General features: G+C 29.3%; 1 protein-coding gene across 1 annotated transcript; it reads left to right on the top strand.

Annotated features, from left to right (window-relative positions):
* Positions 1–37,383: 37,383 nt before the first annotated feature.
* Positions 37,384–68,139, top strand: LOC142320541 (uncharacterized). Its single transcript, XM_075358443.1, has 4 exons — positions 37,384–38,014; positions 54,839–54,913; positions 63,469–63,561; positions 66,914–68,139. The coding sequence occupies exons 1-4, from the start codon at positions 37,982–37,984 to the stop codon at positions 67,895–67,897; spliced, it is 1,185 nt and encodes a 394-aa protein (XP_075214558.1). The 5' UTR covers positions 37,384–37,981; the 3' UTR covers positions 67,898–68,139.
* Positions 68,140–72,089: the final 3,950 nt, after the last annotated feature.

Below are 72,089 nucleotides of genomic sequence, written 5' to 3'. Positions count from 1 at the left end.
TTAATCCAAATCTGAAATCAGAATCAAAATCTGAGATAAAAAGTGTTCACATACGCTACACATATATAATTACACATTGAATTCAATAATGAATTATTCATTCATTGATAATGAAAAATCTTCACTTTAATTTTGGGATTTATTGAAAAGTACTTTACATATATAAATAAAATTGCTAAATTAACATTCAGAATAAAAAATAAACATTTATAACATCATTATAAATTTTTTATAATATATAAATTGTAGATAAACTTTAGTTTTAAACACAATTTTAAATAATTGAAACATTAAAAAGGTCCTATTTGTATTCTTAAAGAAGATTGTTATTAAAATTTGATTTTTCAAGTATACATTATTCTTAAGTTATTCATTCTCCTCAAGGAATTTTTTTTTTTTTAAGAGGTGGAGGAACCCATTTACGGGCGCCTAGGCAGTGTCGGGCTTGCTAACAGGTTCTTCAAGATGCTATTAAATGCGTCTGTGTTCCTGAGCACTACCGACTAAACCTCCACCCCTGGCTACCCATCCTTCCTGATACAGCTGGTGTGCATTACTTCAGGAAAGGGGAAATGTGCCCTCACACACATTCAGAAACCACTGTCAACAGATACCGACCTCACACACTTAACAAGGTACCTCATATCAGACTAAAATCACATCACACACTCCACGACATCCAATCATCACTCCAGAATACATACCTCACGCCGCATACTCCATACTTCACATCACATCAAACAGTCACAGCCGATCATATAAACAAACACCTGACAGGCAATTGAACATTACAGCATACTTAACTCACAGATCACCATTGTATGTGGGAGCGAAGTGCTCATGGCCTCATCGCACCCAGACGACCCCCACACGTATGGAGAACCCTCTAGGCTCTCAGCTGTGTGCCTGTCCACTTCCACATTCTCTGATGACCCCTTCTTGACCTATGATTTTTCTCGATAGTGCGTAATTTCATCATTACCGCTTTTGCAAATCTGGAAACAGCAGACCAGTATTAGTATTCTTCACCATACAGCGTAGTCCCCATTAGTTCCTCTGATTCAAACATCACGTCTCTTCCAATGGCATCCATCATTTCCTCTCTTTCTGTGTTAAAACGAGAACAACAAAAGAACACATGGAACGCTGATTCCTCAACCTCAAAGTTGGGGTATCCATTCGAGTAATCCAACCCAAAACGGAATATTTTCTAAATCCCCATGGCCCACCAGCAACTGAGTTAAATTAAAATCCAGTGAGCCATGGGTTCTTCTGGACTATTTTCCAACATCCTATATTACTCTAAAGGTCCACCTACCCTTCTCACATTCATCCCATCTTTCTTGTCATGCTCTTAACTCTTACGTGATCACTGAACTCACCTCTCTCTTCTCAGTTGGATTCAAGGTACCAAGTTCTTGTAGCTTTTTCCTGCATGCGATCACTAAGTCTATGGGAAGCATCCCCGCCAAGATCTCTGCAGTCTCCAGAGAAACAGTTCTGTAGGCTGTTGCAATCTGGAGGCAGCACCTCCTGTGAAAGACCTCAATCCTCTCTCTATACTTTTTGTACCATATAGCAGCGTGCTATATGCAACTCCTGTAAGTAACCTCCTCCACAGTCGCCCCGGACTCCCACAGTTAGGTAGAATTCCTGCTATAATTTTGGATTCAAGTAGTAAAAGTAGGTGCATTTAATTCATTCTTCAATTCAGAAAACTAATAAACAAACATAATATTACATTGCAAATTTGTATACAATTAATTTCTAATAATTAAATTTTTTTGTTTGAAAAGTACCATTTTTTTATAATGTGATGGTATGTTAACTGCCATTATGAACATTTAAATAATGGTAAATTGATTTGTAGTGATGCTTATTAATACTTTGTTTAGAAAAATTGCCAGTCCTGTCAAGCAAATAGTTTATTTTTACAAATAAAAGTGTTGCATTTTGTTGAAATGATGGCATTTCTCCATCTGTAATGTAAAAGAGTTAGAATAAAATACTTTGGTGAATGATTGCATGATAAACAGTGTATTCATTCCTATGCAAAAAACTGAATTGTTTATAATTCATATCTAAAATTGATAGGTTGTACAGAATACAAAGTAAAATTAAGGATTTCTTACTAGATTTCTCTGAAGGAAATTTATTAGTAAATTTAAAATTCTTCTACTATTGTCTTAGTTTTTGCTGAAATAGATTTTTCTTCAATCTCCTCAGAATTAGAATTTCTGAATTATAATTACACCGTTCACTTGATTTGATCCAGCTATCTATACTGAATTTGCTTGTGGGATCTGATAATGTGAAAGTCAACTTTCACAGATCCCGCATCATCAGTCAGTACAGAACTCCAAAATTACATTGAACAAAAACAAAAAATAAATAAATAAAAACTAAAAATTTTGAAACCATAAACCACAAAACTTGAGCAACGTAACTCATTGCCAACTGGAATTACATTTCTCAAAAGTAGTTAAAAGTGTGTGTTGTGAAGCAAGCACTTTTTAATAAATTAGTTTGTTCGGGATTCAAGTTGGGGGAAAATTATATTTTAAAAATAATATAAAAATTATTATACAGATGCCAAGTTTACTTTTAAGTTTCTTTCTTAATCATAATTATTAAACAGTATAAAGAAATTGTAATAATTTATCTTAATTCATTACATTTTTTATTCATTATTATTACAGAATACTTGGTAGTTTTTGTTATATTAATGTATCTGTTAGTTGATTTTGGGGCTAAAGATGCAAATTGCTTTAAGGATAAACTTGTAGATTTAATATTGTTAGTGCCATATTCATGACAGACATTTATTATGAGTGGTTTGGCAGATTGCCAAACTCACCAGTGCTATCCAGGAAAGGGGTTTTATTTCTATTAACAAATTTTACTTCATATGAGACAATTCAGAAAGTAAAATCCAATTCAAAGATAGTAAGTAAATTTTATTATAGAGATAAGTAATTAGAATAGAGTAATTTACATTTCCTCTTGCCTGAAGGATTGCTATATTTTTTCTTATATAAAGTAGTAAAAGATTAATTACAGAATATATCTGTAGTAAGTTTTTCTTTAATGGAAATAATTCTAAATGAATTTTTTTTTTTTTAGTCATTACATTTAATATTAAGTTGATTTGAATAAAACTTTTCTGTGCAAGGCTTACGGAATATTGTGTGTAATGTTAGTATTTTCATTAAATGTAGAATAAATTCAAGTTTGAATTTTAATGATTGTAAGTACAGCAAATTTAATATATTGTTTTTTCCCCTGTCCCTATAGAAAAGATGAACATTTACATTTTTTTCTTTAGTTTATTAGTATTAAAAGTTTACTCCAGAAGAATTTTGTTAGAATTTGTTAGTGAATTGATTTTTTTCGTACAGAATATAAATCTTTTTTTAAACATTTGTACAATTTTTCCACTATATGGCACTGTATATTATATACATGGAAGTTTTTTAATGTAGTTTATTTTCTTTCTTTCATTAAAATATTTATAATTTTTTCATTTTAATAATGAATTTGTGTATTTAAAACATCTAGTTTATTGTTTGTTCATTTAATTTGCTTTTTTTGGAATTGGACAGTAACAACCTACAAACCTATTTTTCAAGTCACTCATTCAGCCTATCTTTTTTGCTGTTCATCTCCTCAGCTATACAGTTAACATTAAGTTTATAATAGAAAGTTATTTTTATAGAATAGAAAGTTATAATAAAGTCTTGAAAAATGGCTGTAAAAAACGTTACACGTGAACTACCAGAAAAAAGCATTTACATTAATTTATTTTTGCTTGGTGTGAAATTAGTTGAGGCCAACAAAGGCATAACAGCTGTCACTGAAGCCAGTATAAAAGATTATATTTATACACTCTCAGTTACAGCAATTTTTGTTAATTTATAAACATAAATATTACAGAATGCATCATTGACATGTTATCTGATTTTGAAAAAAAACAAATTGGTTTTTTTTCTACTTAATTTTAATGATTTTTTTTTTTTTTTTTTTTTTTTTTTTTGGTGTAATGACCATAATGTGATTATCATTGGACAATTTTTATAAATGTTTGCTTAAAATTCAATATGAAAAATTTTGTCTCGATAGATAATAATTTTTCAATGAACAAAGTACATTTAATAGAAGTTTTAATGAGTGTATATGTGCACTGCATAAAATACTCTTGTTTAATCAACTTCAAACCAATTTCCATTTTAACAAATTCATACATTTTTTATCTAAGTTCATTTTTATTTAACTTTTTTACTTTAATCAGTGTAAAAAAAGGCATTTACTTGGATAGTTCTGAATCTTCTGTAGTCCTAAAAGAATAGGATTTTAAATTTTATTAATGCTATTTTATTTTTATGTAAAAATTTATTATTATAAACTGTAACTTGAACTATGTGATTTGTGTATTATGTTTTAAATATCTAATATAAATATATAAAAGGTATAATTTATATATATAAAATATATAAGGCTATAGCTACCGTATGAGTGGCAATCAGCATGTATTTCAGCTAATATTACTGTTTTTTATTAATACAATTTCACACAGAAAATGCTCTCTTCTGTGGACATACTATAGTATGTAGTATAGTCATAGTGTAGTGTAAACATAGTTTACCCTACACTACTGTATTCTACTCAGTGCTCACCACTTGCCACTCATACAGCCACAGCCTTAACCACATTGTAATATAAAATTGATAAAAAAATGTATTTTATTGTATTTATAAATTAATTTTATAAATTTACATTACGTAGAATTAGAATATAAATTATTTGTATTATTTTTTTATGTGTGCTTGTGTGTCTGAAGCCAATACAACATTCATTAAAATAAGTTCTTTGTTATGTTTCATTGTTACATCCTGCAACTAAGCATGTAAATTACTACATGCTGTCATACTATATTTTTTTCATGCTGTTGGTACTATGAGAATAATTAAATAAAATGTAACTTTTTTTTTCTTTGTGTGACTGATTCTTAATAATTATAATTGCATGTTTTTGCCAAAGTTTCCACAATTAATCTGGGCTGTGATTATTGTATTGAAAGAGTTAAAATATTTTTTTATAATAATAGATTTCAATGTCAGTAGTTACGATGTATCAAGTATGTATATTTTATCACAATTTATTGATATAATTGTCCTATAATTTATGTTAGTAATGAAATTTTGCTAAATGTGAATCGGAATAAATATATTAATATTGTTGTATGTTTTATGGAAGTTTTTCTCTGAATATTTTTAATGTTGCATACAATTATAAAATATATTTAATTACTTTTTTTATTGAAACAGTAAACAAAATTGTTAAAAATGCTTGTGTGTTAAGTACTTCTTTATTGGATTCATTATTTAACCATTGCATTAATTAATTTATAAATTAATTCTCACTACGTTAATATACAAGTATTAAGGAAAAAATTATTTTATTAATTTCTTTAATAGTGCAGTTGATAATATAAAACTGTTAGAAGTTCCTCATTTTATGAACATATGCTAATTTATTTAATGTGTTATAAATTAGTTTTTAGAATTGTAAATTTAAATATTTTATATTTATTGCACCTAATTATAATACAGTCATACCTAAAAAAAAGTTTAAGAAAATTTAAACGATTAATATTCTTACTGAAAACATTATTAATTCAATAAACCAATTTTAGTCTTATTTAACTATTGAAACTACAAGTGAAAGTCGATTTAATTTGACCAAAGTTCAGATTATATTGATGTTCTACATGGCGACTTGCTGTCCATGTTGTAATATTAAGTATCTACCATTAATACTTTCAGCTTAGTGTAGTAGATATTATATTGAATAAAGAAATAATTAGTGCCTCTAAACTTATTTGGAATTCTGTATCTTATGTGTATTAAGATTCTGGTGGATCCTACTGAATAATTGGTGGTCTGTTGATTGCAGCTAGGAGACAAAAGGAATAAGATATTTTTTGTAAATATTCCAAAAACTGTTGATTTTAGCCAGAAATGCCATGAGGGATGTTAAAGCTTATGAAATTCCTACAGTTTTATCTTTCAACTTACTCCATTCAGTAAAAAATAAGAGTTGATTAAATTATTTTAATCAACTTTTAATCATTTTAATCAATTTTAATCATTAAATTATTTTAAGGACTATTTTAGTCCTTCTTACTAGGTAAAACCTTGTAACGATTAACTGATAGCTACTGATAGGTATGACCATTTTCTGTTATATAGGTGCAATATGATGTTACATAATCTCTCAATATAACAAATTCTGTATATATTTTTTTCTAAAGAATTAAAAATGTTTAAATAGAGATTTTATTTTTATTATAAATTAATTATTTTGAATGTATAATCTTTATTTACAGTAGATTATAAGAAATTGGTGCTGAACCCTTGCATATTGATAAAGCTAAGCAGGGAAAGAGTAATGGATGGTTGTTTTAATAATTCAAAGTACAGATTAAAAATGTATAGCTTGTAGCTTATTGCTCATCAGTCAAGCAGTTTTTTGTTCATGAATGGTGTGTAGTCTACTTTCTTTCAGTTTTAATTAATAGCAGTAACTGAGCATTACTTGCAGTTCTAATTTAATTTTATTTCTGCTTTACAATTTCATTTCTTGCTGTAAACATGTAATGGAATCATCAAAATAATAGAAAATTTATTTTATGGGGGGCATATTTATATGTAATTAATGGCTATTATAAAAAAATATGCATATTTCATTTTAGAATAAGGTTAACATTATTAATTAATTTTGATTAATAATTTAGGGTCAGCTTTTTATGTTATTTTTTTATTAATGTATCAAATTATATTTTTTTAAATAGTTTTACTGTTAATTTGAATAAGTATACAAAAAAAAAGTATTTTTATTGATGATTATATATGTGATTTATTACTATTGCTTATATTTAATAAATATACTGGATTATAAATATTACTTCATTAATATTATAATTATGGTATTATGCTTGTAGAGAAGTTATCTTAACTGGAATATATCTTTTATTGGATGATTTTAATTATTATTGGTATTGTAATATGTTTTTAATATTAAAGCATTAAAATTTGTGTTTGTAAACAGTTTTATCAACTGTAAGAATATATTGGATTTAATAATTATTATGTGTAAAGATTGTTATTGTTAGCATTGTTGTTTGATCAAATAAAGTTTTTAATTTTATTTTTATGATTTTATTATGTGAAAACATAATTGAGTACATTAAACATTTTCTTCTATTGATTCTTCAACTCTTTAGACTAGCTATGTGTAATGCTAATCTCAAATGATGCTACTTCTGTAGCTGCTTGTTAATTGATTTCCTGGTTTTAAAAATAAATTTCTCTACTGAAAGTTAATTTTAGATGGTGAATAACTAGTAGATACAACAGTATGCTATAGCATTCCATGCTGATTAATTTAAGAAAAATATCAGATAACATTGAAATCTGTGTACAACTGTACAAAATGTATATTACAACTGTACAAATTTTATATATTTCCAATCTAGTAATTGAAGTGGGCAGTGGTATCATTTGTTTATATTATAAATTTTCCCTATAACATTTTTATTCATTTAAAGAACTTATTATTAAATCCAGTAGATCCATTCTTGAGTTATGAAGTCATTAATAGTTATAAAAGTTTAACTGATTACAATCTGTATTTTTCTTCTACGAGTTAATTAAAAAGTAGGAATATTCTTGTCATAAATTTTTTGAAGATTATACTATTTTTTAAGTTTTTTTTTGTATGAACAATTAAATAAATAGATATTTAATCGCATCAGAACATAATTATATGTTAAACAGATTATGTCAGAATGGGTAGGTCTGTTATGAATAAAAAAAAAAGGAAAAATCTAAATAAAAATCTAAGAATAAAAAAGGGAATTAGTCTGATATTTGTCTATGAGGGCCAAGGATACCTTGATCAGATAGGATTCCTTGAGGGATAGGAAACCTTGATCAGAGTAGATTCATAAAATACAAAATTACAATTGTGAAAAAATGGTTTAACTTTATATCAATATATAAAAATGATAAATATACGATTAGTTTTAATAAAGTTTATATGTTAAATAAAATTGGTATAGAGTAAAATGAAAACCTGGAATACTTTAATTTAAATTGTGTATCTCTATATGCTTTATATCAGAATGTAGAAAATTCACATTCATCTTGAGTGTTTTTTTAAATTCTTAGAGTAAAAATACTATTGGTTTTAGTAGAAGAAAATCATTTAATTTAATTTCAAACAATTCACTAATTAATTTAAAATGACTGCAGAAATAAGGTAAATTTTTACTGGCCAAACTATTCACATTTTTTATGAAAATATTGTGTGGTTGGATGAAATGTTTGTATTAATTTTTTTTTTATTATAAATAAATGACCTTTTCTTTATTCAAAGATAAAAATAAGATTCATAATTATGAATGCTTGAAATTTTAGAATTATTTACTAAACATCACCATATGTGTTCTATATGTTTAGATGTCAAACAATGATCTTACAGTCCCTTTTTATTTCCTGAAAACTCATTCTGATTTTTTAAAAGTACTCCAGAGTATAATATTTCAGAGAGGAATGTACCTACGTAAGTTTAGTACATTTTTAATAGTGATGGCAAATTTAGCTTTTTATTAGATAATTCAAAGAGAAACGTGTTATGGCTTGTTTTTTTTTGCAGTTAGAAAAATGAATTTTATGATAAAAATTTGCCTTCTTTATAAACACATTAAGTGTTCAGCTTATAAAAGCTGGTCTGAAGCATATAAAAGGTGAATGGATGGCTTTTGGTGTGAAGTAGTATTGCAGAATTTGTTGTTTTTAGGATTGTATACATTATACATCTGTTTACAGTAATAATGATTTTCTTCATATATATAAAAATCTAAGAAAGTTTCAATTGAAATTACATCCTGAAGCAGTATCAATTAAATTACTAATCGCTTAACAGTGTATTATAATTGAATGATTGTACTATTATGATTGAATAACAAATAGTTTTCAATAAAAAAAGTACTACATTATAATAAGATTGATATTCTGGTGCTATAATGTTATAATATTTTTATTAAAATTCGATTGGTTAAAATTAGAATTTGTTGAATCTAATAAAATTTATATTTTTAAAATTAAATTAAAATTTTTCTCTTGTATCTGTGATTCAGCTGCATGCTTCTATAATTTAATTTTTATTATAATTAAATTATTATCTTACAAGTCTGTTATTATTCTATTACTTCTTAAGTCTTATTTCATTGTACTTGCTTGTTTATATGAAGGAATTGAGTTTTTAATTCAACTAATTATTTTTAAAAGAATGTCTGGTTTTAATCATAAAATTTTACTAACAAACATATATTTAAAAATTTTAGGCCTATTAAATTTTGAAATATATTATTTCAAAGAATAGCAGAAATGGCTCCGTAAATATGCAATTTAATTTTGCATTAAACATTTAATAAATATAGCTTTTTATTTCTAACTAATTTATATTAACTTTTTTTACAACTAGTAAATTCATAAATCTTACAATTATTATGAACATGCTATTTTGTGTCTGCTATATACTTTGCTCAGTCTATAAAATAAAATATGAAATCTTAAAATCCTTTCTTCCAATTCTCCCTAAACCTTTTGGTTTTATATTCTGCAAGGTTTTAGTTCATGATAATTTAACAAAAATAATTTGGCCTTACTTCCATGTGTTTGATGTAGAAATTGAACTTTTGTGTTTGGTGGTATTACCAGAAATATTGATAGCGGGCAAGGTGAACTTTTAAAAGTTAGTGGGACCATAATTATTTTTTCCATAAAAAAATAAAAGTGGGTCGAATAACATACTTCCTTGGTCGTACTAACTGTACAACAGCTGTTCAGTTTTATTTATTTGTTCTGAAACTGGATGAAATTAATTACAATATTTTTGCATCAATATGATGGACTCTGATATCATTGCTGTAGGAGCTTCCTTTAAATAAATTTCTGTTTTCTTTGGATTTGTACTTCTGATTTTATACATAACAATTTAGGTTGGTGCTCATTGACTGCATGGCTGTTAAATTGTAAATATTTGCTTATCTGTTCCTTATAAAGTACATGTTGTATTTTAAATATTAGTAATTTGTTAATAAAGTATATTTAATATTTATTAATCTATTCAACTACTTTAATTTTATGCAGTGCTTAGTTTTAACAAAAGAAGTGTGTATGTTTCATAATAAAAAGGCTTATATATATATATATATATATATATATATATGTATATATAAAATATCATGTTTAATTTTCTTATATGTGTTAGTTTTGTGTTTAATTCAGTAAACTGTAGTATTAAGTGTGTACTTAGTATTGTTAATTTTACTTTTATACATATTAGAATCTGAAAAGAATTTTTTATTGAAAATAAAGCACGTATTGTATTCAATGGTTTTTATTTCAGTTTTGTATAACATTTATGTAATAATGATGTATTATTACACATTTGATGTGTAATATGAGTATGTGTATTTGAGAATCTGTGGTATTGATGAATGTATTTATTTTTTTCTTGTATCTGATTTAGCTCCATGCTTCTATAATTTAGTTTTTATTATAATTAAATTATTATCTTACTAGTCTGTTATGACACTATTACTTGTTTCATTGTTCTCACTTGTTTATATATAAGAATTAAGTTTTGAATGAGCTACGTAATTGTTGCTTAAATGACTTTTTTATTGAAAGAAAGTTATCTTTATTTTTCAGTTGGTTGTGGCAAGCACTGTGGTGGCCATAGGACAAATTACTTTTCTCAGTATTAATAATATTTTCATTACAAACAGATATGTTATTAACAAAAAAAAAAGGTGACAACACAATTGTAGGACTTGCCCATGGCTAAAGCCATGTTCTGGTTGTTCTACTATGGGTTGTTTCTGATGCACGGCTTACACACACAACTTAATTACAGATATTTCCCATTTTATTTAAATATAATATTTTTTCCTTTATTTAATTGAATGATTCTAACTAAAGTACGTCCACATACCATATTTAATTCGCATGGGTGTGAGAGTACTAGCAGCGACGGTCGACACTAACAAAAATAATGTAATTCACAACTTACGTAAAACAAATTTTGCGTGTATGGTTGGCAAGACTGGTGTAGCTGCGAGGCTTAATGTACCAGGTATCAAATCAACTGGGCAATTGAGTTTGAGACCCAGCCAGATCAAGTTACTTTTTACATTTTAGATATTATTAATTTATTTAATTCTACCTCTCGCCTGTGACGTCACAACATAGCAGACAACTACAAAAGCATTTTTTGAGATAACGGTGCAATTTTGCAAAAAATTACTTTTACAAATTATTTTTTGTTATATTTTAATTGTTAACAAATGTGTCGAAGAAAAATATGACCTCAATTAGGTGAAATCTCAAGATGCTGAGGCCTCTCTTACTCTGCACCCTCACCTCCTTGACCTTTTAAGTTGAAAATTTAGTGGCATCAGTGCCCCATATATAGAAGTAATTTGAGCAAGTTTGATCAAAATTGGTCCAGTAGTTCTGTAGATAATAAGGTGATTTAGAGGCCAACACGAAACACACACACATAACGAATATTAATATCTGTAAAATTTCCATCTGGTTTTTTTGGGTTCCTAGGTATCCAGTGAAAACCACATATGCCCAAATGGGCCTGATTACAATACTTCCCTTCTAGAGCTATAGCACTATATAGATGGAAAAGTAAAAGAGAACAAAAAGTATTATTTGTTTCTAGTTTTCTCCTAATGTACGCAAAGTGAGTTATTAAATTTAAACATTTAATGTGGTGTGTTTTTTACTAATTCTTAATTAATATTTAAAAAAAAGTACTAAGATACAACTTTTTTTTATTGAAAATCAGTTACATTTTCTGTTAATTTTTTATTTTTATTTTTTATTTATTTTTTTAAATTAGACCATTCAATGTTGAGATCAAATAAGGTAAGTGCCACTAAGGGCAACTTAGCAGTAAGTTGAATTGCTTAGTTCATGTTTATAGTCATCATCATAAGTTACATTTAATGTTGGCTGATTAAAAAATACTCATAATTTTTATTAAAATTTTATAAATGAAATAAATTTTATATAATAAAATTAATGTTTCTCAAAATTATATGTCATAGCATGTTTCTGTATGAAAAACTGAAGTTTACTGCTCTGATGTAATTAGGGTTGATAGTTCAGAGCCAATAAAAACATTATACTTGTAAAATTATTCTTTAAAATTCATGCATTAGTTTATTTAATTTGTATTCAAACAGCTACATTAGCTCTGTTTTAAAATAAGAAAATTAAACTATAATTTTGTTATTGAAGATAATGAAAGTGGTGTTGTTACTAATATATTTATTTTAAGTCTAACTGTGCACAGTTGAATCTTAATAATTTATCTTTTAATAATTTGTCAATGAGTTGAGTTCAGGGATAAGATCATTAACTGGACCCCATTAGAATCTAGTAGTGTCAAATTATGGAACTTCTCATAGAAGAGATTTAAATACAAAAGAGTGTAAAGTAAGTATAACTAGTTTCTGTAGATCAACAGTGTTAAGTAACATTGGTTATAGTATGCGACTCCATATTGTTGACAATTTTTTTAATCTACGTCTAATTTATTGCTTTAAAGTGAAATAAAATTGTCAACATGGATGTACGCTGGTTAATTTTCTTATTAATTATAAATTTATTTAATAATGAAATTTGTAATCTAGGTTGTGAATCTATATAATTCTGAATATGTATTCAGTACTATAATTTGCTATGGGAGACCATGCAACTGTGTAAATATGTGATGCTACAAAGATGAATTATTTATAGTCTGATAAATGAAATAGTGGAAGAAACACTTCAGTTTAAATTCAAGTGAAAACTGATTGTATGAGTTACATTTTTGTAACCAAAATATCAGTCTGATTTACACCAGATTAAAGCCTGATTTGTTTTACAATTTTCTTCTAAAAGCTCACTTAAACTAAAAGAAACATTTCCATTTAAAGAAAAAAAAACAGGAAATACCCCTTTAATTAATTAAAAATTAACTTAATTTTATATTGTATAATTATGTGATTTCTTTTTTATATCTTTGACAAAACAAGTTTGTAAAATATATAGTTATTTTATGTTAAAATGTGAACTTTAATCTTTATCCTCATCAAATTTAAGGTGGTTTGGTTGATTGTTTTAGCAGCAGTGGCCCTTATTAAACAAAAATATTGTTTTGTTATAAAAGTTCAAAGTCTCACAGTATATAAATTTTGACAGACATTTCAAAAGAAACCGTTAATTAATGAAAATAAAAATCTGTGTAAAATATTTCATTCAATTTTTCACCACATTTTATGAGTGTAGCTTTTCTTTGCAGTGAGTACATCCCAGTGATAAAAGAATTTGTAGCTGTAGAATTTTATTTGACAACTAGCCACTTATTTAATCAAAATTGTTGATAAAATAATTTTTAATTACTCTGTAATTAATCAGTTGTATTAAGTATTATTTTTGGTATAGCTATATATTTTTGTAGGTTATGTAATTTCTTTTCCTGTTTAGCCTCCGGTAACTACCGTTCAGATAATACTTCAGAGGATGATATGCATGAGTGTGAATGAAGGTGTAGTCTTATATATTGTCAGTTCGACCATTTCTGAGATGTGTGGTTAATTGAAACCCAACCACCAAAGAACACCGATATCCACGATCTAGTATTCAAGTCCGCGTAAAAATAACTGGCTTTACTAGGACTTGAACGCTGGAACTCTCGACTTTCAAATCAGCTGATTTGGGAAGACGCGTTCACCACTAGACCAACCCGGTGGGTTAGGTTATGTAATTTATGTTCACATATGCTCACTTGTATATGTATATCATAGTTGTGTAATAAAATTATGTTTACATTATCTACCACATATACAGAGTGAATGTAATACTTAATTATAAACAATAATTACTATAACATCAAAAATAAGTAGTCGACTTCTGTGTAACGAAGTACCACGGGACCCGCGAAAAAAGTTCGTAAAATAGAATATTACAGTAGTAATATTGTAATTTTATTTACATAAAGAAATTTTCAAAAATATGAACCGTTTATAAAAAGTAAGATACGAGAGGTGGATCAAAAAATAAGTTGCATCCTTGCCGTGTTCTTGAACTGAAAGGGATATATAGTCAGTCTTGTAGTGGCAGCTGGTTGTTTTGTCTTCACGTCCCCAGCAGCTATTCAGTACGTGTGTAGTGTCGTTATCAATATGGTGTGTCCTCTAGGGGTTTCGTCCAGATTAGAAGTGCATTCAGCAGTCCGATTTTTGTGGACAAAAAATTACAATTCTGAAATTCTTCGCCAAGTTGTTGAGGAATATGGTGAGAATGCAATGTCACGTCCCATGATCACAATGGTGCCAAATGTTCCTGAAAAACAAATCTGAGTGATGAACTGCGTGCTGGACGTTCTTCAACTGCAAACACAACGGTTAAAGCGGAACGCGTGATTGAAATTATTTTGAGTGACCGGGGCATTAAAATTAGAGATAAGTGAACTTAACATCAGTTATGGTAGTTTGCGATTATTCACTATCAGCTTGGTTACCGTAAGATGTGTGCACGGTGGGTGCCACATTTGTTGACCGACAACCACATCATCGTTTTGCATCTGCTCTTTTTTTCTTCAACGTTATTCCAGAATTGGTCCACAGTTTTTGAAACAAATCATCACAGGGGATGAGAGCTGGGTGCTTCATTACACTCTTGAGATTAAACGAGCGTCACATGAACGGAGACATAAAAATTCGCCGCAGTCAAAAAAAGTGAAAACATTCCCACGTGTTCGAAAGGTTATGCTGACAGTCTTTTTCGATTCTGAGAGAGTTGTTTATAGTGAATCCCAAGGAATAACAATCAGTGCCGAATCTTATTGTGAGACTTTAAAAAAAATTGCGTAAAGCCATTAAAGATCGAAGACCGAGAAGATTGAGCGATGGGGTCGTTTTGATTCGCGACAATGCTACTCATTTAGCTCATGTGACAAGTTACTGCAAAAATTCAAGTACGAAGTGGGGTCTCGTACGCCGTACAGCTCTGACCTAGCACCCTGCGACTACCACCTGTTTGGTCCTCTCAAGCGAGACCTGGGAGGGGAGCGTTTTGCTAATGAAGAATTGAAGGAATCTGTCCTTAAATGGTTGAAGGAAATTGGGACGAAATTTTTGTGAGAGTGGAACTGAAAAACTTGCCACAAGGTATGAAAAGTGTTTAGAAAAACTTGGTGATTATGTCGAAAAATAGATAAAAAAAAAGTAGTGTTTTGTTTTATAAATATGTGTTCGTTTCATACAGGGGGTATAACTTATTTTCTGATCGTCCCTCGTATAAGTTCTATATTTGTATAATGTAATGTAAATTGCTTTCTTTAGTTTTAATAAAAAATGTACACCGTATTATATTAATCCAATAGTTTTTTAAAATTAAAATAAAAAAGTAAAAAATTAATAAACACGTTAAATTGATGAGTACAGTATGTTCAAAAGTCTGTAAAACAACTTTCTGAAAAGAAACCTATAATTTTTATTTACGAAGGTAATTTCATTTTCAAAAAAAGATTATAAATTATTCAAGCAATTAAACATAATATCCGGTACATTTTTAAATGAATGCAGGCCACCTTTTCATATCGAATGATCGCAATAACTCATCGTGTTTAGGCTTAACGGACGTTACACCATCCGTTTCATCTTCAATTTGTGGGTCCACTAGTTTTTTTTTTTGTAAAACGTTTGATTATTTCCTCATCGTTAGGACACTGCTATCACATCTAACTGCAGTTCTAATTCCGTGTTGCTTTGCAATTTATCCCAGTTATCGGTAAGAAATTCTGGAATTACGAATTCATTTTCATCTTCAGTTGTAAAATTATTGTTATTGGTGATTATTACTGTATCATTCTTACTTAACACGGCTTTTTAAAAATATTTTGAAATCGTTTCAGGGGTTACATCATGAGACCGTGCATTAGATATTTCAGCAGTACATTCTTTTAAATTTAGTACATTTTTAACTGGAATGTCGTCATCGATAACTTTAAAAAACTATATATAACTACGAATTAGAATTCGTTTTCTGTAGTGAACTTTTAAATTTATAATTATACCCTGGTCCATTGGTTGCAGTTTTTAATAAATCATACCTGGCGGAAAGCAAGCAACAATTAAAGATTTTATGTTTTCATTTGCATGGCTGGGGTGGGCCACGCAGTTATCAATAAGTAAAAGAATTTTACTTTTTTATCTTGACATCTCATCATCAAGTTTTGTTAACCGTTTTGTGTAAATTTCAGTTGTCACTCAAGCTTTTCTGTTGTAATCGTAATCTGTCTCTAATGATTGGATGCCTTTACCTTTTCAGATCATGTAGTCTTGGAACTGGTTATGTGCGGCGTCAGTTTTAAAACTCTGTTACAAAATCATTTTGTATAGGATCTAAGTCGGTTTTTTTTTAATATTCACAAAGGAATCAGTTCTATTACACAATTTGAACGACGTTTATACGATGTAAAATGTTTTATTTAGACTAGAAAGAATATGACCATTTTTTTCTCAGAAATGTGCTTGTGTGTGACTTGTGTATTATAATTGCTATGAGGATTACGGATTTATTTATTATTTACAAAAATAGCTTATCTTACTAGCAACATATCGATGTATTGAAACACATAATAAATTATGATATACGGCACACACAAAAAAAAGAAGGAAATTATGGTCATTTGTGGTTTTTTGTCAATCTGAATAGCCTTTTGAGTGGTGGGGATTTTTATAAAACGTAATTTTCTGAATCTACTTTCACTTATACTAACATATGTTACTAATCTGTGATTTATGACACGGGTTTTTCATCATATTTTGCCCAATTTTCAACCGATTTGCTTGACAGTATTATTTTTAAAATCGGCAAACTATGTTTCATAAACACAAAGCAAAAAAAAAAATTCGCTAATTAAAAACGCGGCCCAAAAAAATTCAGCAATTAAATTATCGTAATTTTTGTACTGTTTCAATTTTTATGTTACAGGCATAAAAAATATCCAATCGTAAGGTTTTTTGTCAGAATCTGTTATATCTCTTTAATATACTGTCATTTTTTGAAATTTTTTTCACAAAAGGGTAGCATAAGACTATGAAGGGAGGCAATCAGATACCAACATATTTTCGCGGAGCGCTAATCAACCGCGGATCATTGTGATGGGAAAAGGTTAAAAGTTGACAACGAGGTCGCTGAGACTTCCGATTACTAGAAGTTTGAGCTTCTCAGTACCGGTCATGTTATCCACAATACTAGATTGTGGATACCGGTGTTCTTTGGTGGTTGGGTTTCAATTAACCACACATCTCAGGAATGGTCGAACTGAGAATGTACAAGACTACACTTCATTTACACTCATACATATCATCCTCTGAAGAATTATCTAAACGGTAGTTACCGGAGGCTAAACAGGAAAGAAAGAAGAAGTACCGGTCATGTTGGGAGCTATCATTATAGTAATCCTCTCTTTACTGTAGTTTCCATCAAAACATTTTTCATTCCTAAAAGCTAACGTTTTGTCTGGAGGGCAATTAAAAAATAGCCCGTTCTCATCGGCATTAAAAATATCATTTTTATTGTATTCATGCAGTAGGTTAGGCAAAATGATTTCCTTCAATGTTATACATTCTTCTACTTTTACGTCAGTACTATCGCCGCATAAAACCTTTTGTACAAGAGCATGCCGTAATTTAAACTTGTCAATTCAACCAGCACTAGCTAGAAAATGAGGACAATTTAGTGCTGTGGCGAATTCTAAAGCCTTTTCTTTAATATTGGCTCCCGATACTGATAAATGTTTTTTCACAAACTTCAATTAACCACTTCATTACAGCCTCATCAATATCATCGTAAATACAAGACGTAAAGCTCTTTTTATTATTGCCTAAATTTTCTGCTTGTTTTTTAATAAAAACCTTTATTTAATATTGTGGAAGGAGAATTTCTGTCACGTTGTATACCAAAAAGAAATGCTATGTCTTTCTTCTTGCCTCCTTTTTCAACTTTATCGATTATCTGCATTTTTTCTTTGATACTCAAACACTTTCTTTTGGATATTTTTTAACAAATCACATACACGATAACCAGTGGCGGCTGGTAGCTAAAATTAGTGGGGGTGCTGCTCCAGAATCTTTTTTCTAGATTTTTTCAAGGTCATGGTTAAAGTTTTCTGTTAAATAAAAAAACCGAAAAATGAAATGAATCAAATAGAACAGCTGGAAGCAGGATAATAATCTATGTACACTTATCAAATTCGAGAATATGGTACACGGTTTTTAAGCACAATATGTCACAGTGTGCCATATTCTCAATGTGCTTTAAACGTGTACCATTATTATTATTTATTAGGTTTAAACGAATAAATAAAGTGTCAATACAGATAATATGTTTTAATATTATTATATAAAATGTCCTCTTAAAACACTATAGTCACAATGGTGCTTAATTTAAATTTCTATGAACACAGAAACAAATACATAATTAGTTTAATTATCTTCTCTTTCTCCCTTCCTGCGTTTTTTTTGGACTGATTTGGCAATCGAAGAGCCCTTGCTTTCCGCCATCTTCTGATCACTACTGCAAAAACGACTTAACAATTAATATTCCTTCCACCGACTAAATAGAAAAGGGAATGAACAAATAACGGGAAGTAAAAAACTACCTTCCACCAGTACACCAGGGTCGGCACTGCGAGAGCGACAGTGCTTTCTCTCCCACGCAGCCTCGCGTTCAGCTTCCTATGTGTACTTGCCCACAACAGCCGAACACCATGCCGCTGGAACTGTGAAGCGCGCAGTTCCATAGAAAGAGTTTTTTTTATCTTTTTCATGAACTGGGGGATGGCTACTGACATTAAGCTTAAGGATTATATATTGTACAAGTATAAAGAAAAAAGGACTCATTAAATGTTATCGATAATATCAAGTGGAAATAGGAGTGCTGCAGTTCCACAGTGCCAATATGCAAGCCGCCACTGACGATAACACCAATACACGGAAAATACAAGTTACACCAATACACGGTACACTATTGAACAGTACAGTACAGTCCTTTGAAAAAACAGCACGGGTAAATATGGTACTCAAAAACAAAAAAATGCAATGTAATACCGTACGTACGGTAAGAAAAACAAAATCACCCAAAAACACTACTGGAACAAAACAAAACCATTAGATCTGTATCGTACAGTATTAACATTAGGGACAGAATAGCAATTCACTTACGCATTAGACTTACTTTTGCAGTAGCATGAGTCAACGATAAGAAAGGAATGCGTAACAATGTTAGTTGCCGATCTGCCGACGCCAGCAACTTCCTGTCGTTCATACAGTATCCTAACTTTCAAAAAATAACACAGTACAGTACTTAATGATTATATGTATCCAATTTATTTATTTTTTGTCATTTTCATTTATTATTCACAGTAAACATAAAGTATTTAGAACAAAAAACTTCGTTATATAGAAATTCCATTTCGCTAAGTAGAGACAATTTGTAATGTAATAATGCTGCATTTTTACCATTCTCCAAAAAATTTCGTCAAATGGAAAAATTTGCAATTTAGACGTTCGTTATGTGGGAATTCGACTGTATTTGTCAAAATGTTATCAAAACAAGTTTAATAGTAAAAACTGATTGTATGAATCCATACATTTTAGTTTAAAATTTTTCACTATAGAAACTTTATATTTGTTTGAAATTTATTCATATAAAATTTGTTGTGTGTTTAAATTTAATACTACATATTGCTGTAAACAATTACAAGTATGAGTAAAAAGCACCTTTGAGGTTGTCATACTGGCTTCTGTGCTTGTGTGCTTAGAGTTGGTACGACTGTGATCACATGTACAAAATTTGAACTCAATTGGATCACCTGCCTTCTGGTTATTACAGTATAAACATGTCCACTCCACTAGCAGTTTGCACCAAGGAGGTGGGTTTGGATCTAAAGGAGGAACAATGAGCAGTGATCTGATTTTTCTGGTTGGAGGGTTTGAAAGGAGCTGAAATTCATTGTTGAATTTTTTCACAATATGGGGACAGTACTTTATCATCCAAAAGTTTTTTTGTGGATCGTGAAGTTTAAAAGTGGCTGAATATTTGTGATGCACGAAGAGGGAGGAGGACGCATCAACCTTCACCATGGATGACAAGATTCAGCAAATTTGATAGATTGTTTTGGCGAAGAGGTTCGTTCAATGAAGTAGCATCTTCTTTGAACATTGGTCATAGTTCTGCCCTTCAAATCATCCATGATGAGCTCAGCTTCCATAAAGTCTGTGTGTGATGGGTACCAAGACAATTTACTGCAAAACGCAAGCTCAAGTGCGTTGACATTTGCCAATGCTTAATTGATCTTTTTAACAAAGAATATGATTCATTTTTGAGCAGAATAGTCACTGGTGATGGAATATGAGTTCATAACTGAGCCAGAATCAAAATGCCAGCATATTGAGTGGAAACATCTGGGATCTCCGAAGAAGAAAAAATTCAAGATTACACCATCGGTAGGAATAGTTATGCTAGTTGTTTTTGGGATGTAAAAGAATCTATACTGGAAAATTTCATGGATTTGGGAATATGATCAACAGCCTGAGTTACAGTGAAATGCTGGAAAACAAACAGCAGTTTGCAACAAACGCCAAGGTCTATGTTGAAGAAAGTGATGTTGCATGACAACATTTTTTTTTTTAATCTCTGGGACCACCGTTAGGTATTGCTTCAGAAGATGAGATGAATGATTTGTAGCATGTGTGAAAATGTCATGCCTGATCGGGATTTGAACCTGGGACCTCCAGATGAAAGGCCAAATCGCTACCACTTGTGCCATGGAGGCCGGCATGACAAAACCTGCCCACACACAGCTTGCACACCATTCAAACCATCTTTTGAGGTACTGTAACATTCTCCTACAGCCCAGATCTGGCTTTCTCCAACTTTCATCTGTTTGGGCTGCTCAAGAATGCTTTGGCGAGGTCTTCAATTTTTCACAGACTTAGACATTCTGGAAGTGCTACAAAAGTTGGCTGCATGACCAAATGAAAACCTTCTTCTTGAAAGGAATACGCGAGCTTGTGAACCACTGAACCAAGAGCATTGACAAGGAAAGTGACTATGTAAAAAATCATGTACTTGTTGAACCCTTATCTTTGTATAAATAAATTGTGGAACGATATCTTTGTACCTTAATGATATCTTGTACTCTTGTATCTCTTTGTACCTTGTATCTTGTATCTCTTTGTACCTTGATATCTGTAATGATATCTTTGAACCTTATCTTTGTATAAATAAATTGTAGAACGAAACGTATTGATAATTTTTGACTCTCCTTCATATGAAATAAATTCCCTTTTATTAGATTTAAAGGCCATGTGTAAGTGTTTATTTGTATATTACATTACTATAATAATATTAAATTTTTATCATTGTTATAATAACATTGGTATTGTTACAACACATAATACAGTATGCACAGTATGTGTTTTTCATTAGCTGGAGTGCTAATTTCATTTTATTAGTTTTAACTGTTAACACTTTTTTATCTAAAGAATTTCCACTGATCCATTCTCTGACATATTTGAAATTACCCACTTTCTCTACTTTTTATTATTATTTATACTAAGGAAATTTGGGTAGTTTTTATCATTAGTAAAAATTTTTGTTTCCTCAAAAGTGATTTTTAGTCCCATTTTAGCATCTTGTTTTTCTAATTTTTTTAATTTGCAGTTCGACTTCTTTCCAGTTTTTAGCAAATAATGCCATATCATCAGCAAAAGCTAAACAGTTCATTTTTTAGTTCCCAGTCTTATTACAATATTTTTGTGTAAATATTTGTTTCATTCTCTATCTTTTCAAAAACACAGTTAAGAAGTAGTGGAGAAAGTCCATCACCTTGTCTTATGCCGGTTTTGATGGAAAAGGATCAGATAATTCTTCCAGAAATGTTATTTTAGAGTATGTGATAGTTAATGTTGCTTTGATTAAGTTTGTGGTTTTGTGCCAATCTTCATTAGCAAAGTTCAATACACAAAGTATCTTGATGTAATAATAAACTATTACTGTTGGTCAGTAAATTGACTATTGGACTGTCATGTGAAGCACTCAGTAGCGCACATACGCATGATTACTTATTACTTTCCAATACTATAGAGATTGTCTTACGATTGGGGTTTTGTAAAAGATCTCCTTTTCCTTGGTACAATTATTTTACTAATAGTGCAGTATTGAGTGGATGCAATTTAGTACTGTTTTTAGTTCTACTCTTAAGCCGATAATAAGCTACAAGAAACAATATTATGATTATACCGATCAGTCTTATATATACCGATCTAAATCAGAAGTATTTAAAGAATTAATATATGTTCACAAAATCCCACCTTTGTTTCCTTTTTTTAAATGTAGGGAATTTAGATTAAGTCTCCTTCATCAATAAACTATTCAAAATGTAATGCAGAAACTAGCCTGATCTGATAATTTCTTTGAAATGAAATGTCCGCCCAGAAGTATTTTGACGATATAAAAGTCAAAACTTGTAATTTATTATCGAAGTGGTAATGCTCATTTTCAGATATTTAAAAACTGGAACGGTAAATTTTATAGAATACTATTTCGTTGCAATACATTTTGTGAATAGTTATAAAATTTAACATTTAGTACTACTTAAGTGCTTAAAAACAAATGTGTAGAAGACAAACAGGATTATAAGCTATTTTTGTAATTATTTTGTTTCTGAAATAATTATTAAGTTGACTAATAAATATTATTTAAATTAATAATTTTATTTATATTTCTATAATTTTTTGAAAATAATAGTAACTATTGCCCTTTTTTCTCATATATAAATACTTGTCTTTTTTTAAGTAACTTCCATATTTTGTTCATTACAAAATTTTGCTAATAGTTAAGTGTTATTTTGTAGAACGTAAAATGTTATACAGTATAATTATTTCTTTCCAATGACTCATTGCAATATAAAAGTAGTTAAGATAAAAAAACACTTCATTAAATTAAGTAAAAAAAAGAACCATGCTATCTAACAAATATAAGGCTATTAAGTTCGAGTTAAGAACTCATTTGTAATAAAAAAAAATTGACATTTTTGTTATTCTAAAAATGTACTTAAATCTTGTTTTAATTTTTGGAATTAGAAAATACATTATTATTAGGTCAATAGTCTTAATACTTTAGCTGATTGTTGTCTTAAGACTGGTAATGTTCGTAATAGGCTGCAGTTTAGTACAATATGAAGTATTTTTCAGTTTTCCTGATAAATGTAATTTTACAGACACCCACAATTTTTATATTCTTGTTTAAACTATTTACTATTGTAAAAAAAAAACATATTGAAATAGTAATCAAAGACTGACATATTCTTTTTAAAAATACAGGCCATTGTTTCCAAAATAATCTTCCAAACAGTCTGAAATTGATGAGAAAGTCCATAATTTTAACATATGCTACTTAATATTTTACCTATTTTATTGAATTTATGTAGCTTGGAAATTGTGTACCCTTAAAAAAGGGTGTAAAAACCATCTTTCCTGTGTTTTTCTTTAAATGTAAACAATCTTAGTAAGGTAACTTTGTGTAGACTAATTACATGAATTTTTATGTCAGCTTAAATTCAAGTAACTTTTTTTGTTAACTGGTCTGCACATGTGAAATTTATAGTTTTGATAGTTTGACCACATAACAATTACTGTGATAGATTGAACCAAGACATTATTTTACTTTATCAAAATGTATTACACAGTTTTGTAAGTTGTACTTGGCCTATTTTCTGTATGCAGTTGTCATAAGTAAAATAAAGAGTGACAGTTTTAAACTAATTGTAAGTTTGTTACTTTTAAACAATTATGTCTTACCAGTTTATTATCTCACTGTTTGGGTACACAATCATGTACTTTTGAGTGACAGTCTAGTTTTGTATAGCAGTATAGTATTCTGTTGTACTGTTATGAACAAAAGGTACATATTTATATATAAATAAATGAAATACAATCTTACCAACAATTCATCTGCAGTCTCTTTTCTAGTTCTTTCGATCATTCAACCATCCTCAGGAAAAGTTATTCTTCAATTTATATCATTAAAATTAAATTATGTAAAAAGTAAATGTATAAAATGTTAAAATCACAACTGGTCATCATAGTACAAAGTTAGTCATGTCTGTTATGTAAGAAGGTCATAGTTACTAGAAAAGAAACTGTGAACAAATTGTTGGTAAGGTATTATTCATATATTTATATATGAATAATATTATATACCAACTGTGCCATGTTATCTTTATGTTTTTTAAAAATTAAAAAACATAAAAGGTACATAATGTATAATAAAATGCAATTGTGATAAATAAAAACAGCTATTACAGTTACCAGAATATACATTTTTATGCATATTTTAATAATAAATTGTAATATAACATTCTAAATAAAAAAAACTGAATTGAAATTTCAACATTATTTATAAATTTATCATTTTCAAAGATTAATCTTTTTTTTAGCTGCTAAAAACATGGAGAGTTATGTTTAATAATTTTATAAGGAATTATTCTACTGTGTCTAATAAGTTACAAATGTAGGAATTAAAAAACTGTTACTATATTTTAAAAAAATGTTTGATATTTAACTATTACAAAAATGTTTAAAAACAACATACACCTTGTTTTATTTTACTTCTTATTTAAAATAGTAATGTAAATAGTTTGTTACATGCATAATATTCATTCATCAATAGTGGGTTAACATACCAACATTTGGTTTTATAAAAAAAAAATTTCACTCAGTATATCACAGCTATTGCAATATTGTATTTTTTTCTGATATTTTGTTATCGATTTAACATATTATTCAAGTAGTAATTCCAGTTTATCAATTTACTATATTAGTCTGTTTTTGGTTGTTGAGGTTACCACCGGATTGTAAATTCATTACCAATGTATATCTCTGTAGAAAATCTTCTTGTTTATATATGTTTATTAATTGGTTTAAAGAGTTTCTATTCAATTGTAATAATAATTTATCTTAGACATTTAAGTCTGTCTTAAAAATTAAAAAACTGAAAAAAAATTCTATAAATTATAATTTAACACTGCTTATATTAATTTTGACTAGTTGAATGTAAGGTTCCTCAAAATTACTAGTAAAATACTGAATGTATAATATAGTCAAATGAAAAATGTAGCCATAAAAAAAACTTTCAAGGAGATGCAAATATGATTTGGTAATAAGGTAGGGAATATACTTACCATAAAGATTGATTGACTTTTTCACCCAAAAGATAAATAAGTTTTTTGTAAATAAAATTTGATAAAGAAAAACTTTTCCCCTAAAATTCCTTTAAAAATTTCTTGTATCCACCAGAAAGAGAATATTTTGGTGAATATTTTAATTTAATCTCAAAGTACATTCTTATTGTTATGCAAAATTAATATAATATAGAAGAAAATGAATAATATAAAAACTTGTGTAATGATATAAGAACTTTTAATCCACATATCTGTAATAAAGTATCAGAGAATGTATTACAACAAATTTTATAATGTCAGAAAGTTTATTCTGTTTGGAAAATAATTTTGTTTTCAAAATGAAATTAATAAACAACTATATAGTGCACTTTTAGATTGATTATATTTTTGGATGCTAGTAACTAGGGTATCTAAACATCTGTAAAACCATATAAAATGTGGGTCCTTATCAAAATTTCTTAGGTTGAAAAATCCATCTTCATTTTATTGGATAAAACTTTGTCCTGAATTAGATGGTAAATTACATGATTTATCCTGATGAGTAAAATTAAATTATGTAAAAAGTAAATGTATAAAATGTTAAAATCACAACTGGTCATCATAGTACAAAGTTAGTCATGTCTGTTATGTAAGAAGGTCATAGTTACCAGAAAAGAAACTGTGAACAAATTTCTCACCACATATCTTCCTATTTCTTTTCTTTATCAGTAGGTTCTGGGGATATAGTTCTAACATTGATAGATTATCCTGGGGTTGTGTCGGTGCCTGAATGAAGAGCCAGTATCTTATCCTTGATATCCGTTGAAGGGGTGACTGTAGACTCACTCAGAGATTTCTTCACATGTATATAGACTTATTGTGCAGTCATTGGACAGGGACTTATTTCAGCTGAAGATTGCTACAAAAGAAGTGAAATTTTTACAGAAATAATTTCAATATTACAAAAAATGACTGAAATCATATACAATAGATCTTGTTGTGAGAGAACCAGGCAAAACATGTTGAGAACCCAATCTATATTCAGTTCTTAAATTGGAAGTTGATTTTTTGTACTGCCTTATTCTGCTGTGAGTGAGACTTCAGATTTTTTCTTGTACTTATTACAGTTAATTTAACTCTCTGTCAGCAATCTAGGTCATTAAGGGTGTAAACAAATTTAAATCAAATAATTTTTCCACTGTTTCAATTTTTATTTAAAAAATGACAATGTGATTTAAGTCATTTTTTAGATCAATTATTAATACTTTTATGTTTAAAGTATAGATCATAATGAAAAAACATAATTTGTTTAGAATATTGAATACTGAATATTTTACTATCCAGAAATTTCTGTCAAAATTTTTTTTATTACACTTTGATAACCTAATGTATGCACACATTTAGTCTTCAAGAGAAATTCTCAAGATTGTAATAAGAAACCAAACTTCAAATGAAAAATATAAACTTGAAATAACGTGTTTATTCTCTCTTAATTTTCTGTTTTGAGTAAAATACTATAATTTTTCCATACTAAATCAAAAAATACTCAGCTTTTTATTAAAGATACCTCTGCAACAATAGTCTCTACTCATGTCAGGAAAATTTTTGAAATACGAGATTATTGATTTTATAGCAAATGTTTTGAGAGATGTATGTGGGTGTGGAAATACCACCCACCAACTGCTTGTAATTTCTGTATTACTTAACTGTGGAAGTATAAATTAGAGAAATGAATGAAAGATTTAGGATATTGAGCAGGGAGGTATCATTCCAATAGTATGTCAGTGATTATCATCACTGAAAACTATTAAGATCATTTTTTGTAATGTTAAAGGACCCTGATTCAAATCCAGTGAAAGGTATAGTTACTTTTATTTATATTTAAATGCCTGTGCACTGATATACTTTGGTCACTGGGACTCAGTTAACTCTACTGCTTAGAACTGGAAAATGCAGTTAGGCTAAAGTTTTTTGTGAAGTAGCATAATATCAATAAAAATCTTTGTGACTATAAAAATGGCTTCCACATTGTTAACCGTGATATGTAAACTTTTTTGTGTATCTGGCTCTTTTTTAATAATAAGCTATGCAAATACTGGAATCTGTATATAATTTTTTTTTCTGAATGTATTAAAAAGCTTATTAAGATATATTAACATAAATAATATAATTTTATTTGATTATTGTGATGTTTTGGTGGCTGATAAAGAAAAATCATTAGAAACTTAATTTACAGAATTTGGTGGATTACAATTACACAATTATATTTACAATTTATATAAATGTATATTAAATTGTTATGTGAAAATGTCTCCAAACTATTACAACCAATATATTTACTTACACTTTGTATACTTTTGTACTATGTCTAGACTTACTATATTTGTAAACATATTTATTTTAATGATTACTTAAAATACTTAAAAATTAAGAATTAACTTAAAATTACTTACATTTTTATTTATTACATGATGTACTAATATAGAAGAAATGAGACTGCTTATTGTTAGATTAAGTTAATATCTCACATGAAGTGTAATGGTAAAAGTAACACTATGGAATAAACTGGATTCAAAATATCATATACAGCTTTAAGCTAAAGTTTTTTTTCATATCATGATCAAGTGCAGGTGAATAAGATTATACTAATTCTATACTACTTTAACTGTTATTGGAATGGAAAGGAATTTTTAAGTGGACCAAAAATATTTTTCATTTGAAAACAAATTAAAAGTTTTTATGTTATCATTTATTTTTTTGTCACTGGCTGACTTTTTTTCTGCCAACCTATGACTATTATCATTCTTTTCTATTATATAAATTTATATATTTTAAAATTGGAGTCTGTAAAATAGGAACTATCCTAAATTGTACAAAATTTGAAATATTTTAACAGAGTTCTATATCATTCTTTGTGACAGAGAGGTCTTGTCTTTCATATAGATGGTTCTGGGTTTGAGTCTGTATCAGAATATTTTTCATGGAATTCAGAATCATGTATCATAATGTAACTATAATGGGGCAATGTCTATTTTGCTTAGAAAAAAAAAATATGTGAAACAATTTTTAAAGGTATGCTCTACGCTAGTATAGATTTGAAAATTATATATATAAAAAAAATTAAATATTTGTTAAAATTTTAAAAATATTTTTAAAGGTTTATTATTTGTTCTTAACAAATGAAAGACAATTTTTTTCACACGTACTTGTAGTTTTAACAAGATGTAGTTGGTTCATGTAACTTAAAATTAACTTTTTTTTAAGTTACATTGTTATTAGGGTTACACTTAATTATGTTAAAATTTCAACCTACTTAAATGCATGAGTGTGCCAAATATTTTGACTTAATGTGGCAGATTCTTATTTTGTGATTTTCTTTTAACTGCTACGTTTTATAATATTTATTGGTTTTTTGTATTAACAAATAATAAATCAGTAGCATTTATATCAATTTAGATGAAAATCAAAATTCTTCCTCTATGAGTGAACATTCATTATTTAATCCAATGTGTCCCACTGAAGTACATTAATTTTTTTCTTTACCCTGTATGTTTTAATTTTTCTCCTGGCTGTGACACGTATATAGTAAACATCTGAAGTATGAGTGACCTAGTCAGAATTTTTTTCTCTAAGAGTAGATTATATAAAAATCACTATATACCTAACCTCTGTTGAATAAAATGAAGGGATAGAGTTAAATTTTACCTGCGTTTCAGTAGTCTTGATGTGCTGATATGCGACCAGTTTATAAGGCTTATTAAAGAAGATTAAAATTACTAACACTTACATTTACTTTCCCTATTAAGCCTGACATGGAATCTGATATCTTTCTTGAGAATTATTTGGGAATGTCTGGTGTCTCGTGTCAGGTTGTCTGTAACCAGGTTCCTTTATTTTATCAATTTATAAATGTATTTGTATATTATAAATGAATGCTACTAATATATGTATAAAATTACTTTATGAATGTGTATATTTCATTTATACATATGTCTGAAATCATAATCATTTTCTTAAATCTAGATATAATGTTGAGAAATTTAATGAGTTGTAACTACATGATTGTAGATATCCATCTAACATAACTATTTTAGTTTAAATAATGCTGAAAAAAAATCTTTCCTTCATTCTTCATTTTACATGCTGTTATGTCTATATCTGTACTTTTCCCGATTATAAATAATTACTTCTATGGCTAACATAAGATCTAGTTTATTTACTTATTTAACTTGTCTCACAAATTAAACATTAAATTTGTAATCTGTCTCACAAATTAAACATTACACATTTAATTAGACTTTTAATATTCCAGTTTATGTGTTATGATTAATCAAAAGGCTTCCATGACACAATCTGTTCTTTAATTTTTACTGTTCATCAGTAAATAATTGTTTGTTTCTATATTTCTTTCTTTTAAAATAATCTTTTTATGAGTTATTTTTACCTTATCTAATTATATTCTGTTTAACTTTAATAGTAAAAGTGTTCATATCTTTGTGCCAAACACACACACACACACACACACACACACACACACACACACACACACACACACACACACACACACACACACACACACACACACACACACACACACACACACACACACACACACACACACACACACACACACACACACACACACACACACACACACACACACACACACACACACACACACACACACACACACACACACACACACACACACAATATATATATATATATATATATATATAATATACATACACACGTGCGCGTATAATATATCAGAAAATTTATAAAAGTTGTGAAATATTTACAATAGTAATAAACAATTTAAAAACACTTGAGTTTCACATTACTTTGTTAAAAATTGAGTAACATTTTTTATTAGATGCATTTATTTACGTTATATTCAGTTTTGAAACTGAATAAATTGAAAGAGTTTATGTAATTTTTATGAATTTCTGACAAAATTAAAAGTTGTGATGGATGTGTTCTCAACTATTAAGTTCAAAAATCCCACTTGGAAATATTTAGAGATGGTTTTAGTTTCTTTTGTGTACTAAACCAGTACTTTTATTGCTTTTAGAAATCCAAGATTAAATTATGAGGGCATATAAAATTATTAAATTAAAGTTATTAGCATATTTAAAGTTATTAAATATGAGTTTTAAAATATGAGGGTATTCTGGAAAATTAATACTACAATAAGCACACTAACAGTTAGTGTAATTTTATTGAACATAGTCTAAGGAAAACTTAATAGGCATTCTCAATTCTCTCATTGATTTGGTACATTGAGGAACATACTATTCTTTGTTAATGAACATGGACCATTGTAGAGACAACCGTGTAATATGGGTCTATTTTGGGGTCATATTCTGTGTAGAGTTAGTTACAATCTCTTGAGGCTGCAAAATTTAATATTCTTTGATAAAAGCAGGTCCGATTCGTTGGAGACCACTCATTTAATAGGTGTGGTTGTTCCTTACTTAGTTTGGGGTGTCTTTGCACAGATTAGAGGTACAAAGCCCTGTTAGCTCTTTAAGAATACATTACAAGCCTTTCATAACCATAGATTAGTATCCATAAGGTCAGGTGCTTTAAGATAAATAAATTAATTAATTAGATTTCTTATGTTACTAAGATTAAGATTATTTATACCCCATTAACATTTGTTTATGCTCTTCCATTAACTAGTGTGAACCCATTGCACACAGATCTTCCTGTAGTCTGAATCTAAGTAAACTGTTCTACCAAGACTTTTACTTTTTTGATTATCACATCATGTAAGTTTATTCTACCACACACCTTTTTTTGGAAATTCCTTTTTTTTAATGATACCTAATAGAGTAACTGATTTCTTATGAATCTCAGCCTTTATCACATTTTGAAAATCAATATTACACTGTAAATTATATTCAGTGGTAACATCATCAAACATAAGTGATTCTAAAAGCACAGCAGGTGATAGACTACAGAAAACAATGCCATCAACTTGCTGAACTTTAATCATACAGTTATCCCAAATTCTATAAACAAATATTAATGAATAGTTGTTATTTACAAAACAGACCTCTATTAATCCACATTTAATTAATACTTTAATTACTGGAAGATAGTTTAAGAAATACAAATTAAAATTACTTCAATCTCTAATGAAAATGAATGATTTTTACTAGTGTATAAATAATAGATTATAAAAAAATCTCATTTTCTGTTGAATCTAGGTATTATGTGAAATGTAAAAGAAAAAAATGAAAATGAAAATACTATTTCCAAAGATTTTAAACATAATAAAATTTTAAAAATAATGATTTTTTGTTTTGTTTACATTTAAAAATAATTAAACATTTTTAAGATCAGTTTTATAATTGCAGTTACTTGTATTGATAAAGGAATTCAAATATTAGAGAAAGATCTACATGTTTATTATCATTTTTTCTTTGTATAATTATTGTTAAGTTATTCTACATTTTTTAATTTAAAAATAATTAAATAATAGATATAACAATAATTTTTATATTCCATTTCTTGTGCATATCCATTTGGACTGTAGTAGATTCTAATGTAGTTTTATTATTATTATCATCATTATCAACACTCATTAAAATTCATTTTGTAAATAAATCAATTTAGCCATCATATAGTAAAATTAAACATTGAATCATACAAAAATGTTTGGTAATATAGTATCAATACTTAATTATGTATTACTATTATCAATTTTTTTTAAATTTATTATTTAAAATATTATAAGTGCTAATAAAAAATTATAATTGAATTATATTACAATTTATTTGTAATCTAAATATTATCAAATGTAAATTTAGACAGGTATAAATTGTAAAAAAAAATTTTGTATAAAAATATATAAATGGTTTTTGTGAATATAATATAGTTTAACTTTATTCCTTGAGTGTATCTGTTTATACCTTATACCACTTTTAATTAATTTTTGAGATGTACAGATCCAGCAGTTAAACTATTTTAAATGTATTTTGTTGTATTGTTGGGAGAGTGAAGTGAGCTACAATTATACAATTTTGTCTTAGTTTGAACGTTTATGTTATAATATGGTTAAATCTGTTTTCTGATTTTTATTAAATTTTGCAGTAATGTTCTTTGCTATTAGTAGAATGACATATATGTATAATGTATTTTTACAAAACTATCCATTTCTGAATGGTAGCTACTGTTTTTCTTAGTCTGGGGCTGATGAAGAGGATGTTTCTGCGAATCTATGAAAAGGTGGTCCTCTTTCCATTCCTTACATGATCTACCTGCTTCTGGTATTGCACACCATGTCCAGTCTGTCTTCTAGTCACTATTCATTAGGTTTTTCATTCTTTCATTTTACTCCATCTTTTTGTCTAATGGTACCCCTTACCAAGAATTTTTTCCCACTACTGTATCTTATTCAGGAAAAGATTTGAAAAAAAAACAAAAAAAGAACATTAGGATGTAGTGATAGTATCTCCTTGGTAGTCGTTAGTGATGTCTAGTATCCCTGAAAACCAAGATTACAGTATTTATTTATATATCACATTATATCTGGTATTGGATTAATCTTACACAGTTAATTAAGAATGACAATATATTTTTTTATTTTAATTTTAACTTTATTAATTCAGTTTCATTGTAGAGCTGAATTTGTTAAACAAGATCTACTGATCACAGAAGTGCTAGTATTATATTTAAGGAATGACTTTTATTTCATATCAGGTCACCTACAATAAGAACACCTGGTATCCACGATCTAGTATTCAAATCTGTATAAAAGTGACTATCCTAGTAAAGGTGGTTACTTTTATACGTATTTTAATTCTAGATCGTGGATACCAGTGTTCTTTGATGGTTTGATTTCAATTAACTACACATCTCAGGAATGGTCGACCTGAGACTGTACAAGACTGTACTTCGTTTACTTTCATACATATCATTCTTATTCATCCTCTGAAGTAATACCTTATGGTGGTAACAGAGGCTCAACAGAAAAAGAAAGAAAGAAACCTACAATCACTGAATTAATTAACAGTACGTGACAGATAAATATTGTTATAAAAACTTATTGATTGCATAATCTACTGTTTATTTATTGCTTAGATATAGAAAGCTATTCATTGTGCATGAATCGAAGAGATATATAAACAGGATTTATTCTATTCTCATTGTTTCTGTTAAATAAATGTACTACGAAACAGCTTTTTGCTGTTGTATGGATGAACAGAAATAAAGTGTATTGACTAAATGTACAATATTTATATGTTCAGAATGATTCAGGAGGAAAGGGAAATAATTTGGGAACTCATTCTAGATATTGAAATAAGGAAAAAAGTTCATACTTATGTCCAAAAACTTTTGTTATGGCTAGCGAAAAATTTCGCCCAGATTTCAGTCCACCTGGTGAAATGAGGTCATACTGAAATTTGTAAGGCTTTATATAAGGGGTAAACTTGATGTTTCCTTATGTTTATTGATTTGGAAAATCGAATAAAACAGGTTCCAGAACTGTACCTTCCGTAGTTTTCATGATATCCACCGTAAAACAGAAAAGACGTTTTTTTTTAGGTTTGAAATACAATAACCTTGTTAAATTACTAATAAATGCGTAAATTGGTTTATAGTGCAATTATTTAGAATAAACATTCAAAGTTTACACCATTTACATCGATGCTCTTTTTAACTTGTCTCCTTAAATTTTCTGTCTTAAACTTTATATCTTCGCGTTCCTTTATGAGGGTAGCAGCATTGAGAATGCGACCAATCTGTTCATTACGTGTATTTACATTTTGCTTGAATAGTTTACATTTCATCCACGTAAATAGTAATTTAAGGGAGTAAGGTCCGGTGATCTAGGTGTGATGAATTTAATAAAACTCTCATCTAATAGTCTTGCCTTATTCGTGAATTGTGTTGGTGCTCCATCAAATTGGTTGTATATTTTAATTGGTTTCGTCAATGAAAAATCATCAAGAACCCTAAGAGATTTATTATTCAAAAATTCCAGTTAATTTCTCTCCGTGGCACGTTGTTCTAGTATGAAAGGGCCTATTAAATGGACACTTTCATACATGCTACACCATGTATGGCATGTCGATCATGTTACACCAAACGTTCACCGAAAATCGTTGCTGGAAATTTGATTCAACTACAGCATGTGAGTTTTCTTCAGACCACCGATTTGAATTCCGTGAGTTGTTTATGCCGTTATAGGTAAAAATATCTTTGCCCGAAAATAATATGAACGAAATTAAGTGCCACTGACAAAACTGCAGTCATCTGGCATTGTCACCAATCTGGAGGTACTGAACTTCTGAACATGACAAGCACGCAGTGCGTGAACAAATAATATCCTCCATACTGTACTTTGTGGAAATTCTGCTTGTTCATTGTAGGATTAAGCTGTACCCAGAGAGGGATTTACAAATGTGCCGCCTGTAGGCTGAAAGATCGCCCGCTCTGCCGCCGAGCCACCCATTACCGAGAACCGAGTAGAGAGATAAGAAATTCGGCAAAGTTGACATTCCATTTTTAGTGGCCGCGGGAAAAATTTCCGCCTTCGAAAATTTGCCGCCATAGGCTATAGCCAGCTAGCCTATTAAGAAATCCCCCACTGGCTGTACCATCTGAAGAATATTTTCCCTTTCATTACCATGTACCGGTTGACGTTGAAACAAAAGCGCTGGGAAGGGTACCGTTCTCACAAAATTATAAAGATTCTACAAAATACGAGTTTACTACAATTATACAATTTACGGTTTGAAACTACTTGTCCAAGATACCTACGTCGGTATTCGTCCCAGCTAGAGCACCTCCATCGCAAAAGCCGTACACAAAAATCATAGCATACTCTACATTAGTGAAGAGACACGGCATCTTTCAAAATAAAGAATTGAAAAAGGAATTTCACTAATTTAATTTCAGATTCAGGTGGAAAAATGTAGGTAAAGTTTAGAGTACAACAAATTCAAAATTTGATTCTCAAAAATAATTTAACACAATTAAAATTATGTCAGAACAACTACACCGCCTAACACAATGAGTTTTTTAAAATAAATTAAAAGTATTTTATTTTTTTTTGTATTTTGTTTTAATAATAAAGTTGAACTTTTTTTTGGTTTTCAGACACTTTATTATATCAATTTTCTCAAAATTAAATTCTCTACTAGTTTTGATGATAATATTTACGCATTTATTAATAATTTAACAAAGATATTGTTCTTTAAATATAAAAAAACGTGTTTTTCGTCACCTAATCTTTTTTGTTTTACGTTGGATATCATGAAAATTACGTTGCATACACTAATTGGACCTGATTTATTCAATTTTTCAAGCCAATAAACATAAGAAACCATCAAATTTATCCCTTATATAACGCCTTAAAAATTTCAGTATGATCTCATTTCACTGGGGTAAACTGAAATCTGGTGAAATTTTTCGCTAGCCGTAAGTAGATAACAATGCGTTTTTGGATGTATGTATGAAGTTTTTTCCTTATTTCAAGCTCTAGAATGAGTTCCCAAATTACTTCTGAATCATTCTGTATACATATATTCTATTCATGTACAGAGAAAAGCTGTCCATTCAACAATTAATTGTAAAATATTTTACTGAAAATGCTATTTTAAAGACTTTTATATATATATATATCTACTGGTGGTAGAGATTACATTTTATTATTCATGTAATGTGTAATATATAATTAATGTCTGTAATTCGTAAATCTTTGAATGGTGAGAGAGAACTTATTTTAATATAATATTCCTGTACATATTACTAATTATACTTATAAGAACAAGGGACCTTACTGATTTTGGAGACTTCAGTTTTATAATATTCACAGAGAGAAGTATCATACAGTCATAATTACATCTAAGAAATGTTATCTAGCTCTAGTGTTTTTGATTGGATAATATAGTTTTGCATTTAATTAGTTATTTTTTACCAATTCTAATCTGCTGAGGTTGAAAAATAATAAACTTACTATTAAAGATGAATTTATTGTTTTTGTTAGTCTCCTTTGTTATTTATTAAGTTTTAAGTCAATAGTCACATGGAGTGCGCATAACTTATCAAAATGTGAATAAAACAGGTATGTTTAAAGAATAGAAGGTTTTAGGTTCAAATAGTGGTCAAGCTTGAGAATTTTTAATACGCTTCAAAATTATGTATTATATTACCAAAAGCAAGCTTTCATGGCTTGTGAGATGAATTAGACATCTAAAATTAAATTCTGGGTTGAAGCTACCGTCGTCAATCGTATGTAATCCTTTCTTAAATGGGCTGGTATTGTGATTTTTTGGATTTTAATCCCGTTAAGGATAAAAAATGATAATGAAATATTAATACAAAAACAACAGTTTTACAAACTACATTAACGGCGATGTACGAAACTTTAGAATTGGATTTTGCCATTATATTCGTCTTAAGACTGGCCCGCATTCGATAAAAAGGAGTGGGTTTCGAAAGGATCAATACTGTAGGCTTGCCCTATTGTAATTCGAAGATTATAAAAAAAAATTATTGATCAAAATACTAATTTAAAAAACAGTTGTTTAGTCGCCTACAAAACAATTTTACTTTAATTACCTGTAATTAATACCTATACAGTGTATGTTTAATTATTAATAAAGATTATAATTGTTTTTACCCTATGAGATGCAGATTTTCGTTAGGAGAGGCTACAGAAATTGTAACTGTGCCATTGGAAACTGACAAGTTAACCGGATTGAAGGAAACCATAGTAGCATTATTCATAAACCAAATACATAGCATACAATGTATCATTTCGATTAAAGTAATGTTGCAGCTAATACAAATACTTTAAAGATATTACTTAGGGCAATGTAGACAGAAAAAGCCTTGCAATAAGTGCATATGAGCTGATCTTTTTTTAAAACGAACATAAATAATTACGGTTTTTTTTTTCGGTTTTATAAAAATAGCTAAGAACCGAGGCCATATTTACACTTGAATTAGATATATAATCCTAGCACTCGAGTACTTTATTGCAGGAACTGCGCTTTCTGTAAAGCTACAAAAAATTTAGGGAAGATTAAAATTTTGATTCTCTCTAATTTATAAAATTCCCTTTTAGTACTTGTTTTCTTTTTTTAATTTTATAAGACTGTCTTTTGATGATCTCAAATTATGTTAAAAAATAAAATTTCTAGTGTTTAAATGTTTTCGACCAATAGTGTGATATCTAATGAACAACCATCTAATCTCAGTGGGTGTTGGCTTTTCGTCCAAAATGGCGATTTAAAATGTATCTAATTTTTCGGTAGGGTTTTAATGTGCTGTTGATTGAGTTTATTTATTAGTGAGAATGTAGTTACACTAAAAATAAGTGAAGCTTCAATGCCAAAGCATTAGTTGGTATTTATTTTAACTGCCGTGGTACAGTACGGTTTCAGAAAAGCATAACCTCAACATTTGTGTTTTGAAAGCAATATTATTATAGTATAATTTAATACTGATTATTGTGACATTTTAAAAAAAATCGTAGGTTAGTTGTGTGACAAAATAATATAGACTTTGTGTGATAATTCTCTTCGTAGTTATTTATTTTCCAAGATTATTAAAATTATACATAACTGTTCTTTGACCTGAATGACGTTAGGATTGAAACGCTATGGAAAACATGAAGTTGGTGGGCTGCGAGCCGGTAAGTAAATTGTTTATCATTTACTTTTGTCTAAATTCAGATTACACTAATATCAGTTTTTTAATATCCATCATTTTTTTTTTTGTATGGATCTTTTCTGCCGATTCTCTTTCATATTTATTCATGTTAAAAGTGATTGTTTTGTATGTGAAAATGTAATAATTTTATTTTCAGTAAATATTGTAGAAAAGATTATTAAGTTAAAAAGTACGATTTTTTTAATGTGTTATTTGTATGATTCGTAGTTTTATTTTATTATTAAGTTAGATTTTGTGTAATCAATTGTTTGTCATGGGTTCACTATTTGTCATGGTAGGTTATGTAGGATTATCAGTTAGATATTCCTGAAGTTTTGTATTGTCTCCTTGAATAGTATTTAGTAAAGCTGTCTTCTTATTTATCACTTGGTATTCCCTTGTACAACTTAAGTGGTTTGAATTATAACTTCATCTAATTATTTGGAAATTGGTGTTTGAAAATATTTATGTTAACTTAATTAGAATGTGGAGGTTAAATTATGAAAATCTTGAAATAGTTTTTGTTGATACCTTATTTGGTGCTGAATTATATTTGTAGTTGTACCTTAAAGATCTGAAGTATTATAGCAATAACAGTTGTTAGTAATTTTATTGGAAATATGTTTATGATTATTTATTTTTTTACTGATAACAAAAGGCTGAATATTATGCAGGAATACATATATTTCTTCTGGTAATGAAAATATTTTGGCTTCATTTTGGATTGGTAATGTGAACTTATGTTATTTCTTGTGTATTTTTAAATTGGTTTTTAAAGTAATTTAACATTTTTATTTATTATCTCATTAACTCCTGTGGTCACGTATTTTCTGTCTATAAATTTTTCACAAGTGTTGATGTGTAAATGTATTGGCTATCTAAAATTTTACCTGTACAAGGACAGGAAGTGTAAGCTATATAATATACTTATTGCACACACACACACACACACACACATATATATATATATATATATATATATATATATATATATATATATATATATATATATATATATATATATATATATATATATATATATATATATATATATACACACACACATATATATATATATATATATACACATATATATATATATATATATATATATATATATATACACACACACATATATATATATATATATATATACTTACTTTTTCTAAAGTCAATCTTTTCAAGACCTATTTCCCTCTGTACTAATATATGCATGTCACGTTAGGTGAATCAAGTTGGATTATATATTCAATATATATTTTTAAAAAAACATGTTTATATTTATATTAATATAACCTAATTTATATTATTTGTTGTAAATAAGTTTTAAATTTATTGGTGCAAGGCGGACAAAACCTTCTGTGTAATTTTTTTTCTAAATTAGGGTTTTTTTTTTATTGTTTTGAGCTTTTTCTCTGTTTAGTGAAATCTCCTATGTCCAAAACCATGTATAAAATTAATAAAAATAATTTTAAAAACCACTCAAATTCAACTTTTCTTATTGTATGTTTGGAAAAATTTCTTATGTGTTGCTGTTATGTATATTAGAGATTGCTGTTATGTATGTTAGTATATTAGAGATTTAAAAAAAAAATTGTCACATATATATGTAAAACCTATTTTATGTACTATTATGCACATTGAAGGTTTTCTGAATTATTGTTATTGAAGATTTTTTGAATTATTGTTATTGAAGATTTTTTAAATCATTGTTAAAGCTTAAACGTTGTAAAATATTGTATAACCTTATGTACATGAGAGGTTATTGTTAGGTGATCTAATTAATAAAGACTGTTCAAGAAAAGCATAATAATAGTGGTGTAAATGATGGACAAGATAATACTGAATATAATGATGTAAATGAGTTGAGATAGACATTCACTTGTGTTCTAATAGTAATATTGATTACATTGTTCAGTTAAATATTGAAGGGATTTGCCAAGCAGATAAACATACTGATAATGATAACAGAAAAAATGCCAGCAAAGGACATAGCTTTTCTGGCTTTGGCTTTGACAAATATTTAAAGTTCAGTTGCGAAAAATATCAAAATGTTCCCTAAAAAAATTTGGATGTGATTTCTCTTAATAAATTGATGTTTTTACCTTAAAAATTATGCGTTGTGATTAAAATATAATTTAATCATATTAATTTTTTTATCTTTTAATTAATTGTGTATTCTGTAACGCTGTTATGATTTTATCATGGTTTTTCTTGGTCTAACTAGATAAACTTTCTCTTTCTTATCCATGAAGTAGCATACATATCCATTCTTGACGTAATCTATATAATGTATTATTATATACAGTACTTCTGTATTATAATGGCGCCACTATGGTTGGAAGGTTATATATAATAGGTCTGTAAATTTATGATGGCTGTTGGAATAAGTTAGGAATAAAGTATAAACACAAAACTAGAAATTTAATTATTTATTCAAATTAACCTTACCTAACCTGCAAAAATCTCCAAAAGCTTCCTCTTCACAACGTGAGAGTCCCAAATTCTAAGTGCTCACATTTTACTTATAAGTTCACTGTTAACTTTAACAAATATTTTTATTTCATTATCTTACTGATAAGAAGTAGAATGTAGTTATTTAACTCACCACCAGTTGCGCTGGTTATAACCCCCCAATGATAGTGGTGCCATTATAATACAAAAGTATCTTATTTACCAATCAGAATAAAAAATTTATTTTAATTAATTTAGACTTTGTGCCATTTTAATTAATGTAATTGGGAGCTGGTTTTTTGAAAAATTTATGAAGTTAATCTTATTTTATTAAAAGTAATTAAAAAATAAAGAAACTATTTTAAAGTTTATAAAAAATTACTAAGTATATATTCTTACCATTGTATATAAATATATTAATTTTAATACAATTTCATACCAGCAATTACAGAAGTTGTTATTATGGAAAATTAATGATCCTATTAATTTATTATTAGAGGGAAAATGTATAAGTCTATCAAAAATGTTTGTCATTGTTCATAATTAACATCAAAAGTTTTTTTCTTAATTTAATACACTTCTTTTTAAATTTACTTCTTATTGCAGTATTAAAATTGCCACTTAAGTGATATTCCAGCCCTTATTTTCTTAATAAGGTAAGTCATTGAGTAATGCATTTTGTCTCTGTGTACTAGTAGTAGTTGTAAAAAATAATAAGATTGCTTTATTTTTGTAACTGTAATTCTTCTGTCTAGACTAGATGAGATAACGCAGAATTTTTTATTAATGTAACAATCAAATTTATTGTTTTTAATGATAATCATTTTCTATACATGAATATTTTTGATAGCCAGAAGAAAAAAGACACTGAGCTGAGGGCCCACCTCCCCTCCACAATATTCCGATCCAACCATTACCATTATGCTTCAACCGTGCTCATTATTCTTATTCTTTTGAAGTTAAATTAATTTTGCTATAAATATCATTCTTTTATATGTTATTTTCCTTCTCTGTTAATAACTTTTATAATTCTAGTTTTTCTTTTGTTTTTGCTAATTTCAATTCATTGATAGCGACCATAATTTGGTGATAATGAAATGTAGATTGGGGTTTAAAAACCTGAAGAAAAGGTGTCAGATGAATCGGTGGAATTTAGAGAAGCTTGAGGAAGAGGAGGTAAAGAAGATTTTTCAGGAGGACATCGCAAGAGGTCTGAGTAAAAAAGATAAGGTAGAAAATGTAGAAGAAGAATGGGAGAATGTTAAAAAGGAAATTCTTAAATCAGCAGAAGCAAACTTAGGCGGAATAAAGAGAACCGGTAGAAAACCTTGGGTTTCAGACGATATATTGCAGCTGATGGATGAACGTAGAAAATATAAGAATGCTAGTGATGAAGAAAGTAAAAGGAACTATCGGAAATTAAGAAATGCTATAAACAGGAAGTGCAAACTGGTGAAAGAAGAGTGGATTAAAGAAAAGTGTTCAGAAGTGGAAAGAGAAATGAACATTGGTAAAATAGACGGAGCATACAGGAAAGTTAAGGAAAATTTTGGGGTACATAAATTAAAATCTAATAATGTGTTAAACAAAGATGGTACACCAATATATAATACGAAAGGTAAAGTCGATAGATGGGTGGAATATATTGAAGAGTTATACGGAGGAAATGAATTAGAAAATGGTGTTATAGAGGAAGAAGAGGAAGTTGAGAAGGATGAAATGGGAGAAACAATACTGAGATCTGAATTTAAGAGAGCATTAAAAGATTTAAATGGCAGAAAGGCTCCTGGAATAGACGGAATACCTGTAGAATTACTGCACAGTGCAGGTAAGGAAGCGATTGATAGATTATACAAACTGGTGTGTAATATTTATGAAAATGGGGAATTTCCATCAGACTTCAAAAAAAGTGTTATAGTTATGATACCAAAGAAAGCAGGGGCAGATAAATGTGAAGAATACAGAACAATTAGTTTAACTAGTCATGCATCAAAAATCTTAACTAGAATTTTATACAGAAGAATTGAGAGGAGAGTGGAAGAAGTGTTAGGAGAAGACCAATTTGGTTTCAGGAAAAGTATAGGGACAAGGGAAGCAATTTTAGGCCTCAGATTAATAGTAGAAGGTAGATTAAAGAAAAACAAACCAACATACTTGGCGTTTATAGACCTAGAAAAGGCTTTCGATAACGTAGACTGGAATAAAATGTTCTGCATTTTAAAAAAATTAGGGTTCAAATACAGAGATAGAAGAACAATTGCTAACATGTACAGGAACCAAACAGCAACAATAACAATTGAAGAACATAAGAAAGAAGCCCTAATAAGAAAGGGAGTCCGACAAGGATGTTCCCTATCTCCGTTACTTTTTAATCTTTACATGGAACTAGCAGTTAATGATGTTAAAGAACAATTTAGATTCGGAGTAACAGTACAAGGTGAAAAGATAAAGATGCTACGATTTGCTGATGATATAGTAATTCTAGCCGAGAGTAAAAAGGATTTAGAAGAAACAATGAACGGCATAGATGAAGTCCTACGCAAGAACTATCGCATGAAAATAAACAAGAACGAAACAAAACTAATGAAATGTAGTAGAAATAACAAAGATGGACCGCTGAATGTGAAAATAGGAGGAGAAAAGATTATGGAGGTAGAAGAATTTTGTTATTTGGGAAGTAAAATTACTAAAGATGGACGAAGCAGGCAATATAAAATGCCGAATAGCACAAGCTAAACGAGCCTTCAGTAAGAAATATAATTTGTTTACATCAAAAATTAATTTAAATGTCAGGAAAAGATTTTTGAAAGTGTATGTTTGGAGTGTCGCTTTATATGGAAGTGAAACTTGGACAATCGGAGTATCTGAGAAGAAAAGATTAGAAGCTTTTGAAATGTGGTGCTATAGGAGAATGCTCAAAATCAGATGGGTGGATAAAGTGACAAATGAAGAGGTATTGCGGCAAATAGATGAAAAAAGAAGCATTTGGAAAAATATAGTTAAAAGAAGAGACAGACTTATAGGCCACATACTAAGGCATCCTGGAATAGTCGCTTTAATATTGGAAGGACAGGTAGAAGGGAAAAATTGTGTAGGCAGGCCACGTTTGGAGTATGTAAAACAAATTGTTGGGGATGTAGGATGTAGAGGGTACACTGAAATGAAACGACTAGCACTAGATAGGGAATCTTGGAGAGCTTCATCAAACCAGTCAAATGACAAAAAAAAAAAAAACTCCAAGAAAGCTTTTGAAAATTGTTTATCTTTCTGAACATACCAGTCTGATATAACGACAGATAGTGAATTAATTAGTTGTTTTAAAACAATTTAAAGAAACTGGTTCCTTTGGAAATGCATAAGTTGCTATAAAAGAAAAACTACTCTGACAGGATCGGTTATTAGTGAGAAAAAGTAAACTTCATCCCCAAAGTTATGTGGTGTGGAATTACATTGAGAATTAGCAACTAGTGGAACAGATTTTTACATGTAACAACTGCTAGATGCTGACCTCTTGCAGTTGGATGGATAGTTCGTCGGCTAGCTAAAAACAGCTTTTAACACCAGCAATATGCAAAAAAAGGTTCTTGTGGGCCAAAACACATGCTAACTGGAACAAAGAAGACTGGAAAAATATTATGTTTTCCAGTGAGTAACATTTCTATGTTCAGGAGCAAAGTTTCTGTACATTAAAAAAAAAATCGGATGAAAATTCATCACTGGCTCATATCCAAAAATCAGTTAAACATCCCCAGAAAAAAATGTTTTGGGATTGCTTCACATTTGAAGGCCCTTGTTCGTTCCAGTAGATGTTATGTTGAAAAGTGTTGGATATATTAAGATTCTGAAGAAAAGGGCTGTGACAGAACTTCAAAAGTAATTCATGGCAGTGATATGTTCCAACAAGATTTTGCGTCATACCATACTGTCAATAGAAAGTGAGAAAATTATTCAAAGAACTAACACTGAAGTGCACCCATGGCCATGCAACTCCTCAGACTTAAATCCAATTGAAAATCTTTAGGTTACAGTCAGAAAACAACTCTCAAAAATGAATTGTATCACAAAAATTAACCTCATTAAAGCAGTAATATCATTATTGTTTCATGATGAAGAAATTAAAAAAAATGTTTACTGAACTTGTTGAATTTGTGTCAGCAATTGTCGTGAAGTGATAAAGAATAAAGGAGGACATATTAATTACTAGATATTATTAATATTCACAAATTGTACAGGTATAATTGTTTTTCTAAATAAAGTTACTTATCATTTAATAACATCTGTGTTACACTACTGTATGAAACATATTATGGGTTTTCCATTAAATTATCTCTGAAGATGAAACTGGATTAATAGTGGATTTTGTAGTTCCTACTTATTTTTGTGATTGTGATAAAAGCTAGAATTGCTGAATGCTGAGTGTTATCACCAACAGTATCTGAAAAAAAATTAAATTTTCCGTTTAATCTTCTCTTTAAGGATTATTTGTTAATATGCGTCCAATTGGACCAAATATTTGTTATTATAATCAGCAAGTTTATTAATTTTGGACTGAATGATCCTACTAAGGCTTTTGATGAATTGAGACCCTGAAAATAACAAAACCATAGTGATTGTATGAAATTACAGATTGAGATAGAGTGTAATAATAAGTTTATAAGTTTCTTACAGCTCTGCATTATTTGTGGTATATATCTTATCTTGCACAGTAAAAGAAGATTATTGAATTCCTTCTGAATATTGGAAATGAAATCGCATACTTTATTTCTGGACATGAAGTCCAGAAACTTTTATGCACTCATGGACACATTTTAGTGATTATCAAATAGATCAAAAAGAAATTCAAATCATTAGCACAGTTGTAAAACGAACATGTATGTTAAGCATACAGAATACATAGAGTGATGACTAAGGTTGAACAAAGAACACATTTACAGTTTTAATAAAATTTGTGAGTAATGCATATATGAAATTAACTTTGAAGTTGTGTTGAACTTAGCACCCGAAGAGATTCATGTTAAGAGGAAACATATAGCAATGAAGGGGAAGAGTAGAGATGGTAAGATGAAGTAGGTATTAGGGAGTGTGTTTAGCTTTTCATTGTGTAATCTTTAATGAGGTTGTATAAGATTAGCATATATTTTCTAATTTTCAGTGTTTATTTTTACAAAAAATAAAAATTTGATATTACACTGTGAAATTCTGTGAAACAATATTTTAACATTCTCTTTTAATTTAAATCCTCCTTTGTTGTAAGGTGGTTTCAGATTTCCAATTTATATTCCAAAAGTACTAAAAACATTTAACAAAAGTATCAATTGAAGTATAAAAACATAATATTGGTAGATCTTCATCCATCTATTCACAGATCTAACTTAAATTGATGAGACATTTAATTATTGATTTGCAGGCTTAAAGTATTTTCTTGAACCCTAAAAGACAAAGAATAAAATAAGGTACATAAAGTTTCACTCTTTATAATGAACAAATACTTGTTGCTAGTGTAATAGAAGTATAAATTGTGTATTTCGTTTAATGAAAAAAAAAATTACACTTTGAATAGATGGATTCTAGTCTTTATTGTAACGGTACTTCAACACATTATCTTTCTATCTTGAAATTTTTTTCAGTAATAATTCAATAAAAATTAATGTTGTTATCTTATTGTATTACATTTTCTCAATTGAACTGATTTTTGCTGTGCTTTTATGTAAAATACGTATTAATCATGTTATGAAATGCAATGACTCATGAGGTTATATTATTTGTTAGACTGTAGATCTGTTGTGTTTCTTTTGATTAGAATACTTTGCGGCAATTATTTTTTATTCATATTTAAATATTTTATAATTTGTCAAATTTAACTTTCATCATGAGATGTAATCTCTGGAAATTATCTTGATTTGAAGAAGTCAAGTTATGCACCTGCTTCAAGAATATAGTATATTGTTTACAATAATTAATAATATTAAATTCCCCAAATCATTTAAAAGCATTTACAATACTTTTAAACATCTGTGTACAGTTTTTTTTGTAGAATTTTTAGCATATTGTAATTAAAAATATTAAGTACATTTTCATCACTTAAATAATTCATTGATTAATTAATTAGTTAGCTTCATTACAGAAGCTGTTATGAACTGTTAATTAAGCATATAATAATTGATAATTGTGTATGTTCAAGACTTTCTAAATATATAATAGTTAAAAATATAGGGTTAGTTAGTTAGTTAGTTAGTTAGTGTATAGTTAATAACTCTCAATTTGAAATGTAAATAAAGTAGACATTACAACAAAATTGTATAAAATTAAATATATTCTGTAAGAACAGTGTTTGCCATTTATTTTCACTATCTTTTATTAATCTTTTAAAATTATGTCATTCATATGCCAACCTTCACTATCTTACAGATCTTTAACCTCTCCCTGAAATTCCACATTACTTTTCTAGTCATTTCCAGTGGTATTCAGTGATTTGTTGATGGATAGCAACTTTTAAATAATTAAGGGTTCTTGGCTTCTGTTGAAAGATTTTAGCCCAAAGTTATCCCTTTAAATATCACATGCTGCAAGATCGGGTGACCATGCAGGCTTTGGAATGTCTGCTTGTATAATAAGATGTCTGGAAAACATTTCTCTGAGGAAATTCATTGATGGTCTTCCTCTGTGAGGAGTCCTCACAACAAGATGAGGCCCATCTTGTTGAAACCATACATTTTCCGACTTGATTTCAGAGTTCATTAAGTTTTGGTAGCAAGAAGTCGCATAACATTTTTACATAAAGTTCAGAAATTACTGAACTGATTATCTTTATTCATCAAAAAAAATATGGCCCTATTTATTATTACAAATTCAGCAATTGTGCACCAAATTGTAACAACCTCAGAGTGCAGAGGTGCTCATGAAGTTGTAGAGGGTTATTTTCTGCCCGTATTGAAAGTTTTGTTTGTTAACACAACCTGATAAATAAAAATGGGCTTTGTCACTTGATAGCACAATTGAGTTCACTGGAACATTTTCCAGTGGCTTGGAGAAGAAGCAAGAAGGAATACAGCTGATACAGTCACATTAATTTAGCTATTTTACTACCATCCTTATAAGGGCCCATCCAAGGATGGTTTCATCCTTACAAAATGAAACCATCCTTAAGGATGACCATCATTTTGTAAGTCGGCATGTAAAATTCTCTTTACAGTCTGATTGGAAATGCAGCAACAAGTTTAAGAGTTGAGTGATGTGGAGATTGTATAACTGCTTGTCTCACTGCTTCAATATTTTTGGGTGTTTGAACGCTTTGTAGCCTACCTGGTGGTTTCTTCTTCAAAACTGAACTGGTAGTTTTAAAATTGGACACTCATAACTGAATTGTTTTCTTATCAGATATCATGGTGTGTTGACCTAGCTGAAAGTGTGAACCAAATATTGCTGTGTGATGATAGCAGAATCACCATTTTTAAAATAAGTTTCAGTAAACACATGATGCTCACTACTCCGCACCATGGTTTTAACTGAAATGGCAAGACATTCGCTATAAAATGCCATACCAACATCACGCCCTGAACTATTAGCACTCCACCAGCAGTGGTGGTAAGTCAGGGATTTATCTGCCGAACCCTGTATTTAACAGCCAAGTTTATGAGAAGTAGAAGGAATGATGATGAGATCATACCAGTCAAATGATTATTGACAAAAAGTGGTGCTGAGGAATCCTGGTTAATTCAAGCGCATAACAACTTTTTTACATGATGTGAGCAAAAAATTTATAATTTAATTTTTCATATGTTTGCCATTGTTAATGTCATTCGTATCACACTAAATATATTTTTATTATTTGAACACACAGATTGTCCTTTTAATGCTTTTATTTGTAATATTTCTAGCATATTTTTATTCTTAATCTGAAATTTTTAAAATGTGCAGTAGAATTATGGAGAATAATGTATGAACTGTACAGAGCAGTTTGTTTCAAAGTAAGGAGAGTATCATCAATTGGTAATACTAAATCTAGACAGTCATGAATGTTGACAGACAGTGACCATGTTGAAAAAGTGCATTCTATTGTCGCACAGTGTTTTCCATAACAGAAAAAATAGTCAGTTGATTTTGACCAAAAAACTGAACATGCATCAGATTATCTCATAATTTTGTGTCATGGCTACAAACCAAGAAATATCATCTCTTTTTCTGGTGGGATCTTTTGCATCAGTGAAATGATGATGGAAAGAACATTTATCTTTGATGTTATAACAGTTGATGTGATGTCTGCACAGTTAGGATATGAAACCAAGGCACAGTCATTAAAGAGATGGGAAAATCTTCACCTGGACAAAAACAGCCTCTCCAACATCAAGGATTTGTTGATTGTCTTCATATTGTTAATGTTCAGCAAGAATGTTTCCTTAAGATGTGGTAATAGGTATTTTTTAAGATAAGTGTAAAGTTTGAGAGTGATGTTGAAAAAGACAGTCAAGAGATATTGGATTGCATTCATGTATGCTTCATCTATTTGTGTGCTATTTCTTATCAGTTAGTTTTTGCCAAAATATGTGATCTATTTTTGTCCCTCATTGCTTCTGATTTTTGAAATTTGATGGTGTAGACCTTTTCCTTTTAAAACCAAAATTTCTCGTAAAAGATTGCAGTTTTAAATCAAAAAGTGATGCGGTGACTAAATTAGAATGGTGTTATAGATATAACACTATCAGGGTACTAGATGGCTTGATAGAATTTAGGTCATACTTTAAGATAATTTTTAAGTATAACTAAACATAATTTTTTTTAGAGCTAATGTGAAAGCTTAAACAAGTTGGAATTAGCATTAAAAAAAATCTTATTGCAGAAAATTGGCACTTTGTAATCTATCTTTACGAATTAATGTTTGTATCACTAGAATTTCTAGACTAAAATATTTTCTATTTTGGAGGCAATTAAGTATTTATTATGAAAAAATAGGAACTAGGATATCATGTGTTTTTTGTTTAACACTTAATAATTATATTTTTTTTCTGTGGGATCACTTTACAAACCATTATTTCAACTTTCAAATCCTGTTGCTTGAAAAAATGGATTTTAGACTTTGACTTAACTGCAGTAGTAAGATCTGATTGAGATCTTTTCAATGAGATCATTGAACATGCAACATTGAACATTACTATCATAAGTGGTACTTATTTTCATTGGTTCCAGAGTTGTAGCCCAAATAAAAATTTAATTAATGAAATATTTGGATCTTACATTGTGGTGTCTTATTTGGAAGACACATCGGTTTGAATCCAACTTCATTTCCTTTCTTTTTAACCTTTTTTTTTTTTTTAATTTAAATGTAACTTATTGATTTATTAATAAATTAAAATTATTAAAAAAAATTTTGCAATAAATAACAAATTCAATAACAACAGTAAAAATAATATAAGTAAGATGGACTGTTCTAAAGTAATCAGTTTAAAATATTTAAAAAAAATAAGTTAATGCTTATATTCAACTTCAAACTCTGTATACCATTTTCTTTTGTTAAATAAAATGTATAAATAAAAAAAAAGCTTAAAATAAATTAAATAAAAATGATAACAGTTAGGCAATATTATATCAAACAACACATATTATACTACAGTATTATACTAAGTCTTGTTACATTAAAATAATTATTCATAATTAATATTATATTAAAGAGAACTACTTTTGATATTATCATCATTTACAGAAAAACATGAAAAAAATTAGATATAGGTTATTGTGTTCTTGAGCAAATCTGTATTGAGGCACCATTTAATTATTACATTTAAAGTAAACCATATGAGGGTGCTATGAGAGAGAACCAGTAGAGTATAATTATAACTAGAAGTGACAAAGGAGTATGAGTTGAGTGCATATAAAAAAAAAATAGAGTAAGCAAATAGAAGGTACCTTCCAAAATATACAGGATAATTTTGATAACGCTTCATGTATTGAAAAACTATAAAAATTTATTTTTAACACTTGAAAAATAATTCTTAAAGCTCAGACAAAATACTTTTTGTTACGATGACCTTCTTCGTTAACTTTTATTTAAAGCATTAAGTAAAAATAGCAGTTTTTAACATATCAGCATTATCAGATTCATTTTTCATTTATTCATAAGTATATAAAGTAAAAGACCGTATCCATGAAGCTTTATAAAACTTGCTGATTGAACAAAGGGAATGAAAATAAAGAAATTAATTCAGTCAGCTTAAATGACTGAATATCTATCAGGGTGTTTTCAATATTTATCAGGATATGGATTAAGTGACTGAAATAATTGAGTTAGGTATATTTAATTTAAATGGACAAATTAAGAATTTTTAGACAATTAGACTAATTACCAAAATAGAATGGATATTAAAAGATTACAGTAACTTTTGCATAATGTCGACCACAAGGGGAGAAGGTTGGTTTTTAACAAGGAAGCAGTACAATAGTAATAAGCTTATATAATGTTGTAACAAATAATCAGTACGTAAAGATGATGTTCTTATTTTTATAAATTTGCTAAAAAACCAGAAAAGTTATTTGATAGGTCAAAGAAGCCTGGCAAGTCCTGTGTTTTAGAAACAATAATTAAAATATTTTTTAAAGGTTCCCTTTTTTTGATGCTTGCAAACTTATCTCAGTTTGAGAGTCCATACAGAGATTGTTTTAGTTTATTTTTTATTTAGTTATTTTAAATAATAAATAAATCTTTTAATAATTTTTTTTACTCATGTTTCTAAAAGAAAAATCTTTAGTTTTCTGTGGTAGAATTTAATTCTTCCTTTTATAATACATTTTTCAATAAAATAATTACATACTAAAAATGTACTCTGTATCATGATATGTAAAAGTAATTTATACATGGATAGTTTTTGCTTATATTGTTTTAAAAATTAGCATTCACATCAGATTCTAGAATCTGTCATAATGCTACATGTTGTCTCTCATCATTCCTTTGCAGAGGCAGAAGAATTTGTTTTTATCCCACGTTTCTTTGATTTTTGTATGTTTTAGAAGGTAATAGGATTCTGGATTTACTTGATAAATACTAGCCACAGTTTATCCAGTTTGATGTTTGTCAAAGAACATTCATGACACAAATACCAAGGAAACATTAATAATTCTGCTGGACCCACTTCCGTGTCAGATCCATAACCCATGGAACTCTCAGAGAGAAAGGGATGAAGGGTGTGTTATAAAGGGATGGTTAGAGAGAGGGATACGTGCAGTATAATAAAAAATGGAGATAAATAGATTGAAATAAATCAATACATTTCTGGTAGTGGTTAACAATGTTGTCCATAATTCCTTGAGAGGTAATTTCTTTTAAAATTGTCTTTACTGATCTAATATTTTATTTGAACAGCTTAAATATGAGTTCCAATAGACCTTTTTCCATAGACTGAAGAACTACTTGGAGACCAGGCTTAAGAATAATTTAGGAAACGTTTTCCCATCTCCAGAATTGGGTAATTGGGAGGGTTACATTACATGAATGAATTATCTACTGTCTAACTAGATACCCTCAGGAGGGTGGGTTTGCAATTCGTACATAATTTGGTCATTAATGAACATTAAATTTTTTTTTTAATGGCAGTATAAAGTATCTCTTATTGTAAAAAAATTACCTGTTTATTATTAAGTTTATATTTTTTTTGTATTACCAGAAAATATTCTTTTTTTTATGAATACTAGCAGACCCGGCAATGCTTCACTATTGCTAGATTTGATTACGTATGTAGATTAAATGAAGAACTGAAATGATAACTGAAAATTATGTAACTTCACAAAATGTAACTTCACAAAATGTAACCTTTCCCTTTTTCCCGTTTCCGCCTTTTTACATTTTCCCTTTTTCCCGCGTAAATCGGCCCAGTGGTTTTTGGTCTACAGCGGACACACATACGAACATTGCTTTTTATATATATAGAAGAATAAAGTCTGTTTGTATTATTGTTAGTTTGTTTCGTAAATATCTCGACATCGGGACCACCTAGCGGGTATGGTTTTTGCAAAAACTTTTCTATTGACGTAACTGATATATATTCTGAATATGAGTTAAATCGGTAATAATATTTTTCCAAATATCTACACTCCAGCGCCATCTAGCGGGTCCATTGTTTGGATAGGTATTTCTTTCTATGTAAGTAACACATATTCGGAATATGAGCGGGTCCAAATTAATTCAGAAACCTTCGTCGGCGTGCGCACAACTCGCCAAAGTTCATCGCAGTCGGACGAATGGTATAGGAGCGCTTACGGGACAAACATATAAACATTCATTTTTACTTCTTTGTACGAAGTACAGGAAGTATTGTGATCGCGAAAAATTTCGGTTTTCTGATTTCAACAGAAATATTCATTTTGACTATCCCTGAATCCATTTTGAATAGTTTCGGCGTGATGTCTGTACGTACGTTCGTACGTATGTATGTACGATCGTACATATGTATCTCGCATAACTTAAAAACGATTAGTCGTAGGATGTAGAAATTTTGGATTTACGACTGTTGTAATGTCTACTTGTGCACCTCCCTTTTTGATTGCAATCGACTGAACCAAAAGTGTCCAAAAAAGCCCAAAATCCCCAAAAACTGGATTATGGACTTTTGCTTAACTGTAATAATAAGCCCTAATTGAGAGCTTTTCAAGAATATATCATAAGTAGTACTGTTTTCATTGTTTCCACAGTTTTAGCCTAATGAAAATTTAATAAATCAAATATTTGGATCTTGGAAGGGAAAGGTGGTACATTGGTTTGAATCAGACTTCTTTTGTTAATTTATTTTTTTAACTTTTTTTATTTTAATTTAAATATGTTGATCTATTAATAATTATTAACCTTATTGTGAAAAAACAACTTTTACAATAATTAATAATTCAATAACAATAAAAAAATCCAGTTATTAGTGAAATAAAATTTTATGTACTTTTAAAAATGTGTATATGTACTCATAATTTAATAGGCATTATTACATATGTCTATATGTAATAGAGTTGGTGAAAAATCTGATTATTTAATATTAATTAAAAATTATAATTAAGGATCATATTATTTTGGGATTTTCTATTTTAATTTTATTTAACTATTCTGGAATTTCTGTCTAATTTTATCTACATTAAAGTTAACTACAGAGTGACTGTAGGGTATAATGCAGAGTGATTGGGCATATATGCCCAGTCTTTAATAAATTACAAAAAATTCTTATTTTTTGCTTCATTACCCCTCTGTTGTTGTCAGACAATATTCTCTGTAAGTCGGAGTTGATCATAATTTCGTTTATTTGTTTTTTGTTACCAATCATGTAATTGCTCTTTGGTTTAATATAATTATTCTGATCTTAATTTGTGTATGTATTCTCCAGTTTTAAAATTTTCTCTCTATATTCATCATCTCATAATCTTTTTATTCTTTCTTTGGTTTTAACATTTTCCTCCTCTTTATATTTATCATCTTCTCTTAATGTTAAAGGGACTTTTACTCTATCCTAATATTTTTTGTAAGATTGTTGAATTAATAATTGTATAAATATTTGATGTTAATAAAAACGAATATTTCAGCAATTGTGTTACTATATATTATATTGTATAACTATACTAGTATATTGTATTAATTAGTTGTGAAAATTAATAAGATTTTGTCAGTGGTTCTAATTGACTGGTGTGATTCCTCAGTATATTTAATATTTTACTTACTGCTTCTTTTGTTGTGGCTCTCTAAGGATCATGTAACAATTTCATTCTCTGCTTCTTTGTTGTTTTCTTATCTTCCAGTGCTTCCTTCATTAAAGAATTGGAGGAACATATCTCACTTTCAAATGAAATAAGTTTAAATGAAGTGCAGTAAAAATTGTGTTATATAATTTAATAGGCGTACAAGGAAGTCATGTAGTGTCCACATCAGATTTATACATATATATATATATATAACTCTTATGATTTTAATGTGTATTGTTAGTGGAAAATTGCTTATAATAAGGGAATGAATGTTCATACAGAACTGACGAATTGCACCCTTGAAAGAGTATGAAAATAATGAATTACTTGTTGATGATAATTGTAGAATAACCATAAAAAATTATTTTTTCCATAAATTGAGTATTCTTGGGTCTTTCCTGGTTGCAGATATTGGTTTGTTATCATCTTTTTGTTATATATTTAACTGATGTGGTATATCATTGTCATTGGCATATCATTTAGTATTTTCACATTGAGTGTGATTAAGCTAAGTAGATTATAAGTTGTATCATTCCTATTAAAAGTAACTTGGTAGTAAGAAAATAAACTCTTCTGTTTTAATTTAAAAAAATAATCTTATTTCCAGGAGTATTTTTGCTTTCATACACTTATTTTTATATTTCAATTGCAGGTTGTGTATATCAAAGAAGAGCACACGCACATCAGTGCACTTAACCCGATTGATCTAAACATTCAAGATGAAGAGGTAAGGTATATGAGTATAATTTATTATTTATAACTAATATATTTAGAAGAAAATGGTAATAATTATGTTAATTATGAAATTTAATAAGATTTTGTTGACTGTTATGATTCCTCAACTAAATCAGCCATTCGTAATAATATTATAATGTGGGCGAATTATGTTATGGTAATGTGTGTTTATAGTATGATAATTTGATTTGTCAGTTTCACAAATTATGCTCAATATCAGCTCTTAAAATTATTAAAAGATTTCATGTTAAAATTTTACTTCTTTTGTTATGATGACTGTCTAAGGACCATTCCCGTTAAAGCCCGTTATGGCTTTGAACGGCGGGGGGGGGGGGGGTGACCTGAATGATCACAAGGATGGCGTCTTCCCCTGTAAGGACCATATAAAAATTTCATTTCCTGCTTCTTTGTTGTTTTCTTATCTTCCAGTGCTTCCTTAATCTTTCCTTTTTTCCTTTCCTTGAGCCACTTTGTTCCAGTTCTCATATCTTTCCTACCTTGGAATTCTTCTGTTAAAATCCAATGACTCTCTCCTATTGAGACAGAAATTTCTTCATAACTTCTCAGTAGACAAGATGAAAGAACATCTGATGAAAAGGGAATTTATATTGTCATTGTCAGTAGATATAAAAAAAATTAAAAAAAAAAAGATCCTGCAGAAGACATCAGAACAATAAACTGAAGCCAATTAAAAAAAAGGGGACTTTGGAATGTCAGAGAAAAAGATTAGCAACTCAATAGTTACGTCTCAAATGAAAAAATTTTCTTTGCAAAAAATATTCAAAAATAATTTTAAAAAAAATGTTATTAATAAAAATTTATCAAAATATTCCTAACCCAAAATTTTTATAACAGTATTTCAGATTGCTTAGAAATGTTTGTTTGTTTTATTTATATTTCTGCCAAATAAATAATATAATTGTAGATTATAATATAAAAAAATGAAAAATTGTGAAAACATAAAAAAAATTTCAAACACTTTAAAAATATATTTTCAGCAATCATTTCTATTTTGTTTAATAGTTAATAAATATTTTAAATAATTTTTATTAATTGTTTATAATTTATTAAAATAGTTTAATGATTAATTGAACATTTTTTATCATTACAATTGTAATGATAATTAAAACACTAAATAAAAGAATATAAGAAAAATACAATTAAAAATTACCATAATTAATGGAAAAAAAAAGATGTTTGATAAAATCCAGCAAGTGAGTGAGTATTGGCATGAGTGATGGAAGGTTAAATTTACTTTATTTTTATATTTAATCTTCCAACCCATTTAGAATTGTGGTGTAAAATAACTGGATTCAAGTTTTCTTTTTCTGCTTGAGGGTTAAAGCAAACACGAGAACTGCTGTTGAAAGGTGTTGTGTTGTTGCACGATAATGCCTGTCCACATACTGCTGCCCACGCCGCTGAAATTCTCCAGAAACTCAATTTTGAAGTACTGGCTCATCCTCCGTATAGTCCTGATCTTGCCCCTTCTGACTACTACTTGTTTAGTCCACTCAAAGAGGCATTAAGGGGTTATTGATTTACCTCAGACGAAACAGTGAAAGAAGCGGTACATTCCTGGCTTGCAGCTCAACCAAAAACCTTCTCTTATGAGGGCATCAGCAAGCTTGTTCAACAATGAACCAAGTGCGTTGAAATGCAAGGGGACTATGTTAAAAATGATGTACATGTAAGTTTCCTATTTGTATTGCAATAAAATTTATAACTACATTGCGGTTAATAATTGACTTATTCTCGTACAGTAAGCAATTTCTCCAACAAAATCAAACTTAAAAATTTTGATAATTACAGTGTAGAATAATTAAAATCAACAATTAAAACCAGACTAAAAAATTAAATAATGCTACATAAAACAAATAAAATGAGCAATTCAAAAGTAAAATTTCAAAAAAGGTATTCCTGATACAGTACAGCATAGTTGAAGAGTGCCTATGGTGTATGCTAAAGATGACATAAAAGCACAATGAAATACAATATAATTCTAAATTAAAACAATAGAATTATCATCTGCCACATGTCAAATGGCATATATACATGAAATATACTACAGTAACAATCAAACATAGCAATATAAACATTGGAAGAAATAGTAAAACATTCAATAACATCATCTCATTGTTCCCTAAGATATTAGCTCCTATTTTAAACTTCCAAGTGCAAGATCAGGACTATACGGAGGATGAGCCAGTACTTCAAAGTTGAGTTTCTGGAGCATTTCAGCAGTGTGGGCAGCAGTATGTGGACGGGCATTGTCGTGCAACAACACAACACCTTTCGACAGCAGTTCTAAGTGTTTGTTTTAAATTGCAGGCTTCAGCTTGGCAGTAAGCATCTCACTGTAACGCGCACTGTTTATTGTTGTGCCCCTTTCCTCATAATGTTCCAGTACTGGGCCTTGTGAGTCCCAAAAAACCGTAAGCATCAGTTTTCCTGAGGATGGTTGGGTCTTGAACCTTTTATTTGCAGGTCGAATTTGGATGTTTCCATTCCATACTCTGCCGTTTACTCTCCGGCTCGTGATGATGGATCCATGTTTCGTCACTAGTGATGATTCTGTCTAAGAATTTGTACCGTGCGTTATCATAGCAAACCAAATGTTTTTGGCAGATGTCCGAGTGCGTTTGTTTATGCAACTGTCACGAGTTGTTTTGGGACCCATCTTGCACAGACTTTATGAATCCCAAGTCTGTTGTGGATGATTTCGTAGGCAGAACCATGACTAACTTGCAGACGATGTGCCACTTCATCAATAGTTACTCGTCTCTCTAAGAAAACCATGTCACATTCATGCTCAATGTTTTCCTCATTTGTGGCAGCAAACGGTCGTCCGGCTCCTTCGTTGTGCGTAACACTTGTGCGACCATCTTTGAATTTTTCAATCCATTCGTAGACACTCTGTTGCGGCAACACACTTTTCCCATACTATACCGAAAGTCTTCGATGAATTTCGGCCCCTGATAAAGCTTCCAACCACAATAAATGGATCACTGAACGTTGCTCTTCTGTGGAACAGAAAGTGGAGCGGCCATGGTTAACGGCAGGGCAGCGATAATGGAACTAACCTAGCAGCATCAAACCTGCACAGACATAATAACAATTAAACCACGCATGCGTCATCTACGCAACACAACAGTACTACCTTTTTTTTTTTTGTCTTCAGTCATTTGACTGGTTTGATGCAGCTCTCCAAGATTCCCTATCTAGTGGTAGTCATTTCATTTCAGTATACCCTCTACATCCTACATCCCTAACAATTTGTTTTACATATTCCAAACGTGGCCTGCCTACACAATTTTTCCCTTCTACCTGTCCTTCCAATATTAAAGCGACTATTCCAGGATGCCTTAGTATGTGGCCTATAAGTCTGTCTCTTCTTTTAACTATATTTTTCCAAATGCTTCTTTTTTCATCTATTTGCCACAATACCTCTTCATTTGTCACTTTATCCACCCATCTGATTTTGAGCATTCTCCTATAGCACCACATTTCAAAAGCTTCTAATCTTTTCTTCTCAGATACTCCGGTTGTCAAAGTTTCACTTCCATATAAAGCGACACTCCAAACATATACTTTCAAAAATCTTTTCCTGACATTTAAATTAATTTTTGAGGTAAACAAATTATATTTCTTACTGAAGGCTCGTTTAGCTTGTGCTATTCGGCATTTTATATCGCTCCTGCTTCGTCCATCTTTAGTAATTCTACTTCCCAAATAACAAAATTCTTCTACCTCCATAATCTTTTCTCCTCCTATTTTCACATTCAGCGGTCCATCTTTGTTATTTCTACTACATTTCATTACTTTTGTTTTGTTCTTGTTTATTTTCATGCGATAGTTCTTGCGTAGGACTTCATCTATGCCGTTCATTGTTTCTTCTAAATCCTTTTTACTCTCGGCTAGAATTACTATATCATCAGCAAATCGTAGCATCTTTATCTTTTCACCTTGAACTGTTACTCCGAATCTAAATTGTTCTTTAACATCATTAACTGCTAGTTCCATGTAAAGATTAAAAAGTAACGGAGATAGGGAACATCCTTGTCGGACTCCCTTTCTTATTAGGGCTTCTTTCTTATGTTCTTCAATTGTTATTGTTGCTGTTTGGTTCCTGTACATGTTAGCAATTGTTCTTCTATCTCTGTATTTGAACCCTAATTTTTTTAAAATGCTGAACATTTTATTCCAGTCTACATTATCGAATGCCTTTTCTAGGTCTATAAACGCCCACTATGTTGGTTTGTTTTTCTTTAATCTTCCTTCTACTATTAATCTGAGGCCTAAAATTGCTTCCCTTGTCCCTATACTTTTCCTGAAACCAAATTGGTCTTCTCCTAACACTTCTTCCATTCTCCTCTCAATTCTTCTGTATAGAATTCTAGTTAAGATTTTTATGCATGACTAGTTAAACTAATTGTTCTGTATTCTTCACATTTATCTGTCCCTGCTTTCTTTGGTATCATTACTATAACACTTTTTTTGAAGTCTGATGGAAATTCCCCTTTTTCGTAAATATTACACACCAGTTTGTATAATCTATCAATCGCTTCCTCACCTGCACTGCGCAGTAATTCTACAGGTATTCCGTCTATTCCAGGAGCCTTTCTGCCATTTAAATCTTTTAATGCTCTCTTAAAATCAGAACTCAGTATTGTTTCTCCCATTTCATCCTTCTCAACTTCCTCTTCTTCCTCTATAACACCATTTTCTAATTCATTTCCTCCGTATAACTCTTCAATATATTCCATCCATCTATCGACTTTACCTTTTGTATTATATATTGGTGTACCATCTTTGTTTAACACATTATTAGATTTTAATTTATGTACCCCAAAATTTTCCTTAACTTACCTGTATGCTCTGTCTATTTTACCAATGTTCATTTCTCTTTCCACTTCTGAACACTTTTCTTTAATCCACTCTTCTTTCGCCAGTTTGCACTTCCTGTTTATAGCATTTCTTAATTGCCGATAGTTCCTTTTACTTTCTTCATCACTAGCATTCTTATATTTTCTACGTTCATCCATCAGCTGCAATATATCGTCTGAAACCCAAGGTTTTCTACCAGTTCTCTTTATTCCGCTTAAGTTTGCTTCTGCTGATTTAAGAATTTCCTTTTTAACATTCTCCCCTTCTTCTACATTTTCTACCTTATCTTTTTTACTCAGACCTCTTGCGATGTCCTCCTGAAAAATCTTCTTTACCTCCTCTTCCTCAAGCTTCTCTAAATTCCACCGATTCATCTGACACCTTTTCTTCAGGTTTTTAAACCCCAATCTACATTTCATTATCACCAAATTATGGTCGCTATCAATGTCTGCTCCAGGGTAAGTTTTGCAGTCAACGAGTTGATTTCTAAATCTTTGCTTAACCATGATATAATCTATCTGATACCTTGCAGTATCGCCTGGCTTTTTCCAAGTGTATATTCTTCTATTATGATTTTTAAATTGGGTGTTGGCAATTAAAATTATATTTCGTGCAAAATTCTATACGTCGGTCCCCTCTTTCATTCCTTTTGCCCAGCCCGTATTCACCCACTATATTTCCTTCCTTGCCTTTTCCAATGCTTGCATTCCATTCTACAACTATTATTAAATTTTCATCTCCTTTTACGTGTTGTAATTGCTTCATCAATCTCTTCGTATGCACACTCTACCTCATCATCATCATCATGGGCGCTTGTAGGCATATAGACGTTAACAATCGTTGTCGGTTTAGGTTTTGATTTTATCCTTATTACAATGATTCTATCGCTATGCGTTTTGAAATACTCCACTCTCTTTCCTATCTTCTTGTTCATTATGAAACCTAATCCTGCCTGCCCATTATTTGAAGCTGAGTTAATTATTCTAAAATCACCTGACCAAAAGTCGCCTTCCTCTTCCCACTGAACCTCACTAATTCCTACTACATCCATATTTATCCTATCCATTTCCCTTTTTAAATTTTCTAGCCTACCAACCATTTTTAAACTTCTAACATTCCACGCTCCGACTCGTAGAATGTTATTTTTTTATTTTCTGGTGACCCCTTCCTTAGTAGTCCCCACCCGTACATCCTAACGGGGGACTAGTTTACCTCTGGAATATTTTACCAAGGAAGGCGCCTCCATCATTGCTATATGAAAATGCAGAGAGCCACATTTTCTTGGAAAAAAAGCATCTGTAGTTTTCCATTGCTTTCACCTGCACAGTACTCAGAGGACTGAGTGATGTTGATTTGGCCATTTAAGTCATTCTGACTCATGCCCCTAACAACTACTGAAAGAGCTGCTGCCCTCTTTCAGGAATCATTCCTTAGTCTGGCTCTCAACAGATACCTCTCTGATATGGTTGCCCTTCGGTCCAGCTACTCTGTATCCCTGAGCACTCAAGCCCCCTCACCAACGGCAAGGTCTCATGATTCATAGAGGAGGACAGTACTACCAACATAAACAAAAGTGTAACTAAATTGTGGATAATAATTAACTTACCCTCGTTGTAATTTTGTGGCTGGGCACAAATAACGACACTATATTGCGCCCAGGGGGCGGGGGAAAAGGGTAATTTTTTGTTTTTATAAGCCTAAATTATTTACCTTATAATTAAAAATAATGTAAATTTGGGGTATCATAGTAAAAGATGTTAAATTTATTTAAAGAAACCTAATTTTGTGTTTAAATTTTATTCCTCTTATTTTCATAACATTACTTAATAAAAGGGGCAAAAATAATAAAAAACTGAAATGTAAAATATAACTATTTTATTTGTTTGTACCAATTGTTAATAAACATTTTTTTGAATGAATTTTGTTTTGATTAGGGAAAGCAAAGAAAATTTTTAACTAATGGCCTTGTGAATGAACATTCTTATTACCTCGCAAAAAATAAAATAAATAATAGAATGTGGGAATTCTGATTAAATCTGGTAAGATTTAAGTAAATCACATCCTAAGTAAAAATAAATTTTGTTTTTCATGAGGCTTGTAATTGTAGATCACCTTTTTAAATTCCAGTTTACAGCCAAACCATGTTGATAGTAGGAAGAAAACATAAGAAATAAAAATAACTAAAAAAAAATTAGTTGTTTTACTTGCATATTGTTAGTAAAAATTTGTGATACCAGACATTTATTTTTACTTATTTAATTTTCTGGTCAGAAATGAATTATGGGCAAAAAGTAATTTTCACCCATTTTCCTAAGCGGTGATCAAAACCAAGGTAAAATGAATATGGTACAAAATGAATATGCTTTTAAGAAGTTGATATAGTTTATTCCATCTTCATCGTACTTTCTACTTTTGTTTTATGTTTGAGTATATCTGTATAGCATCATCAAAGAAAAATTCTTCTAAAAATTAAACTGCTTTTCTAAAATTTCTTGGTCTGTTTGTGTGCAGGTATTCGGAAGAATTTTTTACTTTTAATTCAGTGTCATGCATAAATTATATTTTTTACTGCAGTGTGAGTTGAATGGTAGTTGGTGGTTTTATATATTAATCAATTACAGCGATGAGCTGGTTAAAGAAGTTAACACTGCATAAGTAATTATGATGATGTATTTGGCTTGGACTGTTACAGTCATTGCTTTCATTATAATTATTTGCCTTTTTCCATCGGACAATTAATATTAGTATTCGGCAAAGCAAACTAGAGAAATATATGCAGAGAGAAATAAAATAATTAAGGAAATAATTATGTTAAGTGTACCATAAAATGTATTAATGTGATTATTCTGAACTATGAATTTAAAGCAGGACTTTTTTCATATTTATCATGAGTGTAAATTATTTTTTTTACGAGCCTATTTACGATAAAGGCTCGTAAAAAAACTAATAAAAAAAAATAAAAAAATATTTTTTATAAGATATATTTGAGCACTAAACAATTAAAAAAAAAAAGTATAGTTCATATTTCAGATAGGCCATCATTGAGAACATTAAAAATGAATAAATAATCTTACAGAATAGTTCATTATAAAAAGATTTTTTAAAAGTATTTTGTATGATTTCAAAAGTTTGATGTTGTTAACACTTCATTTGTAAGAGATAAACCCTTAAATAACAATTAAATATTTGTTAATTTATAGATATTACGTATGTGGTTGTGTGATAACTACGAAGATAACGAGTTATTTGTTAATTCTCCTCTAAATTTGTATAATAATTGATTCATTTTTAAAATTAAGTGTTATACTGTAATTTTAGATATAACTATTTGAATAGGTAGATAGATATTGTGAGGGAGAGGAGAGAATGAGAGAGAAGGGAGGGATAGAAGGAGAAAGAGAGTGTATTGTCTTGATTAAGTGCAGAAGTGGATCAAATGGTGAAAATAAAACTTAAGTTTATGTGGTTTGTTGATCAATTTGTTCTTGAAGATTGTTGTTTGCCATGGTCAGGCTATTTTTAGAGTATGTTCTTAACACTCTTTTTATATTAATCTTTTAAAATAATAATCTTGTAATATTTACTTGTATACTTATTGTTTGTATTATACATAATGAGTTCTTTATCTAGAAGGTTAGTAATGATACCTTATTTTTTCAGGATGAAATTGGAGATAAATCAGAACATAAAGTTTATTGCTCTCTGACTGTTGTAAATCCTGAAGAAATAACGTATGATAGTGTTGGATCGGATGTAAGTAAAAAAATTCTTTTAAGTTGTCATTGTCAATATTTGGCAGGTTAAAGTTGATGTGAATTTGACAATGTTTCTGTGGTGTTAACACAGTGGCTGTGGCAACATCGAAACGAGTTTGTTTTAATACAAACACAGACAAAACATGTTTGTATTTTCTTATTTTTTTTAGTTTTATAATCATTCAACATTGTTAATATTTGTAATGCAATTTTATTATGTCTGATTATTTGGGATGCGGTTGAATTTTATGACTCTTTTCAGAAATTTATTAATAAACATGTAAAGTGTATTTTTCATCTACCACTGTTAAAGGCTATTTGTGCAACATCTACAAAATACAGTATAATAATTACTACATAAGTAAAGGCTCCAGTAGAGCCTTTAGTGAAAGGTATTCAGAAGACATTTTAAATATATCATACATGATTCTTTACATGTGTTTTTTGCTATAAAAACAACTATATTTTTTCCTTGAAAAATTAAATTGTTAATATGCAAAAAGAAATTCTTGAGCTTGATACTTTAAACAAATGATTTTTTCAAAAAATTAAAAGGGAAAATGACTAGGGACATTAGATATTAGAGCAAAGAGCTCATGAAGATAAAAAAAATCCTGATCTGATCAAAGGTTGACTCGGATTCACAGTTGAACCTGTCACTTCAATATTATTTCATTTTTATTAGTCTTAATATCATCTCAATATAGTAAAACAAATCTGATGAAAGAGGAAAGGAAGAAAGATGAACCAGACCTTTCACAAGTGGAAAATGAGACTGTTGTGGTAGATTTATTACTTGAAAATATTATTTCAGAAGATACTGATGAAACTGTGACTAAAAAACACTGCTGAATTAAGTGAATCGGTTGTAAAGAAAAAGTTATTTGACAGGATATGCAATTGCTTCATGAAATTGAAGCAATAAAGTTCAGTTGCTAAAAAAAATCTTGAATGAAGATTTGCTATTCTTTAAAAGCTTGCTAAAATATTTCAAATTTCTACTAAAAGAAAGGATGTTATTTAAAATAGATATCAACAGAGATGCTTTAAAGTGAGTTTGTAGCTACAGTGCATGAATGTCAATGGCCAGTTCACATTCAGCCTCTTGTGCTTTTTCTTATGCATTAACATAGGATGGTAGACAAAGTTATGGTAGAACTTGCTTTAGGTTTGGTAGGGTTGCCATTCGTTCTTATGATGTACATTGTTAAAAAATTTAAATAATTGTTTTTTAAATATTCTTTTGAATTCTTCCCTGGTAGATCGTTAGCCTTTTCTGTTTGAAACAGGGCAGAATACATTTTGGATGCCTTTTTAAAATAATTTTAGTATTAAATATTTATGTGCCAATTTAGTTTTACATTTGTTCATGTTTTTACCCTCCTTTTGTTTTATCTACTCAATTTTTATTTAATTATTGATAATCATTAAAACTGGAAAAAAAGGATTTTGTATGTAAATGTTGGATTTTGTTTTCTTTAGTAGTTATATATCAAAATTAATTAAATTAACAGAATCGATCTGACATCAGTGGAAGTTACAAAATTATTACTATTTATAACAGAGGTGACTACAAGAAACTGCATAATTAAAAATTTGAAATTTTCTCAGTATGAATTTGGTCACAGTAATTTAATTCCACTTGTAAAAATCTTATAAACAATACTATGAATAAAATAATTTTTTTTTCAAATCTGAAGTTTTCAGAAATACTAAAACCACTTCTTGTGCTTTTTTATATTATGTGTTGTACACAATTTTGCATCCCCTCGCACAGAATTAGTTTCTTCAGTTCTATATTTTCTATTATTAATAACTTATGACTTATTATTTTTAATGAAATCATACAGTCTGATTAAACTTCAATGTTTGAATATAGATTTTATGTGGCCATGCTGGATATATTGGATAAGATGCAGGATTGGTGAAAGGCAAAAATATGTTTTATTCAAGAAGGAATGAATGTATTCTGTGTAGGTGAACCTTAATAAATTGAGTGGAGAAGCATATCGTTAATGTTCACCGATAATACATTTCATGATAAATTGGAAAATATTCCTCTTAACACATGTACAACCTCTGTGATTCATGCACGATTGTGCCTCTACATATTTTATTATTAATGTAAGGCAGTTTTTGAATAATCTTACACTAACTCAAACTATCATTTTTCATTATTATTGAAGTGTTTGATATCTGATTTTTAAAAAAAAAACAAGAAACAGAGTGAAATTCTTAAAATTTTAATGGATAACTAATTAAGCCTACTAGTTCTTGAGCTACCGTGAAGTGAAAAATTATGATGGTGGACATTTTGAAATTTACAAATGTAAAATTTCCACATGTATTTATTTTAAAGAGAATATATATTTAAAAATATTTGCAAACTTACATTAAGATAACAGGTCTGTTTTGGAGAATTGAATTTTGCTTAAAAAAACAAATGGCAGATGATAGTCTTGATAAAAAGGATCTGTGGAACTATGTTTATAGGAACTTGTTTTCTTATGCTGATGTTGGAAATGCAGTACAGAAATATTGGATAATCCTTTTTATACATCCTGTTGCAAAAGAAAAAATGTTGTTACACTCTAAAAACAACATTAGAATGTTTTCGTTTAGAAATATGAATACAATATCATAAATATGAGAAGGTATCTAAAAGTAAAGATCACGTTTGATTGATATTACTTACTACCAGTCGAGGGGAATTTAAAACCCTTCATGTTTATAATGTACATTCTTAAGAGTTTAAATAATTATTTTTTTAGTATTCTTTTAAATTCTTCCGTGGTAGATCATTAGCTTTTTTTGCTTGAAACAGGGCAAAATACAGTCATCATGTATGATTTTATTCATATTTGAATAAATTGAACAGATTTTTTGAACCAGTTTTTTTAGTCTGTTATCTGGAAATTGAGGTATAGAATGAGTTTTATAGTTTATTGTAAATTGTTGATGTCTTTTTTTCTTTATAAAACATTAATTTCTTAATTAATTTATTACATAAAAATCACATTATACCTTACTAGGTACTGGTAACTCAATATAAACATAAGGTACGACTGTACAGCATATAGTATGAACTATATGAACATGTAGTTCATATTGTATGAACTGTATACATATATATTTACATCATAATACATAAATTGGTGATACGTAAAAAAATTAACCTTCTATTTGTAGAATCAGACTAGATATATGTAATCAGTTGAATTATTGAAAACACATATTTCTTATTTTTTATAGTGATTGTTTCATTATTTTGAAGATGAGTTTCTGTTCTTATCCTATATATTTTGATGATTTTTGGTTTGTTTTTAATATCTGTTTCGTTTTTCTTTCAGGACTACAATTCAGATTGGGTGTTTGGTCTTCAGAGTTCGGAAGGAAATGTCGTTAGTCATGTTAATCATGTTAATCAACAAATAACTGTGAATGTAAAAAACACTGAATCTTCCCAGCAGTCAGTAGAGTGCGATTTAAGTAATGATAGCACATACAGCCGTTTGAATGATAATAGTAGTAGTGATAATAGTATGTATACGTATTATTCCTTGCCAAATGATTCTTCACTAGTCAATTTCAGTCCTCATGAAACCACACTTAAAAGAGTGGATTTCAAAGATTGGAATAAAGTTGTTCCCGAACCGAAAAAAGTTGTTACAAAAGCTGAAAAAAGTCCTCCGGTCAAAAAGACATTTGCATGTCAGATATGCAATAAAGTATTTGCTTCTAAGTCAAATTTAGAACGTCATGGTGTCGTTCATAGTGATGTTAAACCTTTTCAGTGTGTTGAATGTAAAAGAATGTTTTCACGTAGAGTACACCTAGAAAGGCATAAATTTTTACACATGGATCAAAAGCCGTTTAATTGTGAAGTTTGCAAGAAGGGTTTTACTCAGAAAACACACCTCGAAAAACATCAGTATGTGCACACTGGGGTAAAACCTTTTGAATGTCTTATTTGCAAGAAGTCATTTGCAAGAAAGGAATCATTAAACAGACATAAAGGTATTCATGCGAATGAAAAGAAAGATGCTGCTACTGTTGTCGACAATAAAAGTACTGCTGAAAAGAAAAATGCACTTGAAAATAAAAATAATCCACCAGAAAACAAAGAAAGCACTGATCGTTCGAATATGAATACAAAAACTGCAGATGATGTCAAAAAAGAGTATGATAATATAACCAATAATAAAGTTAACATGAAAATAAAAACTGAGAAAATGGATGATGCTGAAGTAAATAGTGCAGATGAAATGCCGGAAAGTAATGCTGAAGTTATAATTAAAAATGAACAAATGGATACTAATGATAATGAGGATTAATTTATTGTATTAAAAGTGATAATGTATCGTGTAACCTGTGTTAATGTACAACAAAATCTATTTGTGTTTCTATTATTATTATTATTATATTATTTATTGTGTGTTAGATTTATAAATGAACTTACAAATATTTATTATTTTTTATTTTACTTAACTGATTTTATTTATTTTAGGATCCTGTATTGATTTTGGATGTAACCAATATTAATAAAAAGGATTGATGAGTAATTCAAAGTAATTGATGCAGTTGAGATTTTAATGCGGTTTCACCTTGAATATTACTCTCCTTACTGTTTTATAGTACTTACTATTTTTATTTTTTATACTTACTTTTTTTAATTATTTTTTACTTGTTGGTAAAGGAATAAATATTTCTGAATATTTATTAACTCAAAATATTATATTTTTTATTTATTCAGTTTATTTTATAGGCTATTCAGTTTTGTAGTCTCCTAGCTCATCCATGAAGGGCTTCTATCTAATTGAACAAAACTTATGGCAGCATATGGAATATTACTAGAAGCAATTAAACAAATTTATAATCGTTAGCAAAATGCATGCTTCTCTTCAAGTTTTTATCCTAAAATTTGAAAAAATCTAAAAACACAAAAAATGTGTTTTATAGAGGTCATGTGCGTGAAAAATTCAGGGTTAATGTTTGATTTTTTTTTTGATTAACGGGTAAACCAAAATATTAGAAAAAATTTATTTACCATGTCTCTTGTACTTGCATAAAAAATAACCTCAGTCATTATTACAGCCATTCGACCATCTGAAGGGATGCTGCTTGAGAAAAGGTATATATTTTTACAAACAGAAAAGAAATGTTTTAGAATATTTTATACTAAAAAAAATAAATGGAAACATTTTGCTTGTTCTTAAAAAGTTTTGTATAAACTTTCAAAGAGAACATTTAAGTGAATTATTTGATGGGATTGAAATAAAACTGATAAATTTTGCCAAGTTTGAAGGAATTCTATCAAAAAAAAGATAGCTAATTGAACTCTTGCTTAGATGACATGTGTACTTAGCGTTAAATGTTTAATGCTATATGTTTATTGTAATTATACGTACTGGCTATTATAATAATTTTTAGAAGAAAAAGTACAATTTATATACAGAGCGTTTCCAAAATGGTGGGCTGGCTATACGTTTTTGAATTCTAGTAAAACTAAATAAATACCCTTAAGAAAAATGGCAATTTCTCCCCCCATCCGCCATTTGGTATTTTTGTATAAAAATGTATTATATCAAGTTTGGATAGATTAATCACATTAAAATTTGGTATGCGTCTTTGTAATAGAGTGCTAAAATTAAAACTTTATTTTTTGCTAATTGTCCTGATTTTTTGCTAATTTTAAAACTATTACAAAGACGCTTACCAAATGTTAATGTGATTCATCTATCCAAACGATATAAATTTTTATATAAAAATAATAAAATGGCTGATGGGGAGAATGAAGGAGAAATTGCCATTTTCCTAAAGATATTTTTTGTTTAGTTTTACAAGTAGAATCTGAAAAAGTATAGTCAGCTCACCATTTTAACAACACTGTGTATACTGGGTGCTCTTAAAAGGTGAGGCCAAACTCTAGGAAGTGATTCTACTTAACATACTGAAGAAAAAATGTCCAGTGAACATGGGTCTCTAAATGCATATTTTTCTGTCTGTCCGCCATTTTGTGTTTTTTAAGAAAAAATATTATTTTTCAAGAACGGTTGGAGATAACACAATAAAATTTTGTACTTTATTTTAAACAAACATTTTTTAATAGAAAAAAAAAAGATTCTCTTCGTTGACAAATATTAAAATGGCGGCGGCTTTTTAATTTTTCAATCTTAAATATCTTAGGCATTATTAGAATTATCAGAGTCTGTTTTTTCAAAAATTATGAAGCATTTTTTTGTGAACAAAATGACACCTTAGTTGTACAAATCCGATGAAAAACAACAGAGTAATTGCAAAAAGTAAGCCTCAATTGATATGGCAGCCATCTTTTTTCTTTATTATCGTGTGATTCACTTGATAACTAAATAAAATTTTCTGGTTAAAATTGTTAAAGATTCAATATTTTGGATATTTAATAATAATTATTATTAAGAGCTAGCCTAAAAAAAAATTAATTTTCAGCAATAAAAAAAGTGAAAATCAAATACATCGTTATTCAAACAAATTTTGAAAATGAAATAAAAAATAGAAATGTAAAATACATAATAAAACAAATTTTATTAATCAAAAAGGCTTTAAATAAATTGCAACTGCAACAGCTTATTATTTTACTTACATTTTTTTCTTTAACTTGTGAACAAAACAGTTTCATGTTCTATTACTTCCATTGAATTGTGATATCTGTGTTCTGAATTTTGAAAATATATTTTTTTTATTAAAAGTTGTCATTAATCGTGTTAATTGTCATTTAAAATGAATCAAAATATACAAATAATGAACTCACTGATATGCATCTTACATACGGTCTTGTCAATGGCAATGCAAAGGAGGCAAAACGGCTTTACCAAGAAAAGTATCCAAACCGCTGTCAGCCAATAGAAAATTATTTTCATGTCTTCATGAACATTTAAGTGAGACTGGGAGCTTTAAAGCCATCATAGTTGGTAATTGTAGACCTAAAGCAGTTTTACCATCACAAGTAGAAAAAAGAGTATTGAAGAAGTTGGAACAAGATCCTGAATTATCGAGCAGAAGTGTTGATATCCAAAAAACATACCTCTTAATACAATATGGAATATTTTACACTTGCAGTTATTGTACCCATACCATCTGAAATGGGTACAAGCTCTTCTACCAGGTGATAACAAATCACGGATTGCATTCAGTCGATGGTTAATTAACAATTGTACCCATAACCGGGAGTGGATGTCTAACATTCTTTTTACAGACAAGGCGTCTCAGTAAGGATGGTATAAAAAATTTCCTGTGAGGAAAATCCTCGTGCAATATTTCAAGCAGGAAAACACTGGTTTTTTCTGAATGTTTGGAAAACAAGCTACAATTATAAGCTAATTGGGTCATTCTTTTTGCCACGTAGATTGACAGGTGACTCATATTTGAAATTCATAACAAAGACCTACCTGAATTTCTAGAGGATGTTCTTTTGTAAAGCACAGTGAACATGTGGTTCATGCATAACGGTGTGCCTGCCCACTTTGCAATTGGCGTCAGAAAAAACTGATCGTTTTCAAGGAAGGTGGATTCGTCGGGGTGGTACCATTTGTTTTCCTGCACACTCGCCAGATCTGAACCCATTAGATCTTTGGGGACACATAAACTCATATTTATTCAATACCAGTTGTCGATGTACATCAGTTGGAGGGTAGAATTGTCCGCTCTGTTCAAACGGTCGGGGAGCAGCTAGGAATTTTTGAGTGTATGTCAGTCACTAAACGTGTGGATTGTTAAGTTGTAATGAATGGAGGTCACATTGAATATTTGTTGTAATTCTCATCAGAAAACAAACAAAATTTCACATGCTCTGCTCTTACAATAATTATTATTAAATTTTCATAATGTTGAATTTTTATCAGTTTTAATTAGAAAATTTGATTTACTTATCAAGTGAGATAATAAAAAAAACAAGTTGGCTGCCATATCAGATGAGGCATACTTTTTGCAATAATTCTGTTTATAAATGTAATAAATAATTCCTAAGATATTTAAGATTGAAAAATTGAAACGACCACCATTTTGAAATTTTTCAGTGAAGAGTATCATTATTTTTTTTCCTATTAAAAAAATGTTAGTTTAAAATAAAGTACAATATTTTATTGTTTTATCTCCAACTGTTCTTGAATAATAATTTTTTTCTTAAAATACATAAAATGGCAGCTAGACAGAAAAATTTGTTTTTGGACCTATGTTCACGGGACGTTTTTTCTTCAAAATGTTAAGTAGAATCACTTACTGAGTTTGGCTTCACCTTTTAAGGACACTGTTATATGGTGTCCCATCCATTTTCATACATAGAATACATAAAAATAAATAAATATTAAATCTATATTAAAATAAGGAAAAATGGTTTTCATAAAAAAATGTTTATTTTTCGTATGTATGGAAACCTGAGATGCTGTGTAAGTGTCATAACCGGTAGGGCTTTAGAATGTCTAACTTATATATAGGTAAATTTCTCTTACTCTATTCACCATTTAAGTGGCAACACTGTACAGAAGATTACCT

This window comes from Lycorma delicatula, chromosome 2 (assembly GCF_047948215.1).
Source record: "Lycorma delicatula isolate Av1 chromosome 2, ASM4794821v1, whole genome shotgun sequence".
Lineage (NCBI taxonomy): Eukaryota > Metazoa > Arthropoda > Insecta > Hemiptera > Fulgoridae > Lycorma > Lycorma delicatula.
This window is presented reverse-complemented; position numbering and strand designations above follow the sequence as displayed.

Bases quoted from the DNA above. Each gene is read 5' to 3' on its own strand.
- LOC142320541 (XM_075358443.1), top strand. From the start codon at position 37,982: ATGGAAAACATGAAGTTGGTGGGCTGCGAGCCG. The intron at 38,015-54,838 runs GTAAGTAAATTG...TTTCAATTGCAG, and splicing joins AGTTGGTGGGCTGCGAGCCG to GTTGTGTATATCAAAGAAGA. The intron at 54,914-63,468 runs GTAAGGTATATG...TTATTTTTTCAG, and splicing joins TAAACATTCAAGATGAAGAG to GATGAAATTGGAGATAAATC.